This window comes from Saccostrea cucullata, unplaced genomic scaffold (assembly GCF_032062105.1).
Source record: "Saccostrea cucullata isolate Sc308-1 unplaced genomic scaffold, CSIRO_AGI_Scuc_v1 ctg4926, whole genome shotgun sequence".
In the NCBI taxonomy this organism is placed as follows: domain Eukaryota; kingdom Metazoa; phylum Mollusca; class Bivalvia; order Ostreida; family Ostreidae; genus Saccostrea; species Saccostrea cuccullata.
The window spans coordinates 950-73038 of record NW_026936630.1 but is presented as its reverse complement, the minus strand read 5'-3'; the positions used below and the strand labels follow the sequence as shown (position 1 = coordinate 73038).

The 72089-nt window shown below is 32.9% G+C and overlaps 5 protein-coding genes and 1 long non-coding RNA gene across 6 annotated transcripts in view; 2 read left to right on the top strand and 4 right to left on the bottom strand.

Moving 5' to 3' along the window:
* LOC134245965 (beta-1,3-glucan-binding protein-like) overlaps window positions 1-8487 on the top strand; it is an 8837-nt gene extending 350 nt beyond the window's left edge. The window contains exons 2-9 of the mRNA XM_062728194.1: window positions 289-369; window positions 2072-2188; window positions 2493-2620; window positions 2872-2947; window positions 7439-7547; window positions 7628-7696; window positions 7854-7977; window positions 8139-8487. Coding sequence (XP_062584178.1) covers window positions 2167-2188; window positions 2493-2620; window positions 2872-2947; window positions 7439-7547; window positions 7628-7696; window positions 7854-7977; window positions 8139-8339 — 729 coding nt within the window. The 5' untranslated portion in view covers window positions 289-369; window positions 2072-2166 and the 3' untranslated portion in view covers window positions 8340-8487. The remainder of the gene's footprint in view (window positions 1-288; window positions 370-2071; window positions 2189-2492; window positions 2621-2871; window positions 2948-7438; window positions 7548-7627; window positions 7697-7853; window positions 7978-8138) is intronic.
* LOC134245960 (uncharacterized) lies at window positions 679-1762 on the top strand. Its single transcript, XR_009987559.1, has 3 exons — window positions 679-887; window positions 1271-1374; window positions 1547-1762. It is a non-coding gene; the product is annotated as an uncharacterized LOC134245960 (long non-coding RNA).
* A 7588-nt stretch (window positions 8488-16075) lies between the features above and the next one.
* LOC134245964 (uncharacterized) lies at window positions 16076-31928 on the bottom strand. The gene is made up of 10 exons (XM_062728193.1): window positions 31873-31928; window positions 31378-31610; window positions 30018-30116; window positions 29339-29517; window positions 28159-29058; window positions 27523-28044; window positions 26267-27274; window positions 25458-25600; window positions 25175-25278; window positions 16076-16343 (listed from the first exon to the last, which is right to left on the bottom strand). Exons 1-9 carry the CDS (start codon window positions 31881-31883, stop codon window positions 25191-25193), a joined length of 3183 nt encoding a protein of 1060 aa, XP_062584177.1. The 5' UTR covers window positions 31884-31928; the 3' UTR covers window positions 16076-16343; window positions 25175-25190.
* A 1748-nt stretch (window positions 31929-33676) lies between these two features.
* LOC134245962 (uncharacterized) lies at window positions 33677-40021 on the bottom strand. Its single transcript, XM_062728190.1, has 6 exons — window positions 39137-40021; window positions 37043-37561; window positions 35820-36746; window positions 35528-35700; window positions 34932-35038; window positions 33677-33943 (listed from the first exon to the last, which is right to left on the bottom strand). Exons 1-6 carry the CDS (start codon window positions 40019-40021, stop codon window positions 33804-33806), a joined length of 2751 nt encoding a protein of 916 aa, XP_062584174.1. The 3' UTR covers window positions 33677-33803.
* Window positions 40022-49154: 9133 nt separating this feature from the next.
* On the bottom strand, window positions 49155-52316 carry LOC134245963 (cysteine and tyrosine-rich protein 1-like). Its single transcript, XM_062728191.1, has 4 exons — window positions 52244-52316; window positions 51570-51666; window positions 50821-50999; window positions 49155-49846 (listed from the first exon to the last, which is right to left on the bottom strand). The coding sequence occupies exons 1-4, from the start codon at window positions 52314-52316 to the stop codon at window positions 49641-49643; spliced, it is 555 nt and encodes a 184-aa protein (XP_062584175.1). The 3' UTR covers window positions 49155-49640.
* A 19716-nt stretch (window positions 52317-72032) lies between these two features.
* Window positions 72033-72089, bottom strand: part of LOC134245961 (uncharacterized) — a 993-nt gene continuing 936 nt past the window's right edge. Inside the window, exon 2 of the mRNA XM_062728189.1 lies at window positions 72033-72089. This exon is cut by the window's right edge and continues 385 nt beyond it. The gene's annotated coding sequence lies outside the window, so the exon portion shown is untranslated.

Genomic DNA, 72089 nt, shown 5'->3' with positions numbered 1-72089 from the left:
ACCGTTTTACAGGGATTTGATTTTGTTTGGAGAAGTATAGTTTAGTAACTGATTTTAAATTTTACATTTGTTTTGAACATATTTTATTGACAATCAAAAGGATAAGAAAAGTGAAAAAAAAGTTCTATTAACTTACTAGTTCTTCTCTTTAATTTTACATTTCGTGTTGGTCATGAATTCGAGGGTCTCTCAATACCTCGAAAACAACGAAAAATAACCCCCACGAAAATTAGTGATTTCACAGTTCCCTAGTGCAGTAATTGAATTCTACAATTTTCTATTTTTTAGGGAGCAAAGAAGTTTCTCGAGTGGTAGTGCATATTAAAGGAGATAATACGTATAAGGTTTATAACTTGGAAGAAGAACAAGGTATGTTGTAATTAATTTTCATATTCGTAATTATTTAGAAGTAAAATGTCCAGATATCCTTACATGCAGGACCAAGAATGCCAGAAAACATTTAAAAGATAAGATTTCCTTCTTTACAAATTATCAAAACATGTCTTTGAAAATTACTATTGAACTAAGAATTTAAGGAGAATTTGCATTTTTTGAGAAGATTTGTATGAAATGCCTGATTATCTTCCCTCTTTTGCTTTCTTTTACTTGGTTTACAGTATGATCAGCCAATCAAGATGAGTTTTAGGCTCGGCACTTCGTGTTATTTTATTAGGCTGTTTAAAATTAAAACTACGTTTAACGTCACCCGCGCGCGTAGGTTTATGAGAAAAAACAAACAATTCGGAATTCCGTATGTCTGTTCCGGTTTGGTTCTACAATTAGCGACTGAATTCTGCTTCCCGTAGTGACAGAAAATGTGCTTTGATCAAGGCAGTTGGTTTCTTATTAAAGAAAACTAGTGAATTAAAGATTTTGGGACTATAAATGTAAGTAAAAAATAGATGATTTTATGATTGAAGTTAATGACAAAGTCTAGTTTGTTGATTTTTTTTTGTCAGTCTTCAAATCACATGTTCAAACTGACAGTGACAGACTCTCAGTTCGTGATTTTATTGGCCGAACTTTTCATTGTATTTTGGAGAGAATCGAAAAACTTTTTTACTGAGTGGAAAGTGTGTCAAAAACCAAGATTTATATACAGTGAAAAGCATCATTCAAATCTTATTTAATATGTTTCATATTAGAAATATTTCTGTAAAAATCGAAAGGAACAGTAATGAGTAAAGTAATTGATTTCTTCATAATTCATGTACCTACAAATAGCTACAATTTTTTGAAAAGATAATACTTGTCATAACCATTTGAGCAGGGAGAAGCTTACTGAAGATAGGGCCTTTCAAGTGAAGGAGAGTAAGGAAAGAAATTGGGGTATTCCAAGACGTGAAGAATCCTGTCTTTAGTGTGGAATTCAAGGTATTAAAGATAATCTAACAGCTATCAGTATGGTCCAGATATAAGTATTCACAATTTCAAAACTTAATGCTAGTACATCGAGTACTAAGAAAAAATACGACATAATTCAATTTGAGATATTTCAACCTACATGAACAGTTTTAAATATTGTCATCATTAATTTTAATTGTAGATATTGATCAACTATTCCCACAAGAAGAAGCATTTGCCTCCAAGGTACCATGGACGTGTGGCAATATAAATCCAAAGGACAACTGAGGCCTACTTAAAAGCCACTTTCCTGCACATTCAGTCTTAGACTACATTGTTTGCTAACAATAGGACTCAAACTGATTCACATACTAAGGAAAAACTCTGCTAGGGAAATTAATCTTAAGTGTCATATCAATTAAATGCTCTTATTACTTACTTGTTATGTTTTTAATGTAATGAATAGGTTAATTTTAATAAATTCACAATTGTTTAAAAATTTTGTTTGTTTATTTTTTTCCTCCCTCCCTCGTAGGTTTTGAACTTTAGATGTGACGTTAAACGTAGAATTAACTTTGAACAGCCTTAAGCAAATTTCTTGGTACATGGATCATCTATAAAAATTTAAATTTTCAATTGAAATTTGTGTATGACAAACAAATTTTATTGAGAATTTAAATATTTGTGGAAGACACAAGTAAAACCTAATGAAACCTTTTGTTCAAAGATGCGACCAAGTGGAGTTACAAAGACAGACATTCACAAATCAAACTCGGTGAGACGATTCATTACCAAATCGTGGTATGCAAGAGGGGATATCCTATGGAATCAATGTCGGATACAGGTACATATTGATTTTCCTTGTAAATAATTTGAAACTTTGGAACTATTTAGACTTTCTTTTAAAGCAAATATACTTTAATATATAAAAAGTTATTTGCTTGGCTTGTTTAGATCTAAGTTGACAAATTTACAAGTAATACTCTATAGAATATGTTAGTTATCGCTAGCTTACTTATGAAACGATGATTGACTAAAAAGCGTAGTTAATCACAATCATAAACAATGTTTCACAGTCATGATCATTGTGTAGAATTCTCATAATTAATTAATGAACATTTTTAACATTCATTATTTTCCCATTGCAGTTATATTGTCCTCTAAAACTTCAATGGCTCCATCATTCAGTATCAGAAGTGTCACAGTTTTCCGAGATGATTTTAACCATTTTGACAAAAGCCATTATAGAATAGAGGTGGATGCCACCGGAGGCGGAGCAAGTATTTCATAAATATTTAGAACAGATTTTAATTGTCACATAATAGTTATAGGTGGTGTATCTACTTTGAGAGCATTAAGATAATTAGATTCCTTTTTTTATATATATTCAGAGTGGAAAAATAATATTTGTATTATAGATATTTGAATTTAAACAGGTAGTTTTATAACATACATGTACTTTTGTTACTTAGTTAAAATCTTAGGCTTAGGTATTTTGCTTATGATATATAAGTTTATTCTTTTCAGAATGGTGAATTCCAAATATACACACCAGAACACCAAAATTTGTACACTGCTAATGGTTATTTATATATTAAACCTTGCCCATATTTTTTAAGTGGATTGGGCTATACACATGGCTTCAATATTTCATAGGTAAATTTCTTTTGGCAAAACCTTTTAATGGGTACCACCAATTTTGACCTCTTGATCTCTTGACCTTGGAGTTTGACCCAATTTTACACAAAAATACCTTGAACTTGGCGTAAGTTTTGAACAGGTGGTGCTAGGACTTTCATGCTCTTACATGTGTAATCATTGTGAACTTTCAACAGGTATAATGATTTTTGACCTAGACCTTAGAGTTGAATCCAATTTAACTTTAACCTTGGCAATAACTTTTGAACAGGTGAGGAAGTTCTAGGGATTTCTCCCTTTTTTCACATTTGTATTCCTTGTGACAAGACTTTCCCTTTGATACCAACAATTTAGACCCTTTGACCTTGACCTTGGAGTTTGACTTACATTTGAGAAACTTCAACCTTTGCCAAAAGCTGCCATAACAGTTGCTGTCACAACAAACAAACAAATTACTAAAAAAAAAAACACAGAATACATGTACATATTTTATATTCAACAGATATACATCTGGTCATATCTCTAGTTCTCCCTTGAATGAGACATGGTGATATAAATTTTAAAAAATAATTATAAGAGTTGAAAAGGTTGTGCATATTGAAATATACTAAGCTCTGCGGATGAATTAGATATACCAGTTTAGCTTTATTTTGCTACCCAAAGCACCTTGATTAACTATTTATAAGCATACTGTTTTCTGAAATGTACTGATTTCTGTTGTCCATCTGTTTATCTGCAAACTTTTCACATTAACTTCTTAAGAACCACTGGGCTAATTTCAACCAATTTACATTTAAATATGCAGGGTACTTTTTAAGCGCCCGGATCATAGATCCCGGGCGTATATTGTTTTTGTCCTGTCTGTTTGTCTGTTTGTCTGTTTATCTGTTTGTCTGTTTGTCAACTTTAACCTTGGCCATAACTTTTGAACAATAAGGGATAGAGACTTAATATTTGGTAAGCATACTCCACTAATAAAGTCCTTTCAAATGACTTCAAGGTCAATGACCTTGTGACCTTGACTAAGACTTATATGCTAAAAATAGCTTTTTCCACTGTTTGTCATAACTTTTGAACCATAGGAGATAGGGACTTCATATTTGGTATGCATACTCCACTAATAGAGTCCTTTCAAATGACATCAAGGTCAATGATCTTGTGACTTTGACTGTGACCTATATGCTAAAAATAGCTTTTTACACTTTTTGCCATAACTTTTGAACCATCAGAGATAAGGACTTCATATTTGGTATGCATACTCCACCGATTAAGTCCTTTCAAATGACACCATGGTCAATGACTTTGTGACCTTGACTGTGGCCTATATTCTAAAAATAGCTTTTTCCACTGTTTGTCATAACTTTTGAACCATAGGAGATAGGGACTTCATATTTGATATGCATACTCCACCGATAAAGTCCTTTCAAACGACGGCAAGGTCAATGATCTTGTGACCTTGACTGTGACGGATATGCTAAAAATAGCTCTTTACACTTTTTGCCACAACTTTTGAACCATAGGAGATAGGGACTTCATATTTAGTACACATACTCCACTGATTAAGTTCTTTCGAATGACACCATGGTCAATGACCTTGTGACCTTGACTGTGATCAATATGTTAAAAGAAGATTTTTTTAACTTTGTTGCCGCCGGGCGCGTAGTGTTTCACAAACACATCTTGTTCCAACATAAATCTTCTTCTCAAGAACAGCAAAGACATTTATTGTCCCCATTTTTGCTAAAGGTAGGGTACATTAAATCTCATTTGTTTGTCAATCTGCCCATCTGTCACAATAAATTTAACCTTGTCATCATGGTCGTATATTTTGAATGAGAAGAGATAGGACTTTTATATTAAACATGTGTATTAGTATTAAATGGGACAATACCATTCTACATACACTATGATTTTCATTACCCATGATCTTGAAGTTTGACCTAATTTCGTTAAAAAAATAATTGCTTTGAATTTATCATTTTGAAAGATAAATGAAAGGGCATTCATATTACCTGTGATAAGACCTTCCAAAATGTATCATGACTTTTTGACTCTGTGACCTTGACCTTGAAGTTTAACTTAGTTTTCATTAATGTTGTATTTCCTTTTCATTGAGAAGAGATTTGACTTTCACATTTCAAGTGAACATTACCCATAACAAGAGGCTCCCAACATGCTATGATTTTTTACCCCTTGACCTTGATGTTTTAACAAAATTTCAAAAGAGTGAACTCTCCCAAAAGATGATAAGACCACTGTTTAAAACAAAAAAGGAGTTTAGGGAAGACTGGGCTTTTTCCATAAAAAACGTCATTTTTCAACCCTCATTTGACCCCCCGGGCAAAATCAAAATTCCGAAACCTAACTGCACATCTACATGACCCCACCAACCATCTCCCAAAGATGATTAGGATGCTGAATAAAATGTAAGAGGAGTTCAGGGAACATGGTGCTTTTTCCATAAAAAAACATCATTTTTCGACCCTTATTTGACTCCCCAGGGCAAAACAAAACTCCGAAACCTACCTGCACATCTACATGACCCCACCAACCATCTCCTTAAAATATGATTAGGCTGCTGAATAAAATGTAAGAGGAGTTCAGGGAAGATGGAGATTTTTGCATAAAAAACGTCATTTTTGACCCCCATTTGATCCCCCAGGGCAAAATCAAAATTCCAAAACCTTACTGCACATCTACATGACCCCACCAACAATCTCCCAAAAGCTGGTTAGGCTACTGAGTAAAATGTAGAAGGAGTTCAGGGAAGACGGGGCTTTTTGGACAAAAAACGTCATTTTTCGACCCCCATTTGACCCCCCGGGGCAAAATCGAAATTCCAAAACCTTACTGCACATCTACATGACCCCACCAACCATCTCCCAAAAGATGATTAGGCTACTGAGTAAAATGTAAGAGGAGTGCAGGGAAGACTTTTTGCTTAAAAAACGTCATTTTTCGATAACCCATTTGACCCCCTGGGGCAAAATCAAAATTCCGAAAGCCTACTGCACATCTACATGACCCCACCAACCATCTCCCAAAAGCTGGTTAGGCTACTGAGTAAAATGTAGAAGGAGTTCAGGGAAGACGGGGCTTTTTGGACAAAAAACTTCATTTTTCGACCCCCATTTGACCCCCCGGGGCAAAATCGAAAATCCAAAACCTTACTGCACATCTACATGACCCCACCAACCATCTCCCAAAAGCTGGTTAGGCTACTGAGTAAAATGTAAGAGGAGTTCAGGGAAGACGGAGCTTTTTGCTTAAAAAACGTCATTTTTCGACCCCCATTTGACCCCCTGGGGCAAAATCAAAATTCCGAAAGCTTACTGCACATCTACATGACCCCACCAACCATCTCCCAAAAGCTGGTTAGGCTACTGAGTAAAATGTAGAAGGAGTTCAGGGAAGACGGGGCTTTTTGGACAAAAAACTTCATTTTTCGACCCCCATTTGACCCCCCGGGGCAAAATCGAAAATCCAAAACCTTACTGCACATCTACATGACCCCACAAACCATCTCCCAAAAGATGATTAAGCTACTGTGTAAAATGTAGGAGGAGTTCAGGGAAGAAAAGTGTGACAGACGGACGGACGGACGGACGGACATGAGTAACAACAATATACCCGAACTTTCTTTAGAAAGTGCGGGTATAATAATGCAGAGTGAATATCATTTAAAAAATTTGTAATTTTGGGAAATTCACACTGTGTTGTTCCAATCTTGCTATGTAAGTTTTAATGATAGCCTATCTTGATATTCAGATTGATTGATTGATTGATTGTATATTGTTTAACGTCCCTCTAAAGTATTTTTCCCTCATATGGATACGCCACCACTTGCTGGTGGAGAGCTGCAAATTTTGCCCTATACTCGGCACTCAGGGCCATTGAGCAGGAAGGGGTCTTTTTCGTGCCAGCACCTACTGCGACACGGCACCTCGGTTTATACTGTCTCATCCGAATGACCGGTCTCCACGTCCCACAGTGGGATTCGAACCCGCGACGTAAGGATAATTAACTCCTTACTTAACGCTCTAACCACTGCGCCCGTGGGCGACCTTAATATTCAGAAGGGAAATTACTAATACTATCTATTGTATCTAATGATAGTAGTGATAATCACTGGAAGTGAGTACAAAGCGTATTCAGATGCTAAGAGAAGCTGTCCAAATTTCAACATTAAACCGGATATGACACTAGTATATATTGGTTCAACATCAAACCTACTGCCTAGTATAAGATTATTTGTTAATTATTGACGTGTCAGAAATTTTGATTTACATAGGTATAACGTCCATGTGGTTCTTTACGAAAAGGTGGAGAGAACATGTAAAGCTATCGACAGAGTATGTATAATTATATGGACTGTAATGTATAAATAAAGGCTTTTGACTTTTGGCAACAATTTGTCTTTATGTAAAAAGTTCAAAGTTCCTATTTATTTAATAAGGGAATGCTAAAGCTATGTCTAACGGAGTTAACCACGGTATAACTCAGATAACCTCCGCACTACACTGGGGAACGGATCGCGCACATAAGCGCAGCAATCATAACGAGAGGTACACCCTTTTATCATTTGTATACATTTTAATGATAAATGCTTTTATTTGAGTGACACTAATCATTATTCTTGAAATAGACAATCTAATGGTGGTGACTGGCATAGTTGGCACACATATTCCTTAGAATGGACAGCTCAGCACATTATGTACGTGGAAATATAATTTATTCTTTTTTTAAAATTATTTTAACTGTCATACATTTCTTATAAGAATTTGAATTGTGCATTTTCTGGATATATATGAATTTATGTGATTAAATTAGTACTCATTTTATTTTCCTTGATTTTTGAATGATGAAAAAAGTTGTCCGGTGGATAATCACGAAATATTACGAGTCAACACGCCCTCTAACGGCTTCTGGGAAGCTGGAAATTTTTCAGGCACCAACATATGGGGAGATAATAAAAATGCACCATTTGACCAACCTGTTAGTATTAACATTTCACATTTTATTGGAAAAAATTTGGGTACCATTTACATATTTTTAAAGTTGTAGAAAATGGTAAATGTTCTGACACAGTTTTGTTCTTAATTTAGTATCGTTTAGCTTTCAATATACATCCTCTTGGGCTTTTGTTTTTGATCTAGTTCCGGGTCTTGTTGAACGTTGCGGTCGCTGGCCTGGGTTTTTTTTCTGACCGCTACCAATATGATACTCCAAAGCCCTGGCGCAATGACTCTCCTCATCCAAAGAGAGATTTCTGGGAGAAAAGGAATGTGTGGTTACCTACATGGCAAGGCGACTATGTTGCGATGTTAATTGATTACATCGAAATGATTCAGTATTAAAAGATTTCTATTAACTATGATATGTATAAGCATTATTATTTGGATAAGCTTTTTTCGATGTCATTTTTTTAAATGAAAAATAACCCATAAGGGATGCAAACATTTGCGTCCTTTAATTACAGACTAATTTCCTTCCTCATCTACATGTACACTGTATAAAGATATCAATGACCTTAGTATCTGCATTATATTATTGGCGCTTGTGTATAAATATGAAAAAAATCAGCAGCATTGCATTTCTGTAAACGAGGATCCCGCAGTGATTGCCAGTTTAAACTCAACGATAATATTCTACAATACAATTCGGATTACAAATACCTTGGAGTTATATTCCGTGAAAAGCTTAGTTTCCAAAATAATGCCGATACTTTGTCAAAAGCAGGTGGACGTGCTTTTGGAGGGATGGTTTCCAAAATTCGTTCATATAAAGATATAGGGATATCAATTTTCGAAAAACTTTTTCTGAGTTGTGTAGCACCAGTTTTGGACTATTGTAGTGAAATATGGGGTCTTCGAAACTATCACTGAATTGAGATGGTACAGAATCGCGCACTTCGTTATTACTTGAGGGTACACAGATTTACACCGATATCAGCATTACATGGAGAATTCGGTTGGAAGCTGCATTTCCCTAGACACTGCATTAACGCTGTACGATACTGGAATCGTTTACTGACAATGAAGGACAACCGCATAACAAAACACGTTTTCTTGTGGGAACTAAATCAATGTACAGTAATAAATATAGCTGGACTTCGCAAATTAAATTTCTATTTGAATCGGTGATTTCTAAACATGTTTATCATAGGTTATGTTTGATATCGTTGAATTTGAACGAAGATTACTTTTAAATTATGAGAGTGAATGGCTAGTAAAGATAAAACAACTACCTAAATTACGTATGTATAAAGATTTCAAAACACATTTTAATACTGAAAACTACCAAGAAATGAATATTCCAAAATTTCAAATATCTATTCTTGCTCAATTTAGAATTGGAATTTTACCAATTAGAGTTGAAACTGGAAGATATAATGAAGAATCATTAGAAGACAGATTATGTAATGTTTGTTCTAAAGATGAAGTAGAAGACGAGTACCACTTTCTATTAAATTGTACAGAATATTCCAATTTCATATCAGATTTATTAACTAGTATTAAGGTAGGATTCTTCTCACATTTCTTGTATTTAAAAATTAATCAAATTTTTACAGAATCAAGAGGACAATATCACTAAGTGATGGTAACATAGCCAGCATAGTTCTAGTATGTGTGAAAAATCTTATTTTTTTGATATATTTTGAAACTTTAGTCCCTTAATATTAATTTAACTTACATTTGAAAATTTCGTCTAGTCTTTGATTGCGTAAAAATTATAACTAAATTCAATGTTCTATAATAATTTTGAGAGGCAGGAAAGAAGATATTTTCATACGCCACCATTCCGCCAAAAATATAGTCCCTGCTAGTTTTCAAACGCAGTTTACCATTTCTATTTTAAGTTGTATAATTGTGATGAGGAAAGAAAAATATGGTCTTTTAAATCTCTTACATCTAAATATATAAGACATATCAATAAATATACTTTGAATATCCCATCTAGTCAGAAACCAGAGAAGAATCCTTCCTTAAATGTAACCCAACTTTTTCTATGTCAGATCAAGAGAGTGTAAATTTTCCTAGGCAGACCTCAAAATATTTATACCTTTCTTACATGCTCAGACAATCTCTGTTGTACAAAAAACGCCATGCGTAATATTTGTGTATATATTTTTCAAACATTTTGTTAAAGTAGACATATAGGTCCGATGGGCCGGGTGTTTTGGATATTAATTGTATTAAATGTTTTACATTGTACTGTATAACGTATAACACATGTCACTATAATAAACAATTTACTTACTTACTTACTAACTTATAGTTAATTTAAATAAAATGGGCATTTATAACACAGTATTTAGCTGTCAATAAAATTGAAATGAGCCATTGTAAACGTCCCTTATTTCTGTGGTAATATTCAACCATCACCAACATATAGTGTTTAAATTTCCCAAATCTTTTGGTGAAAGGGATTCACGTTTGTTCACATGAAGGGCTCCGCCCTTATTAAGAAAAAGTTAAAATTTGGTGGGATTTTTTAAAATTCTATTTGTCAAGAACTACTGTGCCAAACAAATTAAAACTAATAGGAAATCTTCTTTACATAGTTTAGTTTCAAGTTTGCTCAATCATGACCCCAGAGGACTGGGCCACAATGGGGGATCAAAGTTTTACATAGAAATATGTATGGAAAATTTTTAAGGTCAAGATGTAGTAAATAACTTCAGACTAATTTTTTGGTGCTAGATCCACTATGACGTCATAATCAATTTCAACTTTCTTTTTCCCGTACTCTACGGCTTTAGCAGAATTATGTAAAAAATAGAGTATTTTTATGAAATTCAATTTGAAATCATATGAAAAGTAAACCGGATACCTATATTAAATTTGATTTTGATTTAAAGAAGAGGCCAAGAACATACTAATAACTGTTTTCTGAGAGACTGTAGGCAATCTGGATACATTTCCTTTGTCGAATATGAAGCTCCCATATTCATGACTAGTTTTCTTAATTTTTCATTGAAATGACAGTTTAATGCCCTGTTCACACGGAGAATTTAATTCGTAGTAAATTAATGCGAAGTAAACTAATGTGAATCAAAATAATGCGAATTAAATTGCGTTCACACGACAGAAAATGTAAAGTAAATTAATGCGAATTTTAAAATTCCACTTGTACGGCCAGGCGTCAGTGTCACGACACCCTAAGCTTAATCAATGATAACAAGACTATTTTCTATTTACAATTTTATATAAAAACAAATATGTACAAATATACAAAATGAAATTAATGAATTTCAAAATGTCTATGAGCGTTCATCTTGGACCACGTTCCCAAAGCCGTCCACGTCTAATCCTTGTTACGGTCCCACTGTATACAAAGTGCTAATCGAAAATCTACTTGATTTGGATCACTAGCTATATTTGTTTGGATCATTCGAAGTTTCTGTCTGCACATTAAGACAAAAAATGTGCTTTTATATACGTTTTCTTACTAATAATAAAACTACTTCAAACAATATGAGACTTCTTCTTGGTATATTTAAAGATTATGATATTTTTGTTTCATCTACCCCTCCATAAACATCTGTAGCACGCGTTTTTCACACATCTAATGGTCATTTTTCGACTAATCATCCACTGGAATGGACTGTTGACATTATTTCAATAAAACATTTATTGTAATGTTTAATATGAACCTTTATCAAACGTAATTTATCAAATTCGACCACAAGGTCTTCTTTATAACTTGACAATTACAGCAAATATGCACCTACCCAACTTTTCCAGAGCTATTTTTGGTTTGCGTAGAAAATATCCAGAAAGCTTGTCATGACAGCTATACTTTTTTCGAGTATACATATAGCATTTAGGCCGATTGCAATTAGTAAAATAATTTATTGACGTTACTTTGTGTTAACAACAGTGCTGTACAATATTTTCTTCCCCAGACTCCTCTTACATTTCAACAATGGCCCAGTCCGTAGGAGGTCCATGTGTCATATGCTCACCTTAAGCGTTTTATGCTCAATCGGTGAGTGTGATACATATGTATTTATATAAATTATAGAAAAAGTAGTGTGGCCTCTTGGTAAGTTACTTAGGTACGAAGGAGAGTACAAACACACAGGCACCTGACGTTACTTATTTTTCTTTTAATAAAATAAATTATACCCCTATCTAATAACATTTTGAACCTTTCTTGACAGTATTTTTTTAAAATTTCTAATGGAAGCAACTGTAATGACGTTTTTATTTCGTTAATTTATATGTTTAGTTCCATTTTTTCATTCCGGAATAAAGGATAGCTCAAGCATAAATTTCTTCGGGAAACGGGAGGGGGTTACATTGCTGTCCTTAACACTAAATATCCCAACACAAAAATCCTATTTTATGGTTGGGGATGGGGTTGACTTAATTGGTGGACAAGCTACATTCTTCCATATATATTCTCAGTTTTCCTATCAACTTATGACAGTCATTCATCAACAAAAACATACCAAATTAAGAATTTTTATGTCGCTCACCAATTTACATGTACTATTGTAAAATTTTAAACAATTTTAAAGATCGATTTCAACTCTTAGACTTTACATATACACCTGGTTTTGAAAATATTTAGTGGTATATATATGCATTCAAAATTTCGATTTGATTATTATGATTAAAACGCATTCAACTTCAAATCTTAATGCCGATTCGTTCATTTACTAATTTCAATTCAGCCAAATAAGCGTTAAGAAAAGATTGCATGGAATATTAAAAAAATGTTCATATGATAAAAAAAAAACAAACGGTTAACACATTTCTCAAAAAAATGCATGGATCTTTTTTATAGAAATCATAACATATCCCTGAAAATCAATTAACTTCTTTTATCGTAGACTGACTGTTAAGAGTTTGTGTTTCTTGGGAAGGGGGGGGGGCAAAGTTATTTTGATATGGTTACTTTAATATTCTTAAATTTTAGTGAATTTGAAAAAATTATCAGGTCTTGACCCCCTGACCTATAGCCGCTTTTCTGGATCTGTCTATGGGGATATAATGAGAAATTTTAATTAAACTTTTATCTTTATAGATTCTGTTTCAGATTCTTAGTTTAAAGTTCTGATGTCTTAATATAGTGTGAAAATAGGTGAAATATTACAAAAGTTGCATTATAATCTCTTTATCATAGATTTATAAAAGAGAGAAAAAAAGTGTACAAGGCGAGGACAATCACCCGCTCTATGACGGAAAAGTTTAATTTTTCTAAAATTATGTTGTCGGTAATGTCATCTTCAACATATTTGATTCATATATTGTTCTGAAAGACATATTGATTGAAAATTGTTTTTAGAGTAATTTAGTCGAAAATGGGTACGTTTATATTTAATGATTCTAGCTATAAAGATTTATTTTTGAATATGAACGGATCAGGTTTCTATTCGAAGTCTAGTGTTTAAATTACGGAAAAGTAAATGCATTGTGTTTTTTTAATGGCGTCTGAACCCATTCTATCTAAAAATCGAATATTTCTGAAATGAAAAGAAATTGAGGATAATGAGCATTGATTTATGTCGAAAAATATACAAACAATACAAACATGTGAGCAGGGCATAAATACGCCCCCCCCCCTCCTCCGGAATACCAGTGGTGGGATCAGGTGCCTAGGAGGAGTAAACATTCCTTGTTGATCGGTCACATCCGCTGTGAGCTCTATGTATTGATCAAGTAAACAGAGCATTTCATAATCAAATTTAGTATAAAAACAAAGGTAAAACAGTTGGATAAAAGAAGTAAGCCCCAAAAAACCGACCCAAGATAAATTAAATGATAGGTTGAAAAACATTATTTGTCTCAACAAATTCGTTTCTTTAAAGCAAACTGACACACAAACATCAAGAAGACACCGTAGCATATCGTGGTTAACGCATTCAGTCTTACGCTATCATGAGCTTTGGAAAAAGTTCGAATAGTTTGTGAAGCCTTTTTTCCGTTTACATACCTTTAAAGCATAAGTGAAAATATATTACGTGTATTTATCATTAAGTTATTTAATGACATAAACTTGAGACAGTGTCTTTGGATTATACTCCCCCCATATACGCCTTCATTCTTCAAGAAGTATTCTACTCAAATCAAACATAGCATTTCTGTATCAATCACGACAAAACGCAAATCAAGTATCGCACAAACACCAGCAATGATAGCACATTTCATCAAATTCTATGATTATTTATTTCTGTTTAACTTCTTTCGACTGATAAATGTTTCTCTTGTGATAATAAACGCCAATATTTTTTCAAAACTGTTTAAATCGCGATAATTTTATCAAAAAATAATAAAACTTAATTTCATGCAAATCACAAAAAGGATCCGAAAAAAGTATAGCCATCGCAAAAATATGTTGCAAACATAGTATAGCATTCACTCAAAACAAGAATAGCTAAATTTCTCTAAAAAGCGTAATTTATAGAAATCAGATGATGTTTCGTGGGTGAACTGAGGTGAAAACTTAGATACAATAACTTTTACAACAGAATATAGTTTAAAAAAATTAAGAACAATTGAAATAATTCAAAATGAGCAAAAATCCCATTTTAACTTAGTAAATGAGAACGGTATCGAATTTCTAACATGTTTCAACCTAAAAAATTTCTCAAATAAATTTACTTTGTTTCTATAAAGGTTTAAATAGTTTCCTAATTTCTTAAAGTTACTTTTACCCATATTTTGTCCGCAGATTTTTCTTTTTTACCCATAATGCATCAGAGTACCCAAAGCAATATAGCTAGTGATCCAAATCAAGTAGATTTTCGATTAGCACTTTGTATACAGTGAATAAGACAAATGTCAAGGTATACTCACAAGAAATACTCGTATTTTGGAGAATTCTGCTGAGGGTTGTCCTTGATAGATTTTCTGAATGAACATGGTCTTCAATTAAAAAAATATCATTGTCAATTATAAGTGTATACTACAGAAGGGTATTCGTACCACGTAATATTTTTTAAAGTTGCAAATTCCAATGTTGAAGTTGACGTTTTAAGTAAGTAAATGTAAATACAACTTTGAAGTTGGCAACTCCAACTCTAAAGTTCGATTTATTGAAAAAGCCAACTTTAAAGTTGGAATTGCCATTTTTTAAGTTTAACTTTCAAAAAAAAAAATTAGGTTTCGCTAATTCTTTTTCACGTAAACTGGAGTAATGAAGATTTGGACTCCTATTATCCTAATACCTTTCAGGTACTTGAATGCTCCCTTCAGGTACTTGAATGCTCCCTTCAGGTACTTGAATCCTCCCTTTAAGGTCTGAACTGCCCGGCTCATTGAGGATAAAGACCATCTCAGCAGCCTGGGTATGGCGGTACTAGCAATTACTGCAGCAGCAGAAACGCCCATCTCAACCGCCATCTGTTAACAGCAATGACGAAAAAAATTAGTTTCGTTAGAATTCAATCTAATTAAAATTAGATGTTAGATCCGCTCGCATCAATCTATTTAAAATTAGATGTTAGATCCGCTCGCATCAATCTATTTAAAATTAGATGTTAGATCCGCTCGCATACTCGCTACACTAACATCGGTAGGATTTCATTTGTCATACCGGCGTACGCCGAATGCGCCGCTTGACCTTTCGCAACCCGGCTTGTTATTTCATTTGTGAAGTCACATCATGTTCGGTATTGTCAAAATTTTACACAATCCATGGTGTTTGATCTGATGATCTGCGCCTGTCAACTCGACGTGATACGACCCTTCGGATCAAGTTACTGTTATAATAATATATATTTATATATCCTACCCATGCAGTACAACTCTCATCAGTTCAGAAGTAAACTTCAGGAGATAACTAGGCAAGTACTCTTAAAGTAAAACCAACTTGATCTTTCCCTTGGCTTCAATTAATATAAAGTTTTAATTTTTGAAGAGAACTACCTCCTCATTACAATATTATTTCTAACAGATTCAAGCTCCGGTGGCCATATAGCCGATTGGGGTACAGCACCTGACTAGATAAAATTCAGGGGACAAATGTTTTCCTGCCCTGTTAAAATCAGTAACCAAAATTAGGAAAGTGCAATCAAATAAAGTGTTCAGTTACCAGTAATTCATCTTTGCCTTACTAAAAGAATACAGTGTAAACAAATTCATCACGTAATGTATGGTATATTTCAATATTTCTCTCCAGTTCAGATATAATGCCTGATCACTCGGACTGCATACATGTAAGAATAACTGATATAAGAACTCTTTACATAGTGTGAAGTGGTCAAAGGGATCTATGTATTCATCAAAGGGGTGAGAAGCCATTGCCAGAATGATATTCGCTTCCGGGTTCTTCAGCATTAATCCTCTCTGTATTTCGATTTCCCTCATGCTGGACGGTCAGATAGTAAGGATCCTGCGGTTGACAACTATCTGTATGATCATAAGAAAGCAATGCATTAAACAAAGTGAAACTTTTATAATCAGGATATTTTCTACATGTTCTCCGAAAAACGTTGTAAACTTTAAGTCCATTTCAAAAATTCAATTGCTTAAGGACAGATGAAACAAACCAAAAAATGGATGCCTGGATTGGTGTATATATATATATATATATATATATATATATATATATATATATATATATATATATATATATATATATATATATATATAATCCAAAAGTCTGATAAAAAAATCCACACAAGTATTTAAATAGTAAAAAATAACAGAATGCTGAGTAAAACTCTACCGGTTTCAATTGTATCATCAGGAGTTTGACATATTGCTATAGATACAAACATTTCAAAGTATATTGTGACGTCATGTAACGTCAAAAGTGTTGCGCTTTAGTACAGTTCATTGTGACGTCATTATGTTACGTTATTACGTTAACAGTTAGACAAATAATGCGGGAAAATTGTAAATTGTCTATTATGACAGGGCGTTTAGCTTTGGTTTAAACAATGAAATAAAATGTTTTTCCTTGGTTTCACGTTCCTTTTCGGAAGTCTTGTTATAGAACTTGTATATAGGAAACACTGTAAAATTAGGAAAAATGTTTTCAGCACATGTTCTGATATGTCCGCTCACGGCAGTACACTGGTATTCAGTTTGACGAATTTGTTGACGATGGACGGTCATGCGGTGTCTTAGGGTGTCCATCGTCAACAAATTCGTCAAACTGAATACCAGTGTACTGCCGTGAGCGGACATATTAGAACATGTGCTGAAAACATTTTTCCTAATTTTACAGTGTTTCCTATATACAAGTTCTATAACAAGACTTCCGAAAAGGAACGTGAAACCAAGGAAAAACATTTTATTTCATTGTTTAAACCAAAGCTAAACGCCCTGTCATAATAGACAATTTACAATTTTCCCGCATTATTTGTCTAACTGTTAACGTAATAACGTAACATAATGACGTCACAATGAACTGTACTAAAGCGCAACACTTTTGACGTTACATGACGTCACAATATACTTTGAAATGTTTGTATCTATAGCAATTTGTCAAACTCCTGATGATACAATTGAAACCGGTAGAGTTTTAATCGGCGTTCTGTTATTTTTTACTATATATACATATATATATATATATATATATATATATATATATATATATATATATATATATATATATATATTAAAAAATGGTAAAAAGAAAACACAAAAATCCTCAGTTAAGCTTTAGCGCTTTCATTTTCAATCTTCAGAAGCTTATAATAGTATCATAGTAACAGTGATTATGACGTCATGTTAAGCGGAACGTTAAATGTTTATTATGACGTCATAGATACAATATGACAAAAGTACGGGGAAATCACAAGTAATTTATAAAACACTATTAAGTTTTGGCTGAAAAATACTAATAAAATGTTTTTCTTTTTCCCGTCTCTGGATATCGGTGGCACAACTGAGTTTATAGAAAGGGAAAATTCTGAATTGTTTTTTACCACACGCCTCCAGGTGCGAACTTAATTGAATTTGTCTGTATTCGGGTGTACTAATGTGTTGCTTATGTACACGTACACGGGCACGGAGAGTGTTGCCGGTTTCACCAATATAATATTCCTTGCATCCAGGACATGTGATGACATAAATGACATTTTTTGTATCGCATGACATGTTTTCTTTAACTCTAAATTCACGCCCATTGAAATTATAGCTGGTCCCTTCTGTAATGTATTCACATGTACCGCATCTAGGGTTCTTACACTTAGAGACTGTATAAGTATGGTCGTTGAATTGGGAAGAACAAAGTATTCTCTTTAGGTTTTTGGATTGGCGTTTACTGTTGATAAAACGAGAGTTCTTGTATACGTTTTTCGTTTGTTCGTCCTCTGTAAGTAGGTTGTTTAATTCATGAATAATTGAACTCACGTTTTGATTTCTCGGGTTATGCGTGTGCACAAATGGAATTATTTCAACGTCATTCGCACGTCGTATGTTTAAAAGTAACTGACTTCTATCGCACTCCTTGGCTTTCTTTATACCATTATCTACAAGTTGTTCTGGATATTTTTGGTTTAATAAATATAATTTTAATTCCTCCAGTCGAATATCCCTGATATTGGTATTACTCACAATGGTGCATATCCTTCTTGCGAGGTTATATGGTATAGCTGTTTTAGTGTGATGGGGATGGCTTGATCCAAAATGCAGATATTGGTGTATGTCGGTTGGTTTATAGTAAATATCCGTATTTAAGCTGGTATTATCCTTTGTTACAAGAACATCGAGGAATGGCATTTGCAAATCATCTGTTTCCATCGTGAATTTAATATCCGAATTCATTTGGTTAAGTAAATCATAAAACTCCGTTAGTTTATCGACATCCTCCTCCCATAAGATAAAACAATCGTCTAAAAATCTTTTCCATTTAGACCGTATTTTGTTTGCAGATTCTATCCCCCACAACGTACACAGTTGATCATGTAATTTATGTTCTAGATAACCAAGGGTTAATGTTGCATAGGTAGGTGCGACTTTTGTCCCCATTGCTGTTCCCTTAATTTGGAGGTAATGATGGTCTGCAAACTCAAACGTATTGTTATCTAGAATTAATTTTAGAGCCTCTAGGATGAAGTCCCGTTGAAACCTGTTGTTTAGAACATCGGGATAATTTTCAGTCCAGAATTTGACAGCTAGCAATCCCAATTCTGTAGGAATATTTGTATACAAACTTACAACATCCAGTGTGACAAGTTTGGTGTTAGAGGTGACATGAGTAGGTAAATGATTTATAAAATCAAGATCGTCTCTCACAAAGCTGGGTACTTTTTGACAATATGGTTTTAAAAGTATATCCAATAAATGACTCAGTCTTTGCGTTGAAGAGTTCGGTCCTCCTACAATTGGTCTGAAGCTTAAATCAGCGGGATCAGCACATGTAATACATATACTATTTTGCTCTTTTATGGCATCCTTTATAATTTTAGACTTGTGCACTTTAGGTAAACCATAGAATTGACTCTCTCGGAATTCAAAGTTTGTCAGGTAGTCCTTTTCCTTATCTGTTAAGCCCTCCGATAGTGGTCCATATACTAAGTTTTTTATTTTTGTAATTGTTTTCTTCTCATGACAGTTGCGCAATTTTTCATAAAAATTATTGTCTTGCAACATTTGTAAAATTTTACTTTTGTAAAAATCCTTATTCATAAGGACGACTCCGCCTCCTTTATCGGCCTCTTTGATTATGATGGTAGGGTCATCTCTGAGGTTTTTAAGAGCCTTTTCTTCTTCCTTAGAAAGGTTTGGTTTAATAGTCCTGGGTTTATTTGGGAAATGAATATTTTCCAATGTGTCGCAAACAGCATCTAAAGTTTTATTTCTTCCTCGTTTTGGGTTAAACTTGGATTTGTTTCTAACAAGGTCTGTTTCTTCTGCGTCTGTAGACTCGGAATCAGATTCACTGGTATCACTTTCATGAAAATATTCACGTAGCCTGAGTCGCCGAGTATAAGCTTTTATATCCGTTTTAAGCTCTTGATTATTTACTTGAGGCGTAGGGGTGTATTTTAGACCCTTAGACAGTAACTTGTTGTCGTTTTATCAACAGTAAACGTCAACCCAAAAACCTAAAGAGAATACTTTGTTCTTCCAAATTCAACGACCATACTTATACAGTCTCTAAGTGTAAGAACCCTAGATGCGGTACATGTGAATACATTACAGAAGGGACCAGCTATAATTTCAATGGGCGTGAATTTAGAGTTAAAGAAAACATGTCATGCGATACAAAAAATGTCATTTATGTCATCACATGTCCTGGATGCAAGGAATATTATATTGGTGAAACCGGCAACACTCTCCGTGCCCGTGTACGTGTACATAAGCAACACATTAGTACACCCGAATACAGACAAATTCAATTAAGTTCGCACCTGGAGGCGTGTGGTAAAAAACAATTCAGAATTTTCCCTTTCTATAAACTCAGTTGTGCCACCGATATCCAGAGACGGGAAAAAGAAAAACATTTTATTAGTATTTTTCAGCCAAAACTTAATAGTGTTTTATAAATTACTTGTGATTTCCCCGTACTTTTGTCATATTGTATCTATGACGTCATAATAAACATTTAACGTTCCGCTTAACATGACGTCATAATCACTGTTACTATGATACTATTATAAGCTTCTGAAGATTGAAAATGAAAGCGCTAAAGCTTAACTGAGGATTTTTGTGTTTTCTTTTTACCATTTTTTAATATTGTTATCCGATTACTGAGACACTATTTAAATTTTGGATATATATATATATATATATATATATATATATATATATATATAGTTGAAAATAGTTCACAGTCGATGTCACACAGGTGAAAATAATTATAAAAGAAAAAGAAAATGAAGTTTCCAAATTTCATTTAACACAAGCGCTTTCTGGATTTCATAATCCGTCTTCAGGGGTGCGTTCAACAGCGTAGCTGCTACGTAGCCGCTATGTAAAGCTACGCTCTTGAACGGACGGCTAACCAAGCTGCTACGTATGGAGAGCTAGCATAAATATTTAATGCTACGTCCCAAATCCAAGATGGTTTCCTTGGTTACAAATCTGCAGCATTCAAGATTTTTACAAAAAGGAGGGTTATTTCCTATATCTAAGTGAATTAAATGTAAATTTAAATATATATTTTCGTCTGAAATAAACTTTATTTGTTCCAGTAATAAGTTTTTACTGATAAATCTTTATTCAAAATATAACACTTAGCAGCTAAGTTAGCTGTCTGTTCAATAGAGATAGATATCTACTATTTAGCTGCTAAGTTAGCTGATACGCCGTTGAACGCACCCCAGGTGTACATAAATTGAACTGATTGTTTTGCTTAGTAACGTTAACTATGACGTCATGACGTCATGAGAGTCTTTGCAGGGAAGGAAGTAAACTATGACGTCATAGTATGGCTACGTTGCGTAAAAGTTAGGGAAATTCAAATTGGACAATAATGGACAATAAATCACATATTTTTCAGTCTCAATAAACAAAGCAAACAGAAATTCTAATTGATGATATATAAAAAATTAGCTAATTTCTCAATGTTAATGTTTGTTCAATTTTGGTGAAAAAAGATATAAATAAATATATATATATATATATATATATATATATATATATATATATATATATATATATAAAGCACAAATTACAACAACTCTTAAACTAATATAACTGCTCTAAGTGAAGGAATATTAATATAGAAAGCACAGAGAAATTCACTTTTTACAAGGATACTCATTCCGCCCCAGCCCGGGGTTGAACTCTCGACCTACGGAATCTGTCTCCTAGCAGTATATATATTTACCTAATTTCATTGCAAATGATGCAACTAATAGATTTCTAGAATATCAAGAAATTGTAAACAAAATTCTACCCCTCTGAAACCATCCTTCTTATTCTATACAAATATTTTTCACCTCAAATTCCATTTTTGTGAGATTTTGAATAAAAAATTAAAAACTACGCGGTGAAACTTACTCATTTTAATCATTAAAACATGACCCAATTTGTTTTTTTCCAAAATTTTTGACAAAAGTTTGTTTGTATCATCTATCCTTAAAATGCTGTCTAATCCGAGGAGATCTCTAATCTGGTCACTTTCTTTGAAAACAGTAATATCCGGATGAGAAAAATTGCGATGGAGTTGAGTTTTCAGCGAGTTTTGCTTTATTTGCCTTATTTATGTTCCATTTTTACTCGTATTTTATGTTTCACCGTTGATTAAATGTGCAAGAGCGTGCTCTACATACAAACAATTTCTAAAACGAGTCAAGCTGTTGACAAACAAGTTGAAACATGAATATCAATGGACTCGATTAATGTCATTATTTCTGAATGAAAACTTAATGGTCGATACAATGACAATGATCTGCTTGTCAGCAATTACTATCATGACTGACATTTTCATACATATTGTTAGAACATTAAATTTTCATACGTCATACTGTCTTTTGATTCCTCTGTTTGCTCGATCATGCTAAGAAACACATAGTGGATGAATCATCGAAAGGGATTCTTACTCTTTTACGACACCAGGGGCCCGTTTCATCAAAAGTCGTAAAGTTAAGCCTTAACTTAGGCGTACTTCCGGGGCTTACGCCAAAATTTAGTCGGGCGTAATTAGCGTTTCACCAAGTGGCGTAAGTCTAGTCGTAAAAGATACGCTTAGTCACAGGACTAAGTCCTTGACAACGTTGCACTGCGCAGGCGCAAAAACATAAACATTGCCCAATGCGTACAAACATGTATAAATAACACAAATTTTATATTTATTAATACTTGCACTAATTGAAACATGCATGGGTTTATAGTGTCATGTAGGAGACACAAATGTAAAAATCCAATTTTATTTTATTTTTTTTAACAACATTTCAATAATAAAAGTCTTATAAATTAAAAGGAAGAAAAGGACCGTACATGTACATGTATTTTGGAATCAAGCAAAACTATTTATTTTGGAATTTTAATTACAGCCACTCCCCCTCTCTTCCCGAAATTGATTAAGGTTAATGACTTCGCCTTAGATAATAAATTTCATGATAAATACTGATTCTACTGAAAAATACTTAAAATTAAGTTTGAGGCAGAATAAGATTTAAAGCAAGCAAAAATAATGAATACAAAATGCAAACGGTTTACATAATTTTATGTATACATTTTGAGTCAAGAAATAAATTTTACACGTTTACTACTAAGGTACATGTAAGTTAATCCTCTCTAAATTTATTAAATTTTTGTCAATTCAAATCATTATAACATAAAATGTTTTTGTTTATTAAAATGACACAAAGGTTCATCATATAATTACAAATTACTAGACTATAGGTCGTGCAGATATAGAAAAAAATTCTTTACTTTCTGCAGATTAAATGTATAATGTACCGTTTTAAAAGTACGCAGAGAGAGAGAGAGAGAGAGAGAGAGAGAGAGAGAGAGAGAGAGACTACAAAGATATTCTTACAAAAATTCTCTGCTTGTGTGGTCTCTGTCTTTAATAAAAGTAACAGCTACTCTTTATTTTGTTTTCATTAAAAATTAAGTTATGCAGGAAATCAAAAACATGTATATTTTCATCTTATATGTGCTTTATATGCGCTCAGATTATCTTACACTACAATGTATGTAAAATTTAATCCTAAACAAATTCATGAAAATTAAAGATGTATTCTGCATCAAAGTTTAGGAATAATTCATGTTATAAAAGCAATAATATATTTCCCCATTTCAAAATCTCTTATTGTTTATGATTCCCCCCCTCCCTCGGTTCCGTCTTAGATTCGCCGGAAACTTCACTTGTCCCAGATACCTAGAAAATTATTACTTTCGTCTTTAACTGAGTATTCTGTACATTCAATGTTAATTGCAAATTCGGGAGGTTCTGAACCCTCTCTCAGACTACCTCTAGATCTACGCATGTGGACGAGAAGTAAATAAGAAATGGACTCTTCAAACATACAAAAAACTATTTGGTTTTAAGATGGGTTAATTTTTTTTATTTGAAATTTTTTCTTAAATGTAGAAAATTACCAGAAAGAGGATTAGTATGCTTTTGAAACCGATTATTTTTGTTTGTTTGTTTGTTTGTTTTTTCATAAAATATGTTATTGGGAAAATATTTCCTTTCTAAATAGACAATTTTAATGGGTTTCTTTTTAGTGAGTGAAAGTGAAAGCGATGAAAGCGAAACCAGAGGTACCGTGATCAATGAGTTCAATAAAAGATACCCCCCCCCCCGCCTCCAATATAAATATAGTGGCGGTGTCCATGTTTTACTGCAGGAAAACCAAAATATGTATCGGATCAAAAAGTACAATAAGGCACAATGGCAATATGTAATAAAGATTCTGTGAAAATTTCATCAAATTTCAATCAGTGGTATGAGAGGAGTTTCGGATAGAGATGTGTACCTCCAAAGCGTAACAGACGGACGGACGGACATCCCGATTTCTATTTAGTATTTACATGTACCCTCCCGCTTTTCAAGCGGGGTGTAGAAATATAGTTTTATACACATGTATGTACATGTATATTGATTTACAATACCTTATACATACAACATGTACAATACCATCAAATGTGTATGAATGCATTGTCAAAACGTAAGAAATGGTGATCGAAAAAATCTCTAATAAGACAAGCTTTTCTTCTCATCAGAAATTTATTAAAATATTAAGTACGTAATTACTCAAATCAACTACGTCCCAAAGTAGTTGTAAGACACCCCCCCCCACATACACACTTCATAATATGTGTAATTAAACAATGCATTGTTTGCATTTTAAATTCTTCTCAGAAACGCACTTTTTCTTTAGAACTCGCTAAATTGTTTAAAATTAATAAAAAAGGCTTTAATTTAACTTTACGCCCTAACTTACGCCTACCCATGAGTAGACGTAAAATTTTGTCCTAAATTTAGTCAGGCGTAGTGATACGCTCTTTATTGAAATGCAAATCTTCGTGCTAGTCCCGAATTTACGCCGGCGTAGCTCTACGATTAGGCGTACGACCTTTGATGAAACGGGCCCCTGCTCCTATTTCTGATGTTTTTATAGGCCTGGGCTTGTTCTACTCTCAATTTATATTAGTTTTGAGCTTCATTTTGTTATTATCTCCATATTTTGTTGTACTGACTTTTACCTGTGTCTAAATTAAGTCTTTAGATTTTAATCCTTTTGTTTTAGTGTTCCCAGCACTTTAGAATTTGTAAATTTTCGAGCTATTCTTTCTGTTCATTAATTCAAGTCGAGTTCAAGAGTTACCTCGCCTTTTTTCCCACTACAGACGCAAAAATAGAACTGCGAAGAGAATGGCCAAAAAGCTGGTAATACGTATTCCCACAATAAGCAAAATCTGCATTAAGGACCTAAAATATAGAGAAAACAACCTTCAATAGGTGTAATGTCTTTGGTTTCCTTTAAAGTTAAAATATAATGTAGATACGTTTTCAATTAAGTTCTCGTAATGAATCCATATCAAATCTTATAACAATTGTCAACTTATGTTTAAACAGGAAGATAAAAGTATTACATTCACCCAACTCACAAGTCTGAAGAATCATCGTCGGTTTGTGGCTTGTTCAAAAATTCTCGGCAGAGTTTACAGTCTGTAGGATTCGGACATTCTGTTTCTACAGAATATTCTGGAAGTATTTCATTCTTTTGATTAAATACTAGGCCACTTGATTGGGTTCGAATAATTTACGTCCGACCTATATAGAGAAATTGCAGAATTAATGATGGCTTGCAAAAGCTAAATTAGTTTTAAATCTACAATTCCTGTGAATCATATTACAGACAAGGAATCTAGTAATTTTTATAAATTTCTTGTTGGAAAATGAAGAAAAATGAAGATTAGTAAAAAGATAATATAAATATCTGCATCCTAGTAAGTATCTATATGAAACTTACCGCCAAAAGGATTTCATGAATCAAGTAAAACAAACAAAATAAGATTTTTAATATGTTGCAATAATTATTAGACTTAACACCAGTGATTTACAAATTATTCATCACACAAATGTATTTTCCTGTACAATATTAGCTAGTGAATGAAACATAAGGAGATAACGAACAGTATTCAAGATCAAAAGTCCATAAAACAATACAAAACAGGAGCAGAGCAAACACAGACCTCCAAAACATCAGAGGTGGGATATGGTGGCAGGAGGAGAGAATATCCGATATGCAATGGAAAGATTTTTTTCAACATCCTTATTGTACTCAAGCCACATAAACAAATACAGTTGTATGGATTTGTTTGTCGTAAGACAGTAGCAAGTTTTAATTCTCCTTTCAAGTAAGACATTGTCTCAAAAACGTTACGTGCAAAATTCAGAGTTCTGATTTGATTTAATTGTACCGAGTATACACATGTACATGTATACAGCGTACATGTTGTTGTATTCTGTTATAAAAAATTCTTTTCTTACTTACCAATTCATAGGACAGCTCCCCTTCTTCAGAAACAATACGATAAATCCGATGCCCATATTTTCCATTTCCGTTTTCATCAAAAACGGGTACAGGTAAATCATTTTGATCGAGATCTAGGTGGACATTTTTTATATGTTGTAAAACCCTCTTCGTATCTGAATAATCTGCGCATATTTTCGACGTTGTCAGGCAAATCTCGCGCAAAGCTGTTGCCGAACCTTTTAGAAGAGCAAGAACAGCATTGTAAAGATATGGTGTCCAAGGGTCCAAAAGGGCGCTGTCGTTCTTAGTTAAATGGTCATTTGGTCCACATTCTCTGGACAAAGTTTTGGATTTGTTGAAACTCCATGGGTAATAGCATCCTTGACGGCTTTGAATTGCGTTAAGAAGCCAAGAATTATCATCGGTTGGTTTGGGAGTCTTTGTCTGTAAAAACTGGAGATAAGAAGGAATTTGGTTCATTTCTTGTGCTACAGATAATGTCCCTTTTAATCGGGGGATAAGGTACTGCTTGCGAGTACCAACAGTCTCTGAACCTATAAAGTGAAACTCGTCACCCGATTGCATTTCGTCTGTGATTGCCTTCATTACGATAGGTCCAACATGAGAACGAAGAAAAGTCAAAACCACCTTGGCCGAAGGTTTGACTCGAAGCTTCTCCAGTACATTGAAATAGTTAGACTTCTCAGGTACTTCTATAGTATTTGCCACACAGATGTCATGTTTCTTTGCACTAGATATAATGACATCTTTTCCATCTTCTCTGTAGAATCCAGAACTGTATATAACCTGAATGTATAAGGCGTTGAGTTGTTTCGCTAATTGAACCATTGTGTCTGCCGTGTGTTCTAGTGAGGTTGAAACACGTATAAAATTTGGATACAAGTCTCTATTGTTCAATTCTGGAGTTGTTGAACAGCATCCGACCTAAAAATTACAAGAAATGAAACATTAGTTTAAAACAAAGTGAAACACATACCCACTTACAGACAAAATAAAAAAAACCCTATCGGCTCGCCAGCTTTTTCCTGATGTTCACCTTTATCTGTCATCATTCAGTGATCATGAAAGCAGCAACATGTAGACAAGGATAATACAATATATTATTTAACAAGCCTTTTATACATCGCCAATAAAAATATGAAAAAATCTTTAGAGATAGAAGGAAATTTAACCTGTGGTTTTCCTTGCAGCTCTTTCGTGACCGAAACCATGGCCAAAGTAGGAGTACTTCCCAAGGATCCGACAAATCCCAGGATTCGGTCCTTTATATCAGAAGGCAGTCTCGGATAACCATCCTCTCTGAATAGACGGAGCACCCTCTCCTGAATTACAAGGGGATCATTGCAAGTATCTAGAATGATGAATCCAAATGACGTGCCATCGAAAATGGTTTTGTTTTGATTTATTTGGTCGACAGCATGTTCAACTGTCAGTGCTACATCAAGACCAACGTTGCTTCTCAACCCTCCACATGTTAGAGGCTTCGTGCCAACGTTATGTATTGCGAAAGCAGCAACAATAATGAGGTCTCCAGGTTTGTAGTATATTTGCTCGTCGTCATGTAGGCAATTTGTACATATGTTGCCCGGTTTACATTGAGCTTTGTGATAACTACTTCTTTCCTTTCCAGCTTGGTCATAATCTTTTAACAGAGATTGGTTTATTGCTATTTTGTTATCAGAAAAACTTGCCACCTACAAAAACATGCAGTTTTTTTTATTACAAAATTTATCATTATTTCGTTAATCTCAAAATTTCAAAATATTTTGAACTTTATCCATTGATGAGATGTGTAAAGGTAATATTACCCTAACAAAACAGTACTTGGATTCGTCCTCCAAACATCTGCGGTGATTATACACTGAGAATACTTCTGCATTCTTTTGTGGTTGAATATTACCATTTTCGTCAAAAATAAGTCTTTGATCCAGTTTAAACATTGATTCAAACTCTGTCGTTGAGTTAACCTCTATATCTCTTACTGCTTTCGATAAGTTTTCTATTCCATCTTCAAGAAGAGATGAGCAAGATTCGTTCTTGCAAACTTCATTCTTTGAATTTTTTAAAGCTTTTGCAAACATAGATACTGCATCCACAGCAAACTTGATATAGATATTCTTTGAAATAAAATCATCTATTTCTTGTTCTGTTGGTTCGATACAAGTCAAATCTTCGTGAGAACACCCTTTTACATCAAAGAAAACATCCTTTAACCAAGGATTGGTTTGTATTTCGTATAATAGCAATGTTTTATTCGTAAAAATAGCTTTCCAGTGTTCCAGGAAACTATCCACCGGTTGATATTTAGGGCTAACTACAAGATTTCCTCTTGATGCCGCAATAGTCTCTGCTTTAAACACCTCTTTAGACATTCCAACACCTTCTGAAAAAATGATTGATGGTGTGTCTTCTCCGAGATTAAGGTCCTTCGTGGCCGTCAACAATTTCTCAGCAGACGACTGTCCTCCAAAGAAAACTATTCCGCTGACTGCGCCACCTTTTGGTAAGGTGACATCTGAAATTATTTGACTAAGAACTGATATTTGAACTCCGTTTGTAGTATTGAAACCATTAACGGTGCGAATGCAAATTCCGTGATTAAGGAGTTGTGTTTTCAATGCTTCAGCACCATGTCGACCGTATGCGTTGTTCTCGCGCACAATAGATATGTAGTTCCAATGTAATTCCAACATTAGAGTGATTATAACCTGTCAAAGAAAATAATATGCAATGGGCAGCAGTTAAATATGCAAAGGGCAGTAAAATTAAATAAGCATATCTTTCCATCTATCCTTATCTTAAAAAATGGTCGTAAGAATTCTATGTATGACTTAAGCTTATATGCATAATGCAAACTGGTAGAAAACACGTTTTCTGTTATTTGCCCTTAAATTTAAAGACAATTTAATAAAAAGAAAAATTGTTGTATTTTTTATATTAATGAATAACTAAAACTACAGATAAGTGACACTCTTAAGTAACGTTAACCTCGACTTGTATTTTATCTGAATAAATTGTCCTGAAGAAGTTGGGAAACGTCGACTTATCACTAAGCGACACAGAGGTAGAAGAATATGAGATCATAGGTGGCGCAATGGAACGAGGAAGTCTCGCGAGAACTGTTGACATTGATTCGGAATCGGAACTCCTCTCCGCTCCGACGATTCCTGCAAAAAATGAATTCGTCAAATGAAGGAATAAATTGCTAAACTAAATTAATTTTTTATATGTTTAACTTGGATCCAAATGTATGTGTAATATCCCTGAATTTAAGTTGGGTAACACGTGTTTTACAAAAATCTTTCCTTTAAAGATCAGCGAGTTTAATGTTCATTTTCTTCATATATATTGCGGTCAAATTCGAAGATTTTAAAGAAATGATATAATTTATATAAATAGATTTTGAAATATCTCGCAAGAATGTCAGCTTTTTATGTTTGTTTACACTCATTTCTGTATTTTCGTATCCATATCATCATTTAAAAGGGGTTTTTCGAAGGAAATTCCTGTTTCTCATTCTAAACTGTAATCTATGGGCCAATATTTAGAAAATAATAAATTAGACTCTTAACAGTCAAGAAATTGTACCCTTGTAATAAAATATGACCCAGTATAAAACATGACATTCCAACACTCACGGTTAACATGTTTTACTGTTTGCTCCTACCTATGATGTTTTCTGATTTTTCCTTGATTGCTGTGGAAATTTCCACTGCTCTATATCCGGCCAACTCTTCAGATAAACATGTTGGATAAGCAATCAAACCTGTGACAAACCAAATATTTTCATAATAAATTACAGATTTTAGCTCTACTGGTCGAAGGCCAGAAGAGCATATGAGATAGTAATGTGTTCGTAGTCCGTCCGTCCGTCTGTCTGTAAACAATTTTTCACAATGCTACTCCTCCTACAGTTTTGGTCTGATTTCAATGTTTCTTTGCACAGAAGTAGACTACACGAAGATACATAATTCTGTATTCTGTATATCGTTTTTTTGATTTCGATGAACGGTGTTGCCATGGTACTAAATATAGAAAATTCTTTGATTTTTCAGAATGCTACTTTTCTTACAGTTTTAGTCTGATTTCAATATAACTTGGCACACAAGTAGACTACACTATTGACTAAGATAAATAATTCTGTTTATCGGTTTTTGATTTCGATGAAAGGTGTTGCCATGGTTATCAAAAAATAGAAATTTCTTTGAAATATTTTTAAAATGCTATTCCTACAGTTTTTATCTGATAACAATAAATCTTGACAAGAAAAAGACTAAACCAATGATATTTTATAATGTATTGCTGCTGCAATGTTTCAAGTTCAAATGCTACTTTTCTTTTCCTTTGTTATAGTACAAACCAGTAGAGTTACTGTCGTCATTTTAAGTGATATTGAATACTGTTCGTTATCTCCATATCCTTTATTCAAAGGAAAGCCAGTTATATACGTATAAATGTTTCTCATGTTTACATTCTATATTAATTAGATTTTCTATCCAATTTTGAGAATATAAAAATCAATATTTGAGACTCCAATCCAAGAAACTAGATAAAGTAGATTAAAGAGAAACCATAAAAGACCGACAGTTATCCTTATTTTCTACTCAAGAATTGAAAATCCAATATACAAATACATTGATTCTAACTTAAAACCCCTAATGAGGCCCAACATAAACATATTAGGTGCATGATTTTGAAAAGAAAAAACAAACGAATTGACCCTTAAAAGATGTTTACTTATTGCAAAAAGATGGTTAAGAGAATTCCCATGTATTCCTATACAACGCTTCGAATATTTATTTATAATAAACAATTAACTTTTATTATCATAAAAATCCAGTGTCATTTTACGATAATTTATTTAGTTCTGCGTTCTGAATTCATACAGTATGACAAGTCTGTAAAAATTCAATTTTAACTAAATCCTGAACTATTTATTTTTTAATAAAAGAGAGGCATCTGGCATTTTTGTTTCATCCAAGGTCGCTTAGAGAAACTTCAGGTTTAAAAAAAAATTTTAAAGTTACCTAATTGAACCCCGGGAATGAATTTGTGCTGATTAAGTCGACGAACTGCCCACTTGACTGCTTCTAGTCCCATTACTGAGGTAATGGATACGGGACCATTGCATTCATGTCCAAATGTTGTTGAGGATTTTATGGTAAATATTCCCGCCAAGTAAACGTCACCTGACACTGATATTACCGGGGTCAAGGTCGCAGAGCTCAACATCACGTTCACAATAACCAAAGATATTACTCTGAAACAACGATAAAATATATCATGATAAATTAAGGATAATATTGTGTGTTTGAAATGACATTTTTAAAACATTCTTTGTATAACGTGTCAAACAAATGAAACAACATTTATTTGCATAAGTGAATACGTCAAATGAAAGAAGATTAAATGACATTCAAAAACATGAGAAGCAACCCAGAGCAAAAATCGAAACCAGGAAGTGAAATTTCTTACTGAATAGACATCGAGATCTTTCGTGCGTTACACATGAAGACTCTTACCTCCAGTCCATTTACTTTTCTTCTGATTATCTGGACGGGGAAATTTGAGAATTCTAATATTTCCCTTTCTCCTCCCCCGGGACAAAAAGACGATGCCTCACCCAAATCAAATCTTCTGGTGGATGTCGCAAGGAAAATATTTAAAACCCGTAAAGCGTTCACCGTTTCTCTGTTTCTTAAACCTTAACCGTCATTCTCGAAATAAGTCGTCGTGCATAAATGAACATATTAAGATTTTTTAAAAACTGAATTAAACCTCAAAGATGTTTATGGATCGCCCTTGATATCTTGTTTATTTAAATTTTAGGAGGATATGATAATAGTTATAATCGTTTCTATTGTAAATCAATGGATGGTGGTCTGGAACATTGATCATAAATATAATAAATATACAAATTCCTTCGTTTTCTGTTTTTATTACTACCTTATAGAAAAGGTTTACTTATATACATTTAAGGATTTCTCCTTTACGTATATTTGTCTCGAAGATACAAATTTGAAAATAGGAGAATTTTTTTTTAATTTAATGTCCAAGCTAACAAATAATTATTCTGTGATCATATTTTTTTCCACTCATGAAGCTTATTTAGATAATAAAATGCTTTCTTTGGTTGCTAGTAATTAGAACCTTTGCAGCTGTTGCAAACATAACTTGCGTATTTTTTTTTAAATTTTTGGTTGCAATAGCTGTATTATTAATTCCCTTACTACATATGTGATAATCAGAGAGAGAGAGAGAGAGAGAGAGAGAGAGAGAGAGAGAGAGAGAGAGAGAGAGAGAGATTTTTTTATTTCTATATCATTTATCATTGAAATATGATGATGACAAACAGTAAATGAAAACAATACAAAATGGGAACAGAACAAACAGAGGCATCTAAAGACATCTGAGTTTGGATCATGTGCCATGGAGGAGCAAGCATCCTGTGTCCACCGGTCACACTCACCGTGTGCTCTATGCCATGATCGGACAAAAGCGTGATAATTAAAGCCTAGCAATTTGTATGAATAATGTTTTTCAACATTCAACTTCAGTAAGATTGTTTTTGTTGACAAGTAAATTGTATTGACCATATAAATTGCAAAATATTGACTTTAAATGAGACTATTGATATGTTTGTTTATAGTTGCTTTCGTTTTAGAATTGTCAGTAATTAGAGCATGTTCTTATTTTTCGAATAAACTTGGAAACATAAACCTCATTTACAGGCGATAATTTTCATTAAATATATATATATATATATATATATATATATATAATATATATATATATATATATATATATATATATATATATATATATAAATTAAGAAATTGACGATAGAAAAGTTGAAATCATCAAGTTTATAATAAGTTTTTGTTGTTATATTACATGACGTCTTTTTATGGAGACAACTAAGACAGGCATTTTTACCTACTGTATTTTACAAATGAACGAAAACAAATGAAGAGTTCCATTTTCGTATTTTGTTTTAAAAAAAAAAAAAAGCTGTCAATTACATGAAGAAGCCTAAACTTTAATTAATACGAATCCTAAACTGAACAAACACAACGTTTGAAAAAGTACATATTTCCAATTGTTCAAAATATTTTATTAATTTATAAAAATAGAAATCAACATGATTAGTATTTCCTTTAATTAGTTAATGATGTCTTTGGGGTTTCTATCTATTGTAAAAGATGAGTTACATTATACCATTTTGCACTTAAAAAAGAATTTAAAGTGTATTATACAATATATAATTGAGAATGAGAATAATTGTTTAAAATGCCATACATAAAAAAATGATGCAATTTATTCATGACGTATTTTTAGAATTAGGTTGTTCAAAATAAATTGAAAAAAAAATGTAGGTATTCAAAAGCTATATTTATATAAAACGTAATAAGGAATCAATTTTCAGTATATATATAAAATATGGAAGAAGCAATCAAGTTTCGTAAAAATTATATCCCATACAATCCATCTCGTTATTTGAGTTAAATCTTTCCATGTCGCGGACCTCCAAATAACACTCATTTCCGATCCCCTCCATGCCACTAGGTGTAATATAAGGATTTGCTGCAGCTTCTGAAATTGACGAACATTGTATTACCCTTTTCTTCATTTAAAAGAAGGCTTTCACATCAATAAGAGTTTTCTCTTTGAAAAGAATTTGAGATTAGCTGAAATGAGAAACTGTATTCATTTTTATTTTACTTTTTAGGGCTAAAAACAATTCAATGGCGCTGACAATTTTTTTAAGCAGGTGCCATCCATTTGTTCTTTCAGTCAATAGAACCTTCCCCAAATATATGTTTTGCATTTCTTGGTATTATAGGAAAAAGTATGCATAATTGTCATTCTCTTGGGATTTTTACATTGTTTTTAATATGTTTTTAAATATAAATACACCAAAAATTCAGAAGATTACCCCTATAAGATAACAAATATCAAATTTTGGTATCTGGACCGAATGCCTGGAAACTTGTTTAAGTACCTACATTGTAGATTTCAGTGATAAATTCTTGGGAAAAATTATATATTTTTGGGGATTGTGTCGTTTGACCTTAACAATGTACTTAACTTTAAAAAAAATGTCATTTCAAACATCTCTCTTCCAAGCAAGCTTCAAAATAATTTTTCAAAAAGAAATACATTCTTTATGTAATTAACACGTATTTCTATTTGCATAAATAAAAAAGGGACAAAACATCTGGAAAGAAAACATAATTTAGCCTGTCCCTTTTTCAATATGCCAATAAAATCGACCAATGCAGCATTGGTTAAACTGATGCACTGGTACTTGAGAAACCTAAGATTTTTTGCCAGTTGTATTAGTCAGTGTCTACTAAATGAAAGCTTTTCATATTCGTGTTTATTTTACCCTAAAATCTAGCTTTGCTGTACGCCAAAATTTTAAGACTATACAGAATAATAATTTTTCTCCTAAACTTAATTGAGAAAACGCATACATTTAAAATTAAAAGAAGTACAAAAATTTGAGACATGTACATATATTCTCATTTCTAAATTCATTTTTTTGTGGTAAATTTAATGATAGCAAATTGATAATTACCTTGACGTTTTTGATAACATTGGTACGAAAAAAGACCGATGAATAAAATAGCAAGAAAGCTTGTGACCGATACAGCTACAATCAGAGACATATTTGCCGTTGATAACCTGGGTAAGACAAAATACAATATTTTACTTAAAATCAGTAATTTTTTTCTTCTTTTAACATACAGCACTCTTATTTCTTGATAAGAGCATTCCAAAGGTATCCGGTTCAAAAGCGTATATATATAAATTTGTATTTTAAATTTTTTTTTTTTTTACGAAAAGTGTTCATTATATTACAAAAAACGTGTAATTTTTCAATTGAATGTCACGTTCGTAAACTGGTAATTGATACACATTCTAAATCTTGTGATTTATATTTATTGTAAATTACATTGTTAACTTGTATTAATAATATTTAATATGATTATCAAAATATTTTTCTTTTGCATAAAATAATTCAATTTTCTCATTTGCAGTTTTTCAAACGTTAACATATTAATTACATGTGTTAATTAAGATATCCTGCTTTATGATACAGATACTAGTATGAATGATACTGGTAAAGCAATCTTTAATCAATAATCGTAAAACAATCTTCAGTCTACTTACAGTTCAGATGACGTCACTGCACCGACATCACTTCTAGTGCCAACTGTCCGCAGGAAACTGTTGCAGAATGTACAGTCCTGTGGATTTGGACACTCCGTCTGACCAGAATAACCCGGAAAAATTTCGTCTTCATGACCAAAAGTTAAACCGGCTGAATGTGACCAATGTCCTATCTAATGAAAGTTTCATATTACAAAATAACCAGTTTTTCTTGAAAAAGGAGACTATATAGGCCTAGAAGTACTTAGTACTTTATGTTCTAAGTATTACACGAGGTTTGTCCAAAGCTTACCATTTTGAAAGACAATGTTCCTTCTTCAGATACTATGGCATATATAGTATGACCATATATCCCATTTCCGTTTTCATCAAAGACTGGAACTGATGAACCGTTTTGGTTGAGGTCAAGTTTGACATTTTTTATGTGTTGCAGAACCTTGTTTGTATCAGAATATCCTGAACAAATTGTTTTCGTTGTTTGGCATATATCGCGCAATGCACTAGCGGAACCCTTCAATAAGGCTAGAGCAGCATTTAAAAGGTATGGTGCCCATGGGTCGACCAAAAGGCTAGCGTTATTAAAAATATGGTCACTGGATCCACATTGTCGAGTCAGAGCATCACTTTTATTAAAGCTCCACGGAAAGTAGCATCGTTGGCGACTTTGAATTATATTAAGAAGCCAAGCATTGTCATCTGTTGGTTTTGGCGACTTGGTTCTCAAATATTGCAAATAGGAGGTATCTTGTGGCATCACCTGCGCAACGGATACAGTCCCTCTCAGTCTTGGAATAAGGTACTGTGTGCGCGTGCCAAGAGTTTCTGATGCTATAAAGTAAAACTCACCCTCTGCTTGCATCCTATTTGCCGTAACCTGCATAACATGAGGCCCAACGTGAGAACGAAGAAAAGTCAAAACCACTTTGGCCGAGGGTTTAACTCGAAGCTTGTCTAGAACCGTGTTATAGTTAGATTTTTCAGGCACTTCAATCGAGTTTGCTACACAGACACCGTAGTTCCTCGCACTCGATATGATGGCATTTTTTCCAACTTCACCATAGGATCCGGAGCTATATATGATTTGAATGTATTTTGCATTTAGTTTTTTGGCTACTTGAACCATCGTATCTGCTGTCCTATCAAGTGGCGTTGAAACTCGTACAAAGTTTGGATACTGTTCTTTGTTGGAAAGCACTGAAGACGTTGAACAACATCCAACCTTTCAGCAATAAAAATGAGACAGGATTTTTCAAATAAACAATGTAAAATTCGCACAATGAAGAAAAGAATCAATTGTTTAAAACGCAATATGTAAACTTTGTTTTTGAATAGAGAACCTTCGGAACTATCGATGTCGAAAATTTATGGGAATTATAAAAAAGAAAAACTAGTAAAAAAAATACCCAAGCAAAGAAAAATCACACTATATACTTAGATAACAAAACTCTTATTTATTGATTTTTTTTTTATCGAGAAAAAAAATTAAGAAGAAAATTAATCTATATTCGTGAATACCTGGGGCTTTCCTTCAAGCTTCTTTGTGACAGAGACCATTGCAATAGTCGGTGTACTCCCTAACGATCCAACGTAACCAAGAATCCTATCTGCGATATCTGGCGGAAGTCTTGGATATCCATCCTTCCGAAATAGATGTAGTACGCGTTGCTGAATGATTAAAGGGTCATTACAAGTATCTAAAATTATGAAACCGATTGAAGTACCACTGAAAATGGTTGAATCTTTATTAATCGTTTCCACGGCGTGTTCTATGGCCAAAGCTACGTCAAGACCCGTATTACTTCGCAATCCTCCACACCGTAAAGGTTCAGTGCCGACGTTATGGATAGGGAATGCCGCAACAATGATCAAGTCTCCGGGTTTGTAGTATAAGTGTTCGTTGTTTCCAATACAGGACGTACAGATGTCGCCTTGTTTACACTGGGCTTTGTGGAAGCTTCTTTCGTCACCTTTTTGGTCGTAATCTTTCAGTAAAGTTCTATTTATAGAAATTTTATCGTCAAAGTAATTCGCCACCTGCAAAAATTAAATCTTTTTAAAATAACTCTTTAACCCCAAAATCCAACACAAAAAATGTCTGCGAAAGGATTTTTTGATCAAAAAAAGACACTTGATACAAAAACAAATAAACCCCAGTATGTTTGTAAAAAAAAATTATGGAAAGAGCATCAATTGGGAACTTAAAATCTACTTTTAAGAAAAAACTGGAGACGGGAATTATTTTCAATGCAGTTCATTTAAATGTATCAAAGAATCACACTACTAACATTTGTGGAAGCTCAGTTTTTGCTCACATTACCACTTCATGTATGTTTCTGTTAGATTCCAAATGTGAAGATTTAAAAAAAGAAAGATTTAAATATAAAAAGGGGTATACAACCTCTTCAACCTAAGAAAAAAATAACGAGGAAGGAAAATTATTCAAAAAACAATGATTAATCAATAGTGATAAAGATGTCATTCAGATTGTTGTAATGTAAAAGATGCAGATAAGGAGTGGTGATTGATCTTGAAAAAAATCGTTAAACAATGTATATATGTGAAGAGGGCATAAATGCGGACCCCTGGAAATTCCAGAGGTGGGATCAGGTGCCTAGGGAGAGTAATGCCTAGGTCACATTTAAGCTGATGGTCGGGCGACTAAATTTTTCTGGTCTTGTCGGCTGCAAGAATTTGATCGGCCGACACAAGTATCGGGCGACAGGAGCAGTCACATTAATTCTTAAGAACACCGATGACTTGGATAAATAACACAAAAAATCTTTTTTCTTTAGAAACCAGCAATATTTTTTCATAGATCTATATTCAGATAGGTGACGTGAGTAATGTTTGCAAGGCAAAGTGGCAGAATTTTATAAAATTGTGACTCAATGTTGATAATGTGTGCAAAATTGTATAGAATTGCATAAAAACGACAAATTATGCAAATCTTAGCAGCAAAGAATACTTAAGATTCCTTTATATATTACGGATCAATTATCTATGTTATTTCCGTTCAAAAAATATACATCAATCCATGCATCAAAATTTAGTATTGTGTTATGCATCTTTACTATGTTAAATATTTATAAGTCGGCCAATCGTCGCCCGATCATTGAGCCTAGAGCTACAGTTAGATTTTAACCGTCGGCAGAAATTTTGGACACCCTTTTTGTCGAACGACGGACAACCGACTTAATAAACTGACCACCGATGGTCGGACGATGATCGAAGGTTGGTCGACAGATAACGTCAATTGAAGAAATCGGCCACCGACGCAGAAAAAATTATAACTTGGACCGATGGACACAAAATTGGTCGGCCGACAAAAAAAGAAGTCAAAATCGGGCAAGACAATGGCCGATGATCTGCCGACTGTCATCCGAAGAATCCCATTTTTGCTTCAAACCCGTCGGCCGCTGGTCGTTTTTGGAAATGTGACTGGGATTTAAGCATCCCCTGTTGACCGACCACAACCGCCATGATCTCTATTTTTTTGTTTGTTGTTTAGCGTCCCTCTCTCGGATTTTTTTTTACTCATTTGGAACTCTGTAAGTATAAATCATTTCATTTGCTAAATCTTTTTTCATCGTATGAACACTAGATACATACCTGGACAAAACAAAATTTTGAATTGTCTTTAACACATTTTCGGTGGTTATATACCGACAACTCAGTTCTCTTTACATTGGAGTCAATATCACCATTTTTGTCAAATTTTAATCGAATATTTGTAGGAAGAATTGCTGAAAACTCCACAGACACGTTCACGTCGACAGATTTTAAAGAATTTGAAAAAATATTCATGGCATTAGCCTGAAGGGAACTGCAGTTTTCGTTAGAACACAATAATTGTCGAGAATCTTTTAAAGCTTTCGCAAACATGCAAACAGTTTCTAGAGCAAATTTTACGTAGATATTGTTTGATGCGGCATCATTTATATCTTCTACCGTGGGAAACTCGCAGTTACCACAAGTTTTAATTTCTCTTAATACGTCCTCAAGCCAAGGATTCGTTATCTTCTCTTGAGCTAACACTGTCTCGTTTTGAAAAATGTTTCTCCAGTGCGTCAGAAATTCTTCCACCGGTTGATATGTAGGACTCACAACAAGGTTTCCCCTAGATGCTGGTAAAGTTCTATCATTAAACACAACATTCGAAGTTCCGGCACCTTCTGAAAATATTACTGATGGCGTATCTCCACCGAGTTTCAGGTCTGCAAGGGCCGTCAAAAATTTTTCGGCGGAAATTTGACCACCAAAAAACAGTATGCCACTGACTGCGCCATCTGCTGGCGAAGTGACGTTTTTAATGATTTGATTAAGAAGAGATAATTCAACCCCATATGTTGTATTAAATCCATTTATGGTGCGGATGCATATTCCATGTTTTTTCAAAACCACTTGCAATGTTTCTGCGCCATGAAGGCCGTATGCGTTGTTTTCGTGAACAATAGATACATAATTCCACTGTAGTTCCAACAATAGCGACGTCATTACCTGTAAACAGCCCATTCAATAATAAAGAACAAAAGCATTTTAAAATTGGTAAAGATATACTGATATAAACTCTTCTATCTTTTTCTGTCTTCGCTTATTTGTTTTTACATTTCAATGTTTCATTTAAGGTCAAGATCTAGTAAATGAAAGGTGCCTACAGATTTATCAAATTTGAGAAATAAATTCCTTTATTGATGCTTTACAACTTTAGCTTGGTCAAAAGGTGTTTCGGGGCATAATTTGTAGGTAAACAAGATGAAAAACTGTATTTTGAACTGTCATTTTCAATGAAAAATAAGAAAACCATTCATGAATATTGGACCGGAGTTTTTTCATATTCGACAAAGGAAATGTATCCAGGTTGCCTACAGTCTCTCAGAAAACGGTAATTAGTAAGTTCATGGCCTCTTCTTTAAATCAATATCAAATTTAATATAGGTATCCGGTTTACTTTTCATATGATTTCAAATTGAATGTCATGAAAATACCCTATTGATTACTGACCAACCCTTTTACATCCCAATAAAACTAAAAAAAAAAGATACCTTATTTCTTAAATATAAAAACGTCACAATTAAAATGACGTCAAATTGCGCTAAAATGTTTCGATGATCTTTCATACCTGGAAGCTCTATAGACTGCGCATGTTGAAAGCTGGTATTTCTATTATATTAATTATTATTGTTTACATGATTTTTTTTATTATTTTTTTTATTAATAAACATCTTTGGAACATTTACTTTGAAGAATGAATTTCTACAGATTTATTAATATTATCTTGTTTTACTTCAATTTGTGAGTAAAAAAACTCCCACTGAAACCAAAAGTAAACGATTTTAGTCTTTCTCCTCGAGCATGTTGAAGTGTTTAAACACGCTTTTTATCGAGGACTTAATATGAATGGATTAGCTTGATTTTTGAAAAATAATCCCATGAATCGTTTATAAATGCAACCCCCGAAATATTTTTTTTTCTTTATAATACATGATATTAGTTAAATTCGTAATTTTGTCGCCTCCCTCCCGAAAATAGTTTTTTTTGTGTTTGGACAATAGGCACTTTTTCCCTTTTTTTTTTTTTGCTTCTCAGATGTTTGTGTACGTTTGAATTTTTTTTCTCTTGTCTATCACTTAGCCCTCTCCCTTTTGTTTCCGACGCCAATGATTGTACAATACCGTAGCTTAAATTCTTTAATAATGCTACAGTCTGTAGTTACATAAGAAATATATTACTTGTATATAGAAAATTTAAGGACGTATGGAATATGTATAGAATTGAGGGTTACTTACACAGTTTAGTCGCAAGCATGATAACTTTTCTACATTTTAACAAGTTTTTCTACAGTTGGTGAAAAACGTACATACATAGGTAATTTATTCCATAAATGAACACGGGAAAGAATTTTTAAACTGATATATTGGTTTCAGATTGTTAAACTTAAACATTAGAAAAAATGAATTCAATTGCGTCTCTTAATTAAATATCCAGTTGTCATACCGTGATGGATTGTTTGGAACAATAATATACATTTAAGAAAATTAATCAGCTCGTGTGACGTCATAGGATTTTCCGTCCTTAAAAAACGTAAACATGACATGATTTTTTCATGTTTGCATTTTGGTAATGATTTCTTTGCAATATTAAGGTAAGCATCACCATTTCATATTTTTCTAGTAAATAAATTACATGAATGACTTGAACGAATGAAAATCTTTTTTAAATACTGAATAAAAAACGTGTTTGTGATTTTTTTTCTTAAATTGTCTTAACTGCGCAATTTTTCCTATCCAGATGCAGTGTGATTGGGGAAAAACTTTTTCAATTTTCAAGCCTATTTACACTTAAAATTTTTAGATATTTTTTTAAAAGATACACACTGAAGTCCACTTAATTATATCTTAACTAAATATTTAAAAGTCTCATAATGGACAGAAAAATGTGTCTGTAAGGATTGGGATATTCTGCATTGACACTGTAGGGCATGGAATATATATGTCAATCAATATCTCAAAAATAAGGTAAGATAAGAAACGAATCGGTTATTAAATATCTGCTGAAAGATATGTGTGACATCTGCACTTATAATTTAATTAATTTTCTAAATAAACTCCGAAACGACTAGTTCATAGTTCAGAGTTCATACATACTTACTTCACTAATATTGTTTTTGGTACGAGCTGATGTCCGTCAACTATATTTAGATTTCACTCTCAAAGCACAGAAGTTGGCGTACCTATCAATTTTACCGAAATATTCAGTTAATACAAAAATACGTCATACCTATATTGACAATTATTATATGTATTTTATACGTATTTTTTATTTACTGATAATTTCGGTAAAAATGATAACCTGTACGCGAACCCCCTGCTCAAAGTAATCCATAAATTATTTGATCAAATGCTGACTGACGTTTTTCCTAATAATTGTTAGGCCATTATTCAAAAAATGAATTGTCAAAGAATTTTATCGTTGTTTCCCATCATGACAGGGAGCACACGGGGGGGGATGCTACTCCTCCGTGACACCTGATCCCACCTCTAATGTTTAAGAAGTCCCTTTTCTTGCTCCTGATTTGTACTGTTTGAATGGACTTTTGAGCTCAAATTTTTTCTTTATCTCCATATATTTCATTGATAAACCAACTTTTCAAAAAATTCCATAAAACTTGATTTAAGTGATGTAGAAGAAATAAGTTGTGATTACTGGTGAAACAACAAAATGTGCAAATCCTTTTCGTTTTTATCCTGTCGATTGCAGATTGCATAAACCCGATTAAAAAAGAAAAACAGTTATATAATAATAGAGCTATACATATTTTTACCATTTATATAATCATAAACCTTGGGTTTTTAAAACCAATTGAAAAAAAAAGTTTAAAAATTTATCTAAAAAAAGTTCTTTGCAAAAATAAACTATTTTAATTCGTATGGGGTAAAGTTTGTCAACAAGGGTTACTGCCCTTGCTAAAGGAAATTATCATATTTGAAAAAAGACAATTATTTTGAGAAACTCCCATGCCGGGGAAACTGTAATCCTGTTAAATGAGTAACACGTTACCGATTCAATATCACACATTGTTTGGGATAACATTGTACACTGTCATATAAAAATGGTGCTGATGTTAGACATTCGGAGAAACCAAAGATGCCCTTTACAGAAGAATTTAAAGAAAGGTTAATTTATCACCATTATATAGACAATTTGATTAGTCCTCTTTTTTTAGTCTGGAAAAGCAGACCTTTAAAAAATTAAATGACAAGAGAGAGCTTGAAATGGGAATCAAAATTAAAATATTATTAAAGATATTTTAATACACTTTTTTAAAGCCTCGTCCAACCCCAAATTTGTATCACTAAAGAAACTGTTCTCAAATAAAGGAGTCGTCTTTCTAATCCAGGACTGAGGTAGGTAAGTTGAAATAACATTTATTTTGAAATAAAATTAAAAAAAGAAAAATTTAAAGCATATTTTTTGTACAGATTCAACATTGAACCGAAGCCGAAGGACTGTACTTCAAATTCTTTTGTCAGTCAATATGAATCCAAATTTAAAGGAGGGAAAAAGGCAACAGTCCGTTATGTCTTTCTCTTAAACAAATCAGAGGACTTCCGAAAGTTACTAGTAGCAGGATATGATCCGTTTTCTAAAGAGGAAAATATAATAGAGAAATGTGTCATGTGGGAATTTCTTTATATCTTTTATATTATCTGTTGATTGAAATCATAATCTTTAGTTTCCAATTTTCATTTGAAATTATCAGTACAAAACTAAGTGAAAAATTATTCTTTAGATGATCTTTCCTTTCTTAACGTGCTGCTTCAGGAGAAAGGAACAACATTTATATGCAACAGTCTTTTTTCCCAAAATTTTGGGAGCGACAAAATGATGCTACATTTTTAAGAAACAGATCTCACATCGCAGCTTACTTTCAGATTTTAAAGTTCACCCCAGGAGCTTAACTAAACGTAATAAATGCTTAAGGACAACACCTTTTCTCTACTTTTGTGAACAAAATGAAGAAGTGGTTGTAGAGAGGCTGTTAGAGGGGGGAGCAGATTTTAACATCAGAAACAACCATGGACGGACAGCTCTGCATACAGTACTTCACTCTGAGGGTATTGTTAAATTTCAATTTTCTTAATATCTAATACATTCCAATTTTGTTTAAATACAGCAAATTTGATTATAGATTTTAGATTTTCAGGGTTATTCATAATTATTTTTGGTTAGCATCCTTATAAAAATGTAAACTTATTGCATGGTTATTATGAGCAGGTGAGCCTACCAAAAGATGAAATTCAAAGTCCCTGGGTGGGGATTTTTATGTATGTGAAATTTTTTTTTTTAAATTTTAAAAATTTCTTTGCCCCTTGGTATTAAGCAAACATACTAAAAATATGGTTATTTTCCTATTGATGTGCAATTTTCCTCAGGTGACTATTGCTATTGTTTTGTGTGGGTTATTGTGCATTTTTAACTTCTTCTATGAAACCACTAAACCATATATGGGTGGGAAAAGAAGAATTTGTGATTTCTTGACCCTGTGCCCCTGGGACCTGAGGGTTTGGGCTTAAAACCCTCAAAATTAAAAAATTTAAAAATCTTTTTCTTGCTCCCAAACATGAAGCACCAAATGGTGGTATGATTATAATAAGTATTGTGTCCTCTACCCAAATTTTAAATTCATGACCCACGGTCAATATTTACAGGCCCCAAATTTATTATAAATAGATTTAATGAAAACGCCTTGTTTCTTTTAAAATCTTCTCCTCTTCTCCTTGGCATTAAGGAAAAAACCCAGAACATAGTTATGATGAGGAATGGTACCTATTCCAAAATTTGAATAATTTCATGACCACATGATCACGGGTTGTGGTTTTGGGGCTCTAATGAATAATAGTAAAAATACATACATAATTCCTCTGCTCCAAACGTTAAGTTGGTGAAATAAATACATTGTTTTTGCCCCCGTAAACAAATTTGGGGGATGTTTTTGTCGTGTCCTCCTCCTTCGTCTGTCTGCCCCTCTCTCTGTCTGTTTTTGCAAAAACTTTAACCCTTCTCATAAGTTTTCATTTAGTGGAGCTAAGACTTTTATATTTCACACGTGTATTCTTTGTGACAATACCTTTCTTAGGGTATCACCAAATTTGACCTTTTGACCTTGGTGTTTGACCCACTTTTACACAAAAATTCCAAACTTTTAATTTGGCCATATCTTTTTAACAGTAAATTTCAGGACATTTATACTTCAGATATGTATTATTTGTGGAAAGCCGTTTCATTAGATAGCAACATACTTGACCATTTGACCTTAACATTGGAGATTTCTGTACTTATGAAAAAACTGTAACCTTGATTAAATTTCTAAACGAATATACTTCACGTATATAATCCTTGTGAGTAGACCTTTCATTGGATACCAATAACTTTTGGCCCCTGAGCCTTTGACCTTAGAGTTTGACCTACTTTTAAAAGGCAAACCTTGACCATAACATTTAAAGGGTCAGGGCTAGTTCTTTCATACTTTATTATTTAATTCTTGTGACAATACCTTTTATTAAAAGCAAGACCCATTGACCTTGAAGTTTGACCTACTTTTTAAAATTTTAAACCTTGCCCATGATTTCTGAATTTTGAGCAGGTGAAGACCTTTTGACCTTGACCTTGGGGATTGTATTTCTTATCACAAAACTTTAACCTTGGGCATAACTTATAACCTTTGAACGCTAAGGGCTGGTGATCTCATATTTCACATAGATAATCCTTGTGACAAGACCTTTCATTTCATAGTAAGACCTTTGACCTTTTGAACTTGAACTTAGAGTTTGACCTACTTTTTAAAATTTTTGACCTTGGCAATAAATTATGAAAGGTTAGGGCTAGGACTTCCATACTTCACATATATGTATTTTTTTGTGGCAAGACCTTTCATTGGACACCAATTACCTTTATCTTTTGACCATGACCTTTGAGATTTTTGACTGCTGCTGAAAAAACTTAAACCTACTTTTATATTTCAGAATTGTATTTCCAATAAGTTTACATTTAACTGTTTAAGGATAGTTCAATCTTCGCCATAAGCTGCCATACTGGGGCATCAGTTTTCACAAACACATCTTGTTTTTATTGTAATTTTTTGAGATAGCAAACAGTATTCAAGATCAAAAATCCATAAAATAATACAAAATAGGAGTAGAGCAACACACGGGCCTCCAAAACAGGGTGAGATCAGGCCATGGAGGAGTGAGCGTCCCCTGCCAACTGATCACACCCACTGCGTGCTCCTTGTCATGATCGGGAAATACTAGTATTGGAAAACCCGTCGGTGTTGAATTCAGTGTATAAACAATGGACTAACAATTTAGTATAGAAGTGTCGGTCAGCATTTGACTCAGTGATAAATTGTATTTGCTGACAAGGCCATTATATCGACTATATTACAAAAGGATGAATTTAAACAAGACTGCTGATATTCTTGTTTCATCAACTTGTTTGTCACTAATTTACCTCGTTTTAAAAATTGTTCATACATAGAGCATTCGAATTAAATGATCTATATATAAACTCTGTATGCAGGTCATGATGATATTGCTGCATAAGCAAGAGAAGTTGATGGCAGAAAAGTTTAGGGATAATAACCTATGATTGGGTCGTTTTAGGCCGACTTGTTTATAGGGATTTGTTTTACTGTTTTGGAGTTGTCCATTATCCGGTCAGTACAAAGAGATCACAACCAGTCACCAGGAGAGGCTTTCTCCTACTAACCACCTGCTCTTCCTTTAAAATGTTCGGGGTCCGTATCTTATGCCATGATAACAAATTTTTGGTGTCAGTAGTTTTGGATTTAGATCAATTGCTGTACGTAATATTAATCTTTTTTATTTTATGAATTTCATAAAGTGAGAGTTAACTTTTATAAATAAATAATAATCAAAATTTACCAGAAGGAAAAGTCTTTCATGACAAATGCACAAGAATGAATAAGATTAAATAAAAATATAATTTTAATTTTTTGAGAAATGTTTTTGGCATAAAAATATTAAAAAGTATATGGAATCTTCTTAATATTGAAAATTTAAGCCTTAAAAACCATAGAAATAAGAGAGCAAATTCCATTTATGCATAAAATAAGATCAATGATTGTAAAATACCAGAAAGGGCAGTTTTGTCATATCATTCCATATAAACAATAAGTAATGGATATGTACATATAGAAAAGTATGAGGCATATATCATACTTAAAACATTGCCATTTAAATGTCCAAAAGTTACCTGGAGGAGTCCGATAATTACACATGGGATTCAAGAATCCATTGTTTTCTACCCGTCTGATAAGTAGATAAAAGAAACGAGACAGTAAAAACAGTGAATGAACTCTTTTTTCATTTCTTTCATTCAATGGTAGTCGTTTAGCTAAACAGGACATTAATTGGTTCAGTGGTGAAGGATTTTTTTTTATTTTGGAACATTTTTTTTTAATTTATTATGTGCATAAATTTACATTGACGCAGACATAATTTGAGTGATATTATAATTGCCATCACCATGGAAAGTAAAAAATGCGGATTTTCATCTTGAAGTTTATATAATTAAAGTTCCCAGGTTTTAAAAATGCCTTTATCGGGGAACAAGCCTTATAAAATTAGGAAATTTGCAAATTCCTTCTCAGACAATGAATTTAAATTCAGTAATCAAAGTGCTGTATCAAAAAAAAAAACCTTTGAAAAGTGGAAAGTATTAATTTTGAGGGAGGTTCAAATTAACTCCATTTTTTTCATGGATTTGCTATTTTGTAGCAACTAAATTTCCTTGCGTTTGTTTTCCCTGAATTTTTTTTTCAAACATTTTTATTGGTTTTTGGACATATTTAGCATTTTTTCACTGTTCTTTTTGCTTTTTAAAAAAAACCGTCTATTTTGTTATCATTGCCGTACTTGATGGTCAATATATTATCGGACTGGTAATTATTATTATAACCAACGGCTCCATTCAAATTTTATGACTACAAGAACAATGGCAGAATCACATTAATGTTTTAAATGATTATCCGCACAATTAGCAGAGTTGTCATATCATTCCTTAAATCAACAATGCTTTGTAGAAGGTTTTGTTGCATAATAAATATACTCTACAAAAAGTTCTTAGAAAAGGTTTATTTTTTATTGAAAGCAAAAAATAGTGTTGGGCCTACAACACAGTAACTTGGATTTCAAAAGCATAGCATTTGAACGAAATTCAAATGAGATCACATGACTGAATCAGCGAGATGATAGAACACGTTTGACGTCCGAGGAGCTTCGAGTGATAACTTGGGGTAGATTACGCTTTAAGCATATTAAACTGTCCCATGTTATGTTTTATATCGTAAGGCGTAGGTTAAAATAAGCTTCTGATCATTCGTTAAAATTTGATTTCAATGTAGTCAATAAGACAATTTTTCCTCTAAAAATGGCTTCAAATTGAGCATAATTATATATCAAAATTAATGTCAAGCGGAGTAATATGTAATTGACGTGTTCATGTTGTTACGTAGCAACTTACATGTATGTTATCCGAAATAGAGTAAATCTTTTATCCAATCAAATGGCATGTATTGTTACAGCTAAAAATAAATAAATAGGTATATAATTTCATGTCAAACGCAAAATTAAAAAAAATAGTTTTAATCTCCCATGCAGAGTTGTCCTTCGTTCCTCTCTCAAACACCGCTGCGTTGCGCTCACGTCAAAATATTTAAATAATGTATAAAACGTGATTTTTGCAGGATTTGGTTCAAATTAAATTAATAGGTGTGGATTGATTTAGCAAATATCTATTTCAAACCTCAGACATTTGCATAGATATTGAATTACAATGAGTTGAATCAAACGCACTATTTCTCATGTTTATCACTGTGATATATGCAAACGAACAACCGGGGATGAATGTTTGAGCTAAGAGTCGAGAGTAATAAGTCTAAAGAACAAATATATATAACACAATTTCATACAACAGGAACTTTATTTTCTTAAGAAAACAAAATGAAAGAATACACATAAGAAACAAAACAAAAATTAAATACTAAAAACGTTTTTTTAAAAATAATTGAAAAAATATATATATATCGTGCATTGCACTGCTTGATACAATGTATAATTATGTCACGTGTAATTTGTGTCATTTATTCTAATTATACATTTATAGTGTGATATGACAGGATACAACGTGCACATCCTGTGTGATTCATGGCACATTTAGAGAAAAAAAAACGTGGAATATTTTGAAAACGAACTAACACATATATAGCATTTCCCAGGATATAAGTATAAATTAATTTATGCAAATGACCGTGGCACCTAATTAGACAAATCTCCAGGATCAAATCTGTTGCGCAGAATTCTAAAAAAAGCACCTCATGCATTTATGTTCATACATCTGGCCAATACTAAATATGGACGGAGTTTTGTTATAAAACGGGTACAAGTATATACACAGCATTAAAAAAGATAGATTATAAATCGACAGATGTATCAATGACTGAATGAGTATCACATAGACTTTGATTGCTGAAAGGTATATTGTTCAATCTATAAATGACATTTGCTGTTTGCAAAAAGAAGTCCATGTAATGTTAAGCTTTTGGTGGGAGACCGTTAGATGCTGGATCGCTAAACATGCTTCCGTACACGTTGCCGCTAGGTCCCGGTGCCGGTTGCGGTTGTGGTGGAAAGGCCGGGTTGCTGTAAGTTGGCGGAGGATACCCGGGGTTGCTGTAAGCTGGGTTGCTGTAACCGGGGCTGCTATAACTTGGTGGCGGAGGTGGATAACCGGCCGTTACTATAATTTAAAAAAATGTGAAGCGTATAACGTAAAGATTAGAAAGTCTTTCTCATTAAAAAGCTGAGTTCTGTATATAACAATATCTTTTATTACCTAATCAAGAGAATTTTGCTGTTTTATTAGAGATTTAATATTTTCATCTATTCTGTAAGTGTTTTCAGTTTTTCTTATCTTTTCAAACCGATCTATTGACCGGTCAATAGAACGCGCGTTCTATTGACCGGTAACGTATTTCGGAAAAAAACGATCCGGGTTTCGAATTTAGTTGTTTGTAACAATGCACAGACATGGTAAACAATCATCTTATTTGATCTTTCGACATTGGTTTTAAAAATTGTATGATTTCAATGGTAGGGTATTTTATTTAATGAGAGTTCCTTTAATTATAATACACTGTGGGACGTTGAGACCGTCCCGTGTAGCAGTAGGTGCTCTGCTGGCACGAAACAGGTCCCTCTCCACCGGGAAATGGTGATGTCTCCATAAGAGTGAAAAATTTTCAAGAGGAATGTAAACAATATCTATACAATCAGTCTTTAATTAATAATACAGTACATTCACAATATGGTACGGGAACCTTCTGTACTGAATATACAATTGTGAACACTTAATACGGAAAATAAAATTAGGTAATAAAACAATTATTTAATGCCTGAGCAGTCAATAGACCAGAAAATTTTTCCCTCGGTGCAGGGAACAGCTCAGTGTGTTCTATTGCCCTCGGCCGCTGGCCTCGGGCAATAGAACACACTGAGCTGTTCCCTGCACCGAGGGAAAAATATTCTGGTCTATTGACTGCTCAGGCATTAAATAATTGTATAATATTGTTAAAGAAGATAGGGGGATAGTACATTTTCATATCTGTGAACTTGATCTTATTTTAGCTCGAAAAATCCCTTGTACATGCACTCAGCTACTAAAACGAAATTTTCCAATAATTTTATCATGAAAAAGTGTGGAAGAATATTTACCTTGTGGATGGGTGTACATGGTGTTGGAATTACTAACTGTCGTCACCGTGGTGCCCCCGGTGGTCCCGTGGATAAGAGTTCTGCCCCTGTTCACGTGTTTACAGACGACGATGATAACGACAGTTACGATGATACAGAAGATGATAACACCTGCAACAGCTCCACCGATGACAGCGCCCCTGTTGGTGGAAAATAAAAGACTTCAAGACAGACCAATGAGCGGACCTTAGTACTTAAACCAATATGTTAACGCTTCTTAGGGGAAAAGTTACATGCAAAAAAATTAAGAACAAAATAAAGAACAAATAATCAGTTTTAATATTACTTGTAAGGCTTACATGTATGCCTTTCATACATGATTTCAAAAATCTGCTAAATTCATGTTGAAAAAAAATGTACATGTACTTTTTTTTTATATTTTGTCCTTCGATCCCTCTATCCTGAAAAAAGGGAAATATTCTATTCATCATAAATTTGACATCTGGTGATGTTTTAGAATTATTATCATGTCTATCGGTACGACAACATATTTCATTCCAACATATTCTGATAAGAAATCCTATATGTCATTAACATTGTACGATTGTTCCCTTAATTATTAAAAATTAATGTTGCAATATACTTGGTATAATATGTATTTTCAAAATTTCAAAAACATAAAACTTGTTTTTTGATTAACTTGTAATATAAATAAACCCTTTAATAACAACACAAACTGGTCATGATAGTCACTGAGCTTTAGTACTTACGAGGAATAGTATGAGGAGTAGTAGTAGTAGTATCTATAGTAATAGTAACGATAACTTCGGTAGTAGTAGGCAGCATAGGTTTTTGGTGTTTGGAAATCTAAGGTTTACCACGTTTGCGAGTTCATTATGAAGTATCTGCTTGAATATTACATTTATTTTCCAGGAGAATGAAAATAAAAGGAAATAAACAGGAATCCCCTATAAATTCATGGCGGGATCAGGTGCCAAGGAGAATACTTAAAAATGCTTATTTTCAACAGTGTTGTTGAAATTCCTGTAACATTAATTTATATGTCAGCAGCTTGCCTTGGTTTAAATACAAAGAAAGGTATAGAAGAAAGTCAATCTGTAATGGGGCTCGGGCGATTGATGTAATGCCTATTCCTATCACAGCTCCGGGGCATTCCCATGAAGACTACTTAAATAGTAAGGGGACAACTTATTGATCCTGCAGGACACATGTTTGCGCGACCACAGCTATATTTTTATAACTTAGAGGCATAATCATAGGTTGGCCAGAAAGGGTGCATATTCAAATTTATCTCAGAGGAGACTGGAGATATATCGTAGATCCTTGTTTTCAGAGTTGAAAAAAACATTTGTGGAAAGTACTAACTATGCTAGTACAACCTGGCGTATCCTTTAAAGCAGTACCCTTATCAAAACTCATTTACTTTCAGCTGTCCTTGAAGTACAAAAACGACCATAAAAAATCAAGTTTTTTTTCTTTTGCTCTCTAGCCGCCATGTTAACAGACTGATATTATACACTTTACAATGCATAAACAACCGAAACAACACTTAAAATGGAGATTTATGCAATAAACAAAACAAAATACATACCTGAGTAAATCTGCTACGTGTTCATACGACAAAGTTTACACACAAGAACTAATAATTTGCGACAACATGTATGCAAAAGTTAATTTGCACCTAGTCCTGACCAGGTGTAACTTTACTCAACTGTGCAGAATTTACATGTATGAGCAAATCCGTTCATACGACAAAAATTGCACAAGTGAGTAAATTTACATATGAGTAAAATATACTGAGGTATGTAAATCATGTCGAATGAATATGGGGTATTTTAAGTCGATAAAATATAGGCAGCGACTTGTACTTCCGCCAAGCAATCGTCCCTTGGAATTTGAAGTTGTATTTTTTTCAAATGAGGGATCTTATTGAACTTATGTTAGGCCTAGTTTCACGACAGTCGTTGGCACAATAAAGATTTCCCATTGCTAAATGGCCCTGAGTGTCAAGTAAAGTCTAAAGCAGCTTTTAGAGTATAGTTATATATATGGTGACGTTTCTATATGAGTAGAAAAATTCGAAAGGGACGTAAAATAACATACAATGATCATGATTTTTCTGAATAACTGAAAAAAGGTTAAAACCTTACTGCGCATCTTCCTTCATCCTCTAAAAGGTGAGGGTAAGAGGGGTTTGAGGAGGGAAGATTTTGTCCAATTTCTTTTTAAGATGTGAAACCCTATTGCACATTTTCAGGACACCATCTGTCATACTCAAAAAGATGAATTGGATTACTACTTAACACGAAGAAAGGTTTGAGAAAACTACCCAATTCAAACATTATAAAAGAGTTTGCTGCGAAAGAATTTAAGTTTTCAATTTCTGCCCCGCGGTAAATACTGTTACATATTTTTATAATAACAAATTGAGTTTCCCCATGGATTTGTCACCCATACGTTATCAAAGTTCTAATAATAACAAAGACTTAGTGTTCAGTACATATGTATTTCATATAGAAGAATACATTTCATTATTTTAAACTACTCGATACTTGTTACTGATAATCACTTTATCGTAAAAATTTTGATACAAAAAAATTTTTTGCCCATTAGATTTTTTATACATAAAATTTGTTTTTTTAGTGCAAAAGGTACACAATAATTTACGCGCATTTTTCAATTTTTTAATATTAATTTATTAAAAATATTTTACTAAAATAAATTTATTTATCGCCATAGTTACATCAAATGAAATATATAAAGATTAAAGTGATTAAACAAAAGAAAAAAAAAAAATAAGTAAAAAAAAGGGTAAATTAATTGTAACTAGTAGGTCCACAGACCCCCTATTTTCTTTGCTTTTTGGGCATCTATATGTGGTCTTATCCAAAAAAATAAATACAAATATTTATAACATAGCAAAAAATTTTTAAAAAAGGGAAAATTTAAAAAACTATGGTGTAGCTAGTCAATTGCGACTGTTAAGGAATTGGTATATAAATCTTAATTAGTGACAGAAAAAGAAAAATCGAAAATTTCCCTGGCTCTTGTCACAGGAAATGATTAGAATCCCTGCCTTCGTGTCATGATTAAACATGGTGTTTCCACCCATTATTCACATTTTTTTTAGATTTCAAAAAGCAAATTGTGGAAAGAGTAATTAATCTTTTTTGAAGACTTGGGAACAAATAGAAACTGTCTTTGTTTTTCAGGTTACACGTGTTTTTGTACATGAGCATACATAAAATTGACATCTAGTCACTGAAAAGTCCATTTAAATTACTTTGTTAAAAAATTAATATTGTCACTGTACTATGTTGTAACTTATTCAAGTACTATTCAAATTATATGACATAATATCATAATCTACAATGTTATGTATTCTAGCATCTGATTGGTAATACAACACAAATACACAGTAACTTTTTCCATTTTCAACATTAGTTATATGTATTGAAAAAAGTTATATAAATTATAAGGTTTTTTGTTCGGGCCTTTAGTTTAGAAAAAAATAGAAGTGGAAAAAAAATTCTAAACAAAAAAAGGGTTTTGCTTTTGAGATCCTAATAGTTTATAAAAAACAATCAATGACATATCATTCATTAGACGGACTTTCCATTAATGGTCTCTACTGGTGTGTCTTTACAAATAATCTGTCAACAATGGGTACTACTCTTTTTATTCATCCAATGAGATTCTCTTAATTATCTGAGGAATGGGGACCCTAATTAAGGACATTTGCCATAACGTAAATTATCATATTACGCACAGCTAATAAGTAGGAGTAAAATTGTATGTCATCATATATACAATACAAACAACATTAAAACTCAGTTACATTTGTGTTTAAATGTACAGAATAGGTAAGGCATATTTTTACAAAGAGTAAAAAACCATGTGTACTTTAAGATTCAGTGTATATAAAATTAGTATAAGAGTTTTAATGTTCAAAAGGTAATGGTGTTTCCTAAAAAAGTCCTTAAAAGTTAAAAGTTTTAACCGTTATGTTATTACTTAGTCTAGTATTAAACTTTCTTATTTGAGATTTTATTTGTTTTAAATATTTTTGTTTTTTTTTTTCAGATGCCACGATCATTTCTACAGAAATGTCTTCTGTTTCGCCATCACAATCTGTACGACGATCATGGCAACATCAGGGTCACGTAGTTTTTCCCAAAATCGTTTTCATGAATTTCATTTCCACAATTCAAGATCCTAACCTAAAAGTACTAAGTCAGATATTAAAAGACGAAGCGTGGAGACGGAAACTGAACAACTGTCCTCGGAAATTGACATTTTGATCTTAAGAATATCTGAACGAATGTCCCCGAAAATCAGGACGGGGTTTATCTTCCCTCTTTTATGTCTGTAAGAAAAAAGGAAAGTATTTTGGAAACCCAATGCCCTTCGTTCCACACGATGTAAGGCAAATTCAAGGGATAAGGTCAGGAACGAATGATAGTCCTAATAGTGGAACAATTTTAAGATATGGTTAAATCTAAAGTTCTTTAGAACATATTTCTATGAATTATTTCATAGTTTCTTTATGCCTTTCCAGCTAAATAACTGAAAATGTGAACAAAGGTAACTACAATAATGTAACAGCACTTCAACCACATAAATTTCCTTCGCAAGATTCCATTGTCAAATGCATGCATGATTGTCTTATTTCTTTTTAATGCAAATTATATAAACTTTTGTATTCTTAAACCCTTTCCCATCCCCTCTAATTTATGAATAAACAGAGTTTTTTAGTTGTATTGTTACTTTTTTATACAATGGTTTTGTTTTTGCTTTTTTTTTTTGGTATTCAAGCCCAAATGCTTTTTCCCAAAAAAAGTCGGAAATCTGTTTTTTTTTTTTTTTTTTTTTTTGGACGCAAAGGTCTTAAAATTAATTTATTTTTTGTGCAACTGAGAAAGGAGAATACCGGTTTTATGGATTTGGTTGTATCTGACGTTTTGTACTTTATAGACACTAAGATATGGTTTTTAAAGGCAATGTAACAGTAAACCACTGTTTCTTGTTTTTTTTTTTTATTTAAGAAAAGAATTTATTTATAAAACCCCCCTTAAATTTCCTTAAAATACCGAAAATCGAAGAACTAACACAAATAGAGCTTTAATTAAATGTCACAAAGTAAATTAATTATGAATTGAATTCTGGACTCACTCGTTTAATCTTTTATTAAATGTTCTAGATAAAATGATATCCATCTACTCCTCTGATAATTAGCAAGAGGCAACAAGTTTCTTTTTAGCCGCTTTAAAAAAGCTGTAGATAGCCTATAAATTAACAGTTATGTGTAATTTTTGTAAATATTTAGAATTCGGGGGCCCCATTTACAAATAAATATTTTTTTACACAAAAACAAAAAATGTAATTTGTTATAATTTTCCTATTTATTTAAATTAAAAAAAATGAAAAAGACGCTAATGGTAATCTAACAACCAAGCTCTATGATAAACGTGATGAATTTTACTTTTCTATCGTCAACTTCCCTTAATTATGCAGCAATATACCTTCATCACCTGCATATGGAGTTTATATATCTCAGTGCATTCGATACGCAAGAGCATGCTCTACATTTTGTACAATTTCTAAAACGAGGTTAATTATTGACAAACAAGTTGATGAAACAAGAATATCAGCAGTCTCGTTTAAAGTCATCATTTCATAAGTTCTATGGTCGATACAATGACCTTGTCAGCAAATACGATTTATCATTGAGTCAAATGCTGACTGACGTTTTTCATACTTATTGTTAGTCCATTATTTAAACACTGAATTGAAGACGGATTTTTCCGTTATTTCCCGATCATGACAAGGAGCACACGGCGGGTGTGACCGGTGGGGGGAATTACTCTTCCATGGCACCTGATCCCACCTCTGATGTGTTGGGAGTCTGTTTTTGCTCTGCTCCTATTTTGTACTATTTTATGGACTTTGATATTGAATACTGTTCGTTATTTCCTTCATTTTATTTTTTTTTAAAATAATGTTTAAAGATATTTTAAGCTTGAAAATTTAGACAAAATTATTAATTTTTAAAACAAGCAAAATTTTTGGTCTTAGTCGTAATTTCTTTTGTATAACAGCCCCTCATTCATTTTTAACCTGATCACTATAACGCATAACACTTACAAAACCCAGTGAAAAGATTAAAATGATGAAAAGTAATCACCAAACTAAAAAAAATTACATACTTATCAATAAAAATCTTGAACGGGAAAAACATAGACCCTTAGAATAACAGACGTTGGATAGGTTGTAGCAGGGTAAGCATCCCCTGGTCACATTCGATATCAATCATATGTATTGGTAGGTAGACGGACAGCCTGTAATCAAATTGGGAATAAAACAAAGGCATGATAATTGATTTGAACTACGACAGCAAAACAAGACCAAATGATAGGTTATGTTTGCTAACAAGATCTTTATAAAGCCATAGAATGTACAAATGGTGGCTTTAAATGAGGTTGTTGAAAAGATTTTAACCTAATAAGCCTTGGTAACTTTTAATCAAAGTAACGAATAAAGTATTAACATTTAAAAGCAAATTCTAGCGAGGATGTAATTTTGGCGTTATTACGAAGGTGCTGAGATCGCTGAAACAACGGAAATCCTAAGTCCACACCCCACCTGAACCCCAACTAGGAAATGCTTCATGTTTACTCAGTGCAAAATGTTTGTCGATTTTTATTCATCCATAAATGACCTGTTATTGTGCCGAACTTCTGAATCAAACTGGCAATCAAAGGCCACTTAAGTACTTATTACAATACGTTAAGCAGAAGAGTTTCTCAGGTAATGACCAACTATGCCCGACATGAGGATCTTTTTTTCATTATCACATTTATTAAGCTTGTCGCCTATTTACTCATGATAAAGAAATTTTTTAGATAAACTTGACAATTTTCAGTGAAATTGAATTGTTAAGTTAATCCATACTAGAACCTCAGTCCTAACTGTATATATAAGTTTTGTAGAGGCTTTCTTAACTGATTAACTGATTGCTATCATTTATTTGTCTATAATTTAATTTTGTTTGTATTCTGCCCCCATTGGTTGATTTCCAAAAAGGAACGCAAAACATTTTGTATTTTGGTTTGGTATGGGGAACCCCCCCTTGACGACCAGCTTAATCATTATATCCATGCAATCCCCTATTTCCAGTCCTCGAAACCCATGGAAAATTTCAGATTTAATAAATTACCTTCAACTTTAAACAATTACTCGTTCTTACCTCATGTAAACAAACATCATGGCTGCTAGATCTATGTTTTTATTCCCCCCCCCTCGCTTCAAATACTTCCGTTACTACGACTGTATTATTGCGCGGTAAATTTGAACTGATAAAAAGCGACACAATTTTACATCAAAAGTTTTTAATTATTTTAAAATTAAATTATAAGGAATGACTTTAATTCTTGGCCATATTATCGAGTTAATCTGGTTTGGGTAGTTTACGTTTTTTTATAATCCGTTCGCGGATTATAAAGCGTAAACGGGAAACCAAATTTAAATAATATGGCCAAGTTAAGTTTTCCTTAATTAAAATGTCAAGGAATAACAAATTTTCAATACGGAAAATGAAACCTCAAAAAAAAAAAAAAAAAAAGACCAAATTATTTCCCCCCCTTGAGCCTTTTTAATTCTTGATGCAAACAGTTTACTTGCTGGATATCCATCAAATATGCGATATTATATACAAAATAATACTATATTCTCAATATATACTAATACATTACCAATTTGGACCCTCTGGAGGACTGAATGATAGGTAGACAACAAACAGTTAGCGATACTAAAAAATATTATTAAACAATACAAAATGAAAGCAGAGAAAACACATTCATCTGAAAACAAGGTGAATAGGTGCCAGAGAAAGCAGTGCAAACACGTTCATAAGATAGGTGTCAGAGAGGAGTGGTCACCTTTGTTGAATTTTCACACCTGTCATCTACCCTTTCCCATACCTGGTAAACAAAAAACAATTCATTTTGTAAATAATGGCCTAATATAATTATATAAAAACTCAATCAGCCTTATACTTCATAAAAGATTGCATTTGCTGGAGGTCATTACATTGACCATAGAACTTGAGAAATGATGACATTTAACGAGAATGTTGGTATTCTTGTTTCTGGATAACAATGTACATATAAATTGTTTATGACAAGCTCAAGAATCTGCTTTATCATCCTCGCAAGCCAGTGGTCCTGAGTCAACACGTTGCCGTTTGACCCATGGCATATTTTATTCAATATCTGTGGGCTGGTAGCGACGTCTTTAGGAAAAATTGTAAAACATGATTGTTTTTCTTATCCTCAACCAATCAGATTAAGCCATTCTGTGATAAACAACTTGTAACACATGCATTTGAGATGTCAGCTGAATCCTTATCTGACTATTGTTTGAAAGCTTTAATTTCTTTGGTGCTTCTAATGAGAGAAGCAAGCCCACAGATATTGAAAGAAATATACCAGGGGTCAAACGGCAACGTGTTGATTTGGGACCCCGGGGAGGTTTTTATATCAACCATTAAAGTAGAGTCACAATGGATTTTTTTGGACAAAATAAGCTTGTTGGTGACCATTGACAAGATTTACAAACCTAGACTTTCCGTTTCAATTGAAGCAATGACTATTTTTTTACTCAAAATCCTGGCTTTTATTTATTGTGGGAAGGGGTGGATATAAAAGTGAAAAAGTTACATACGTTTTAAAGCTACCAAATTTGGTAAAATCTTCTGATATCAAATTTTTTATTTTTGGATTCTTAAGCATTAATTAAACAAAGTATTCATCTCAAATATCAAATGCTGTCATACACTTGTTAAAAGGGAACTCCGGTATCCTTTGCCAGATTTTCTATATCTAAGGCTAAATATTGTGTAGAATCATACTGATACTGAAGCACAGTGCATTTTTGTAAAAATTCCCTACCTATATTGAAATTTGAAATTGAATGAAAAAAAACTTTATTTAAAATTGGTAACATCAAAACGTACTATTTTTCTACACTTATACATCTGTTTCTAACGATAATTAAAATAAAGACTTTTTGAACTTATAAACAACCGCTGCTTTAATTAAAATGGGGGTCGGAAATTTTATTTTCTTGTGATTGGTCATCAACAAAATTTACCATGATAAGGTTCACTCTCGTTCTTCATAAAAGGTATTCTGGAATCAAATATATGAAGATAACGAACAGCATTCAAGCTCAATAGTCCATTAAACAATGCAAAATAGGAGGTATCAAACAGGACACCTGGGGGTAAGATCAGGTGCCATGGAGGCGTGAGCCCCCCCTCCGCCCAATCATACCCGCTGTGTGTTCCTTGTCATGATCAGGAAATAACAGAAATATGGTCGTCGTCAATTCAGTGTGTATATAAGGCCTAACAATAGGTATGAAAAAACGTTAGTCAGCATTTGACTTAAGGTGGGATTTTCTCATATTTCTAATATTTAAAAATTAATAAAATTCTCACGAATAAGAAGAAATATCAGTAAGTGATAGTATCAGTGAGATTAAATTTGACCATTTTATATTAGAGGCAAGGTCAGGTCAAGGTCATTATCTTTTTCCGTGACATTAAGAATAAAAAAAAATACTGTTGCCAAACATTATACCCCTTTTTTTCAAAAGTGTAAAGATTGCTCTTTTTTCATAAAAACATATTACTATATGGGTCTATCAGTATTACCAAATATACATATATAATTTAACAAAACTGGATATTGGCTGATCCAAATTTTCTCTGTTTTTCTTATTTTTTAGGATATAATAATTATTTTCAGATGCTTCCTATATTTAACTTTTTCTTATTTTCACATATATAATAAAGTAGTCTTATAAATGTACAAAATGATACAAAAACAAAAAGTTTTGATGGTTCACTAGAGAAAAAATACTTTTTATGGATTTTTCAGGCTCAAATCTGCACCTTGATAGGAAGCGTTTAAAACCTAACAAAGGTCAGTTTGTTTGAAAAATCATATTTATTTGATATACTTTGAAAGTTTAGTCCCTCATTATTAATTTAACTTACATTTGAAAATTTCTCCAAGTCTTCCATTGAGTAAAAGTTATAAATAAATTCATTGTTCTATCATAATTTTAAGAGGCAGAAAAGAAGATATTTCATACACCACCATTCCGCCAAAAATATAGTCCCTGCTAATTTTCAAACACACTTTACCATTTCTTTTTTAAAATTGTACAATTGTGATGAGGAAAGAAATATATGGTTTTTAAATCCCTTTCACCTAATATATAAGACATATAAGCAAATATACTTTGAATGTTTCAAACAAACTGTAAGCAGAGCAAACACACTCATTTGAAAACAGAGGAGAGATCAGGTGCCAGAAAAGCAGTGCAAACACGTTCATAAGATGGGTGTCAAAAGGAGTGGTACCTGTTGTTGAATTTTCACACCTGTCATCTACCCCTTTCCCCTGACCTGGTAAACAAAAAACTCGGTACACAATTCATTTTGTAAATAATGGCCTAATATAATTAGTATGAAAAACGTCAATCAGCCTTATACTTAATAAAAGATTGCATTTGCTGGGGGGTATTACTTGACCATAGAACTTGAGAAATGATACATTTGACGAGAATGTTGGTATTCTTGTTTCTGGATAACAATGTACATATAAATTGTTTATGACAAGCTCAAGTATCTCTTTATCATCCTCGCAAGCCGTGGGTTTAGTCAACACGTTGCCGTTTGACCCATGGCATATTTCATTCAATATCTGTGGGGTGACTGTAGCAAAATTTTAGGAAAAATTGTATAACCTGATTGTTTTTCTTATCTCTCAATCAATCATATTGAGCCATTCTCTGACAAACAACTTGTAATACATGCATTTGAGATGTCAGCTGAATCCTTATCTGACTATTGTTTTGAAAGCTTTAATTTCATTGGTGCTTCTCAATGAGAGAAGCAAGCCCACATATATTGAAAAAATATATGGGGTCAAACAGCAACGTGTCTACTCAGGACCTCTGGCTTGCAAGGATGCTGTTTTTTATAACCAGAGTAGAGTCATAATGGTTTTTTGGACAAAATAAGCTTGCAGGGGACCAGTGACAAGATTTACAAATCTAGAATTTTCATTTTAATTGAAGCAATGACTATCTTTTACGTCAAAAATCCTGGTCTTTCATTTTCACGGGAAAGGGTAGAAAAAAAGTGTAGAAATTACATAGTTTTAAAGGTACCAAGTTTGATAATAATCTTGTGATATCAAATTTTTTAGGGTTTCTTTGGATTTTTGGGGGGTGTACAAGCCATATTGGATCTAGTCTGGTGTAAACTAAAAATACCAAGAATGCGCTTAATACTCTCTAAACTAGCCCAAAGTTACTCAAAGTGCTAATGCCTAATTACCTACTGTTAGCCAAAAACGTAAACAATTACGTTTATTTTTCTTTTAAATTTGAAGAAAATTAATCATGTTAGAACTGCGCAGCTACAGCATTCACGAGATGAAAAAACATTGAAAATGGAGTTAGTTTGATTATTGTAATATGGCTACAACCATTTGTTTCGTTTTTTTTTTGTCATTATCCATAATTCTTGAAAATTTGATTTTTTATATGGGTGTCTTGCTGAGGCCATGTGTTTATTTTGGTCCGCCATTCCTCTGTCACACAGAGTTCGAATAACAATGATTTTGAATAAATCGACCCTAATAACATCAAGCAAGAAATTACTAAGTAATAATCTTGGTTTTTTCTTATACTTTTATTTGTTGCATCGCATCGTCTGATTAATGAAAAAACGCGATTTTAACCTCACTCCAGCAAATCGGGAAAAACTTTTGTTATCAACTCGAAATTCCTCTTTAATATTTTCCCTAAACAAGGTTGGCATGTGCATATATCTGCTGTGGATAAATCCGTTGATTACCATGATTATATTCAATTTTTATAGAAAAATCTTGATAATTTGTTGGTTTTTTAAAACTAAAAAAAAAAATAAAAATGTCCTAAACATATGTGTTTTGGTGGGTCTTTTTGCTGTGGCGATGGATTTTTATATGGGGCACTGCAAGGAGGATCTTTGCATTTAATTTGAAAATGTTAAACAATATGCAGTGCATGAAAAATAAATTGTAATTACATGTCTTACATTCGAAAAGTTGGTACATATGTCTATTTTGTTTAGAAGTTAGATAGAAAAAAATGGCAGTTAAGGATATCCTTCAGGCACCTCACATAAATAGCTAGAATGTTTGCAATGACCCACACATTGTATGGAGTAATGTTTTGGGCACAAAAAACCCTCATGTCTCATTATGTTGACAACGTTGTAAGCTCTCGCTCATTGAACATATACGAAGCTTGATAAAATATAATGAGTTGTTTTATGAAATTTGAAACGAGCACAATGTTTGCAAAGAAATCCCTTGCATATATGCTATGTCTATATCGGGAAAAAAAATAGTGTTAACCCCCCCCCCCCCCCCCCCCCGAAAATCCTATGTTTGTTTTTTAAAATAGTGTCAAAGATTAAAAAAAAAAAAGCATTACTAAGTATTTTGGGAAAATGTACTAGCCTTATAATACCACTTGTTATAAAAATATTTGGTTGCCCTCTCTCCCGATCTACTGCCTAGAAATGACCCGACTCATTTTTTTAGCATTCCATTACACGATATTTTTTTTCTTTTTCTTCCGTAAACAATTCTGTTTAAATTTTTAGGATTTTTTTCTCACCTATAAATTCGGACCCCAAAAATTTTTCCCTAGTTGGGGGGCCACCAAACATCATTTTAAAGATGTTTATAGGTTGATATTTTTCTCTTTTTCTTTGTACAGTTGTAATTTTGAAAAAATTTGGGGAAATAAAAAAAATTATTCATTAAATCTCCTAACCCACTCTGAATGATTTCATGCCTTTTCAACTGTTGCTCCTCTGTGATGAAAATTATAAATGCATGTTTATTTGACACAATAGAGGGGTGATTAAAAAGTAAACATTCAATATCTTAGGTATTTGATATTTATATTATTGTTGAAATATTCAAGTATTTTTCAAAGTGTAAAATTTTAATTGAAGGTCTTTGATAGTATATTGCTTTATTAAAAACACATCCCTTTTCAAACTTGCTTTCACCGGGGAACATCAAGTATCATATTTAACCATCTGCCTTCCTTCACTAAAATGAACAAATTCTTATACGCTACTTCAAAGTCATTTCTAAGATAAACATGTGCCACGAGTTCCACTGAGACAACCATTTTTGAGTCAAAAAGTACCAGAATAATGACGTCATTTTCAGATTGTGACATCACAAACAAGGATCAAAACTTCAGCCACAGGAGTCTGAAGTTTTAATCGTCAAAAAAAAAAAAAATCCGGAAAAAAATTTTCCTACCCTTAACTAAAAAAACCCGGTTTTTTTAGTTAAGGGTAGGAAAAAATTTTTTCCGGATTTTTTTTTTAATTTTTTTTGACGATTTAAACTACAGACTCCTGTGCTTCAGCATATGCTATTTATAGAACTTGTGTTGGCTATCCACAGGAGTCTGAAGTTTTAATCGTCAAAAAAAATAAAAAAAAAAATCCGGAAAATTTTTTTGTGTTTTATTGTAGATAATTAAATTTTAATAGATAATATAATTTATCTGTGGCAAACTTACAAACTCTTAATTTTTAACTTTGATGGTGCTCATTTTTTCCTTGCCTGGAATCAAAGAGTTTAAATTTTTTTTATATCAATACGTAAACTATATAACAGCTGTTCCATGCCAAGAAATCTCGTCCGATTTCGACAGCGATTGAGTCAATAAAAGTGTAATTGATGCAAATCAGCCATATTCCCAAAACGCCAGCAAGACAATTTACGGCAACAGACTTTTGGGGGGTGGATCCTAGGTTTTAAGCTTTCTTAGTTAAAGAAAAAATAAACTTCTACCCCAGGAATTAGTACAAATACCCTAAAAAGTTACTGTCAAATATCTTTATTTTCAAAATACGTTTAACAAACAATCAAAAGAAAAAATTCACTTTAAAATGAAAATATACACATAGCCAATCGGGTAACGTCTACCCATTCAGTACTCGTCTCCATCTTGTTCAACCAGGAAATGGTGTAAACTTCCGGAAATTTGGTACTCTTTTATCTGTATTTCGACGCGGTACTTCCACAACTACCCGATGTCAATTTATTTGTACTGAGAAAAAATATTTTGAAATTGAATTACGTAAAAAAAATTGAAAGGCAGCTTATTTTATTAAAGAATTACTTTACTATAATTATTTGCATTCTCCCCCCCCCACCCGAAAAAGACAAGAGGGGGGGGGGGGCAAAGGCTTCTAAATAACTAATATTCTACCTATAATTTTAACCCAGTAAATTTTAAGATCCCTCCCTCAAAACTGCAGACATTAATTGTTTCCGCGCGTCTCCCAGGGGAAGAATCACAGATTAATGTTAATTCGGCTTTTATTAAGTTTGCTATACGGAGAGAATGCTAAGGTTTTCTTGGCATGGATAATAATACTAAAATAAATTACTTCAAGCCACACTATAACACCTTTCCTCTTTTAAAAGTGTTCATATTATTTGAAATATTTTGCAACTGTAATTCTCTTCTACATTTAAAGATGTTATTTCCCTCCATATTAAGAAGAGGTCTGGAAAACAAAATTCTGTGCTAAAAATAGACCACGTGCTGCTATCCATGAACTACTTTCATGGTTCTTTACACTCTTTTGGAAGACAATGGTACCTTGTTTTGAACTTGAAATTATCATTTAAAAGTGCAAAATTTAGACATTTTCTCAACAAATGGTTGTAGAGAGACCATCAATGCACAGTTTGCATATTTTTTTGGATTTTTTAAGGCTCTGCTGAATTCTGTAGCTGCGCAGTTCTAAGGAGCATATCAAAAGCATTTTTCTGCAAAAGTATAGATTATATATGCACAACATGCATTTTGTTATGCATATTTATTGTATCTTTATCAAAAAGACTTAAAATTTGATCAAAATATAATGTATTTTAGCCATTTGAAGAAATGTTTACATTTTGCTCTCACTGCACTAAAAGTGGCCGTACATCCCCCTTAAGCATTAATTTAAGTAACCATCTCAAATGTCAAACGTTGTCATACACTTGTTAAAAAGGAACTCCAGTTTCCTTTAATACAGACTTTACTAAATCTAAGGTTACAATATTTATTTAAGACTTAGTGTAGAATCATAGGGATGATGAAGCAAAGTGCATTTTTGTAGAAATACCCTACCTATACTGAAATTTGAAATCGATTGAAATTTTTTTTTTCGAAAGTTGTTAACATCAAAACGTACCACTTTTCTTCACTTCTCTATCCGTTTCTAACGATAAATAAAAACAAGACATTTTGAACTCATAAACAACTGCTGTTTCAGTTACATTGTGGGTCGGAAATTTTTCTATCTTGTGATTGGTCATCAACAAATTTACCAAGATAATGATCACTCTCGTTCTTCATAAAAAGGTATTCTGAAATCAAATATATCGAGATAACGAAAAGCATTCAAGCTCAATAGTCCAACAATACAAAATAGGATGTATCAAACACGGACATCCATCAGGGGTAAGATAAGGTGCCATGGAGGCGTGAGCGTCCCCTGCCGACCGATCACTCCCGCTATGTGCTCCATGTCATTATGAAAAAAACGGAAATATCCGTCGTCAATTCAGGTGTATGTAAGGTCTAACAATAAGTATGAAAACCGTTAGTCAGCATTTGACTTAATGATAATTTGTATTTGCTGACAAAATATCAGTGTGCAAAATGATGACTTTAGTCGAGACTGTTGATATTCTTGTTTCAGTAACTTGTTTTTCAATAACTTATCTCGTTTTAAAAATTGTTAATACTTAGAGCATGCTCCTGTGTATCGAATTTTATTACAAAAGCAGCTGCCAATGATATCAGAAAAGATCCGACTTTAATTTATCGTGGGGAATTGTTAATAATTTTGAAAAGTTGTACGATTAATGATGTTGCTTTTGATAAAATTTTGTGATTTCAAATTTTCCAAAAGTTCATTATCCACATCTAATCTACACCACTTCTTGAATACATTGTTCCACAGTACTCCTCATGTTTTTCCTTCACTACTGCTAATATTTTATTGAGAAGCAAAGAAAGAGGCTTGGTAGAACATTTTCTGGAACCCTATTTGTTACTTTGTTTGTAAGGATTTTCATAATATGATAATTCAAATTCATTCTGGTAGTTGGGAAAATTAAAAATTTTCAAAACTGACATTTGATTTTAAAGAATTCCCTCCTTAGAAAGGAAGTTGATATTGAAAGGACGGTTGGTTTCCTGAATGACAACATATACATGTATGTAGTCATCCGAGACCAGGTCTTTCAACAAACTGTTAAATTTCCGATTTGCTTCTAAAAATTGTGCTCAATTATTAGATGATTAGACTTCAGCTGTGCTTCTAAAAATTGTGCTCTATTATTAGATGACCTGTTTTTATAATCCCATGAAGCAGACTTTATTCAAAACTTCTACATGGGAAGAAGGAAAGTGCTGTTGCCTTCAATTAGACATTAGAATATGTATATCGACATCATCGATTAACAATACACAACTGTGGTTACTTTCATTCATATATCAATCTGATATACATGCATTGTATACAAAAATTGAAATAAAGAAAACACATATTCTGCCACATTTGTTTCATATTTGAAATGTTTTACTGACTACAGACGATAAGTGCCAACTAACAACTAAATTGTACATGACAAATAAATAAACTCAAGGAGGATGGGGATCAACAAATTATCTTTATTAAACACCAGATTTAGAACTTAAATTTTGGGATATGATATCTTAAGCTGTCAACTACAATTTGGCAAAGAAAAATTTCATAAATTTTAGTTTTAAAATTTGATCATTTTATTATATCTTTATATCGAGCTCTTCTTCTAATGGAGATCAAAATAGTCTAAAAATGGCCACGACCACCCAACCTCTTTAAGCGTCTCGATCATCAGAATTTGCTTATTTATGTACAAATATCCTACTGTCACCTGAAATGATTTAAGCGTCTCGGTCGTCAAATTCTCACAAATATTTAAGCCTCGGTCGTCACTGTCACCTGACCTGATGACAAACGAGATGATTTAAGCGTCTCGATCATCAAATTCTCACAAATACCCCACTGTCACCTGAAATGATTTAAGCGTCTCGGTCGTCAAATTCTCTTATTTATGTACAAATACACCACTGTCACCTGATGACAAACGAGATGATTTTAGCGTTTCAATCGTCAAATTCTCTTATTTATGCACAAATATCCTACTCTCACCTGATGACAAACGAGATTATTTAAGCGTCTCTATCGTCAAACTATCTTATTTATATACAAATATCCCTCTGTCACCTGATGACAAACGAGATTATTTAAGCGTTTCGATCGTCTAATTCTCTCATTCATGTACAAATATCCTACTCTCACCTGATGACAAACGAGATGATTTAAGCGTTTCGATCGTCAAATTCTCTTATATATGTACAAATACCCCACTGTCACCTGAAGACAAACGAGATGATTTAAGCGTTTCGATCATCAAATTCTCTTATTTATGTACAAATACCCCACTGTCACCTGATGACAAACGAGATGATTTAAGCGTCTCGATCATCAAATTCTCTTATTTATGTACAAATACCCCACTGTCACCTGATGACAAACGAGATTATTTAAGCATCTCGATCGTCTAATTCTCTTATTTATGTACAAATACCCTACTGTCACCTGATGACAAACGAGATTATTTAAGCGTTTCAATCGTCAAATTCTCTTATTTATGTACAAATATCCCACTGTCACCTGATGACAAACGAGATTATTTAAGCGTCTCGATCATCAAATTCTCTTATTTATGTACAAATATCGCACTGTCACCTGATGACAAACGAGATTATTTAAGCGTCTCGATCGTCTAATTCTCTTAATTATGTACAAATATCCTACTGTCACCTGATGACAAACGAGATGATTTAAGCGTCTCGATCGTCAAATTCTCTTATTTATGTACAAATACCCCACTGTCACCTGATGACAAACGAGATGATTTAAGCGTCACGATCATCAAATTCTCTTATTTATGTACAAATACCCCACTCTCACCTGATGACAAACGAGATTATTTAAGCGTCTCGATCGTCTAATTCTCTTAATTATGTACAAATATCCTACTCTCACCTGATGACAAACGAGATGATTTAAGCGTCTCGATCATCAAATTCTCTTATTTATGTACAAATATCCCACTGTCACCTGATGACAAACGAGATTATTTAAGCGTCTCGATCATCTAATTCTCTTAATTATGTACAAATATCCTACTGTCACCTGATGACAAACGAGATGATTTAAGCGTCTCGATCATCAAATTCTCTTATTTATGTACAAATATCCTACTGTCACCTGATGACAAACGAGATGATTTAAGCGTCTCGATCGTCAAATTCTCTTATTTATGTACAAATATCCTACTGTCACCTGATGACAAACAAGGTGATTTAAGCGTCTCGATCATCAAATTCTCTTATTTATGTACAAATACCCCACTCTCACCTGATGACAAACGAGATTATTTAAGCGTCTCGATCGTCTAATTCTCTTAATTATGAACAAATATCCTACCGTCACCTGATGACAAACGAGATTATTTAAGCGTCTCGATCATTCAAATTCTCTTATTTATGTAGAAATACCCCACTGTCACCTGCATATGGTGTTTTCATTTCAAAACTTGTTCGATCAAAAAAATTTATTCTTGGATTTCAACAACCTTGAGTTTTTCGTTCATCAAATGATTAAAGGGAAGTGTAATCTTTTTTATTTTTAGATTTGAAAATATTCTTTGTTCAATTTAATCATCTGGGGTTTTTTTTTCTTTAATTTCCAATAAAATTTAAAATTATACCTCCTGTATAAATTGAACCCCTTTCCTTTTTCCCTCTTCCACATTTCAGTCAGGTTAAAAGAACCTGTTAAAATCACTTTACAATTATCAACTCTTAATTCTTTTTTTCAGTTCGGATAAAACTTTCTGCACGGGTGTAAAGTTTTCTTGAGCATCCAAGATATCATTGGAATTAGTTAACTATATGATAAGAACATAACTTTTTACTATAAACACGACAATGCCCGCTGAAAACCTTAAAGGGACACGGACACAGTTTCAACTGAATTTTCAAAACCAATCTTAATGTTTACAATTCCTAACTATGATATCATCTTCAGATCAGCAAAAATTCAATCAATTAACAAACGAGATACAGGACTTAATAGTTCTTCAGAATATATACAAGGCTCGTGCCTTGTTTTTGTTCACATATAGAAAATATATTTACAACAAAATGAAATTCAGCAAATCACTAAAAAATGTCTAATCGATCGTATTTAGAATTAACTTCTTTATTGAAATTATCTGCTTTGCAAGAACATATATTAGTATATTAATCTGTATAAACAAAAACATGACACGCACCCTGTTTAAATAAAAATTTAAACTTCACTTGCCGGACCCTGTTTATATAACAAAGGTTTGGAGCTCCAAATCTATCTATTTCCAACAAATGAAATTCAAAAAACTGCGAACGATAGTATTGTTCTCCCGCCTACCTCCAAGTCAATTTTCAAAAGTTAACAAATTCGATAAATTTAAAAATATTTTTTATAGATAATTATATGGATTTTCATGAAACATTATATTTTATTAATATATTTATGTTTTATTTATTAGCCTAAAACATAAGAAAAGATATAAGGAACATTTAATCACATCCAAGACTATTTCAAAATATGGTGATGCCTGAAACTCCGTATTTCAATGGAAAATATCGTATACCCCCCCCCCTTTTTTTCAAGAGCTGGAATTAGGGATGGTTTACTATTTAGAGCTGGTATCAAGACAATTCATCAATTTTTACTGAACTATTCCTTGCATTAAACAAAGAATTTATGGCCAAATTGCCATTTATATTGAATTAAATGGTTGCAAAATGTAGGCGGGAATCGAGAGTTAGCGCGCGTATTTCTTTTTGATAATATCATATAGAAAGACCTTAGTTGAATATTTGCAAAAATGGATAAATAAATTTGAAATCTTTGCTAAAACTGTCCATGTCCCTTTAAATAGCACTTCTTGGTCAAAATTTACCTAATTTGAAAGTATTCACAATCACAGATTGATTTTGAGACGGTGATAAAATGTACGTAGTACCACAATCATTTACACAATTACTACAAGATGATAGAGTTATTGTTGGTTCCAGAAATATTTTCTCAAGGATCAATGAGAGACAACTCTATCTGGAATTAATGACTATTTTGGGGGCACCAGAGACTCCAGTGACCTTTTTAATTGCATGATATACTATATGAAGTTGCAGTTTCCAAGATCTTATTAATTTCTTCTACAAATCATGTAAATTGTGGCATGGTTGTATTGCACTGGGTCTTCTACCAAACCTGTGCAGTTCTTCACGGGACTCTATTGATCAGTTGATCACATACAGTGAAAGTACAGTAGCTAATACATGTACATTTGAAAATGTTCTCTCCCCCTGCGTTTTCAGCAGACTAACTAGGTGAATAGTTGTGATAAGCAAGGACACATTTTCCAAAATTTTAAAATTCATGCCCCCTCGGGGTCATGGACTCTGAAGTTAAAACTGGGCTTTATTGAACATAATTGTGAGGACCATTGATGCTTCTTCAAATGAAATGCATTCATCTTTGAAAATTTCTGCTTCTGCTTAGAAGTCAGAATACGTGTTGTAGTGGCAAAAATCCCTCTATTTTTTTTCTTTAGATTTTATCAAATTTTATACCAGTGTGCTATGCAGGGATACTTGAGAAAATTTATTTTCGTTTGTCATTACCTTCAATTACTTATCAAAATTTTGTACTTGAAAGGTAACGATTCAAAGATTTTTTTCATTCAATCACATTAGTTACAGTGATTAATTACTATTGGCATGTAACTTCTCTCATAGTCAAAGTTCATTAAAACACTATTAATTTTTTTAAACAAAAATTTTCCAGATTTTGGAAAATCATTCACCTGCAGGATGCAAATGACATTACACAAGTTTGCATATTTGCATGATTTAATACAAGTATTCCTAACAATTTTAACAGTTCATCTATACAGATATATATTCAATACTAATAATACAAAACACAGATTCCTGGTCAGTTCTCATAATCT

What these genes read in the sequence shown, in the direction of transcription:
- LOC134245962 (XM_062728190.1), bottom strand. Translation starts at nt 40,021, where the DNA reads ATGACGTCGCTATTGTTGGAACTACAGTGGAATTATGTATCTATTGTT. An exon ending in AGCTTGAAGGAAAGCCCCAG is followed by an intron (nt 36,747 to 37,042) that starts GTATTCACGAAT and finishes TATTGCTGAAAG; the next exon opens with GTTGGATGTTGTTCAACGTC. An exon ending in GAACATTGTCTTTCAAAATG is followed by an intron (nt 35,701 to 35,819) that starts GTAAGCTTTGGA and finishes AACTTTCATTAG; the next exon opens with ATAGGACATTGGTCACATTC.
- LOC134245964 (XM_062728193.1), bottom strand. An exon ending in CCAAGTACTGTTTTGTTAGG is followed by an intron (nt 28,045 to 28,158) that starts GTAATATTACCT and finishes ATGTTTTTGTAG; the next exon opens with GTGGCAAGTTTTTCTGATAA. An exon ending in AGCTGCAAGGAAAACCACAG is followed by an intron (nt 27,275 to 27,522) that starts GTTAAATTTCCT and finishes TGTAATTTTTAG; the next exon opens with GTCGGATGCTGTTCAACAAC.
- LOC134245963 (XM_062728191.1), bottom strand. Translation starts at nt 52,316, where the DNA reads ATGGCGGCTAGAGAGCAAAAGAAAAAAAACTTGATTTTTTATGGTCGT. An exon ending in TACTCCTCATACTATTCCTC is followed by an intron (nt 51,000 to 51,569) that starts GTAAGTACTAAA and finishes TTCCACCAACAG; the next exon opens with GGGCGCTGTCATCGGTGGAG. An exon ending in CATGTACACCCATCCACAAG is followed by an intron (nt 49,847 to 50,820) that starts GTAAATATTCTT and finishes TTTAAATTATAG; the next exon opens with TAACGGCCGGTTATCCACCT.